The sequence below is a fragment of the Humulus lupulus genome, chromosome 1 (genome assembly GCF_963169125.1).
Source record: "Humulus lupulus chromosome 1, drHumLupu1.1, whole genome shotgun sequence".
Lineage (NCBI taxonomy): Eukaryota > Viridiplantae > Streptophyta > Magnoliopsida > Rosales > Cannabaceae > Humulus > Humulus lupulus.
The window spans coordinates 65,857,357-65,929,445 of NC_084793.1; the positions used below are offsets into that span (position 1 = coordinate 65,857,357).

General features: G+C 39.7%; 1 protein-coding gene across 2 annotated transcripts; it reads left to right on the top strand.

The window, feature by feature from the left end:
• The first annotated feature begins 16,969 nt into the window (after nucleotides 1-16,969).
• Nucleotides 16,970-22,637, top strand: LOC133793589 (mechanosensitive ion channel protein 6-like). 2 transcript variants are annotated; one of them, XM_062230906.1, is made up of 7 exons: nucleotides 16,970-17,238; nucleotides 17,745-17,799; nucleotides 18,073-20,058; nucleotides 21,099-21,222; nucleotides 21,405-21,698; nucleotides 21,788-21,990; nucleotides 22,076-22,637. In XM_062230906.1, the coding sequence occupies exons 3-7, from the start codon at nucleotides 18,095-18,097 to the stop codon at nucleotides 22,362-22,364; spliced, it is 2,874 nt and encodes a 957-aa protein (XP_062086890.1). In that variant the 5' UTR covers nucleotides 16,970-17,238; nucleotides 17,745-17,799; nucleotides 18,073-18,094; the 3' UTR covers nucleotides 22,365-22,637. The 2 variants fall into 2 exon arrangements, with proteins under 2 accessions (XP_062086890.1, XP_062086896.1); XM_062230912.1 differs by lacking the exon at nucleotides 17,745-17,799.
• The last annotated feature ends 49,452 nt before the right edge of the window (nucleotides 22,638-72,089 follow it).

The following is a 72,089-nucleotide window of genomic DNA, read 5'->3' on the forward strand; positions in this document are numbered from 1 at the left end:
AATAATATGACCCAAGAATGTCACCTGCGGTAACCAGAACTAACACTTCTTAAACTTCGCAAATAACTTGTGTTCTCTCAGTCTCTGCAAGACTAACCTAAGATGTTGCTCATGCTCCTCCTCTGACTGTGAATAAATCAAGATATCATCAATAAAGACGATCACAAACTGGTCCAGATAGTCCTTAAACACTCTGTTCATTAGGTCCATAAAAGTTGTCGGAGCGTTAGTCAAACCAAATGACATAACAAGAAACTCATAGTGCCCATATCTAGTATGGAAAGCTGTCTTGGGTATGTCTTCATCCTTAATTCTCAACTGGTGATAACCAGAGCGAAGATCTATCTTTGAGAATACATTTTTACCTTGCAGTTGATCAAATAAATCATCTATCCTTGGTAGAGGATACTTGTTCTTGATGGTCAACTTATTCAGTTCTCTATAGTCTATACACATCCTTAGTGAACCATCCTTCTTCTTCACAAATAACACCGGCGCACCCCATGGTGAGAAGCTGGGTCTAATAAAACCCAGATCCAACAACTCCTGCAACTGTACCTTGAGTTCCCTCAACTCAGATGGGGCCATTCTGTAAGGTGCCCTAGACACTGGCTCTGTCCCTGGTGCCAACTCAATAACAAAATCGATCTCTCGGTATGGCGGCAATCCCGGTAGATCCTCTGGAAACACGTCCAGAAATTCACAGACCAACGTAGTCTCTGATGGTCCCACCGGCATGACCTGCGTGGTATCTACCACACTAGCTAGGAAACCTATGCAGCCTTCCTATAGTAGGTCCCTAGCCCTCAATATCGAGATCATAGGCATTCAGGGTCCATGCACATTGCAAACGAATACAAAAGGTTCCTCACCCTCAGGTTCAAAAGTTACCATCTTCTTTTCACAATCAATGGTTGCTCCATATCTAGTCAACCAGTCCATCCCCAAAATCATGTCAAAATCAGTCATGGCTAACTCTATCAAGTCAACTGATAGCTCCCTACCATCTACCATCACTGGTAATGACCTAACCCACCTCCTGGAAACCACCAACTCCCCAGTGGGTAACAGTGTCCCAAATCCCACAGCATAAAACTCACAAGGCCTACACAAACTATCAATAATCCTACTAGATGCATATGATTGTGTAGCAGGAAAAGAATAGAAGAAGCATTTGACTCCTTCATGCATGCTCCACTTGGCTCGGGGAGATATAGCTCAGTTGGTAGAGCTCCGCTCTTGCAATTGGATCGTTGCGATTACGGGTTGGGTGTCTAATTGTCCAGGTGGTAATGATAGTATCTTGTACCTGAACCGGTGGCTCACTTTTTCTAAGTAATGGGGAAGAGGACTGAAACATGCCACTGAAAAACTCTACTGAGACAAAGATGGGCTGTCAAGAACGTAGAGGAGGTAGGATGGGCAGTTGGTCAGATCTAGTATGGATCGTACATGGACGGTAGTTGGAGTCGGAGGCTACCAGAATCAATCAACACAGAATAAGATATGCCAGCACTAGAAAGCTGACCTGTGACCACTGAAGGACTAGCCTCAGCCTCAGCTTGTGTCAAAGCAAATACTCGAGCCGAAGTCGCGCTATCTGGCTTCTTAAGTTCCTCTTTCTTCAGTCTTGGGCAATCCATCTTAAGATGCCCCACAAGTCCGCATACAAAACAGGCCTTCGCCCGACACTCAACGAGATTACGTCTCCTGCACCTGGCACACTCTGGATATGTCTTCCAGTTCTCATTGCCACCCTGGCAGCTAATCTGCACACCTTATGGCCTCCTATCAGGTCTAGGAGTCAAACTAGTATCCGAGGTCTTTCTTTTCTGGTCACTGGGGCCTCCGCCCCTACTTACTCCTGAGAAGGGAGGTCCCGTCCTCCTCATATCCCTCCTGGCTGCGTTATCATGCCAGATCTTATTCTCAGCACCTTCTGCAGTAAGGGCTCTCTCCACTACCTGAGCATAAGTTGTCACTCCAGGTACAGTGGTAATTCTGACATCCTGGGCTATCATAAGTTGTAGCCCCTGAAGAAATCTTTCCTTCCTTGTCCCATCAGTGGGCACCAAGTCTGGAGCAAACTTGGCTAATCTATCAAATTTCAGGGCATACTCAATCACTGACATATTCCCTTGCAAAAGTTTACTAAATTCCTCGGCCTTTGTAGCTTTAACAGCCTCGTTGTAATACTTTTCATTGAAGAGGGTTTTAAACTCTTCCCAACCCATTGCAGTTACATTTCTAGTCTGGGACACCACCTCCCACCAGATTCAGGCATCCTCCCGAAACATGTACGTGGCATAGGCCACACTTTCATTGCCCACAACCCTCATGAAGTCCAAGATGGACGTAATCATAGCCATCCACTGCTCTGCCTTAAGTGGATCTGCACCACCCTCAAATATCGGAGGGTGTTGCTTCCTGAACTGCTCATATACCAATTCCCAACAGTTCTCCAACTCTGCCTGCTGCTGTACGGCCGGTACTGAAACAGCAGATGGGGCCCCTGAAGCAGCGTTCCCAGCCGGAACCTGCTGTTGCCTCAATCGTAATATCTCTTCATTCTGCCTCTGTAGTTGAGCTTGCAAGTCTGCAAGCACCTGTTGCCAGTTCTCAGGGGCTGGCGGAGGGTTCTGACCCTGATCATTACTCTCGGCCTGATTTCCAGCACTGGCTGGCTCATTGGATTTCCCTGGAAGCATACTTCCAAGTCTATCTGCAATCAATGACTCATCTTATCAGGCAGTAGTAACAGTATCTCACATCAACCCACGGTTCAAAACCGATCGAATAAGCATCCACATGCATTGACAATGCTGATAAGCATCCCAATAACTCACACTCAATAATCATGCTAATAAGTAGAGCAATTCATGGCATCATCTAAACAAAATGCTAATAAGCATATTCTTTGACATGCATAACCACCTAACAATGTTAATAAACATTTTCCTTAAGCATACTACGACGCTAATAAGCATCCTCTATCCAGGGTACACATACAACAACGCTAATAAGCGTTTCTGACATTCATCAAGTTCAATGACGCTAATAAGCAATCCTACAACATTTACCAATATCTATCGTGCTAATAAACACGTTCTCAACCTACATATAGTAGTCAAGGGCCAGGCCCTATCAGGAAAACTCATGCTTCTTATTTAAACTAGCAGATAAAGCGCATATGACTCATTTAAGCAAATACACACATAACTATATTAATAGTTACCCAACCCTGAGTCGAGCTTGTTTTTAGTAGTGAATGTACATGCCCAGTCCAACATCAAGAACCCTTAAACCTTGGCTACTCTGATACCAAGTTGTAACGCCCTGCTAATTAGGGACCATTACCAAGTGTGTTTAAAACCAATGCTGGACTTCCTAAACAAGTCATTTGGAGCAAACATGTGTTTAAGCCACTAAGGGTTTAGGTATTAAAAATTTTGATCAACTCATAAACATTTCCATTAAGTTGTAAACATGTTCTTTACATGGGATCCCAAAAATGATAGTTTAAAAGCTTATTACAAAACTCAGATTACACAATAAGCTGTCCTAAGCGGCAAAAGCTGGGTTTAACCCTAGTTCCTCTGAGCATCTCGGCTATGGTGGTCGAGCGAACTGCATATGTACATACCACTGCTAATGCCCTCCGACTCATGGCTGGTTGAGCTTCTCTTTACCTTTACCTACACCACAAAGCACCTATGAGCCAGAAAACTCAGCAAGAAAACATAATCAACAATTCAGTGAATAAAACAACCATCAAACAGTAATAACTGAATCCAGTGCATTCATTAAACTCAATTGGAGACTATAGAGTCACATAAGTGCATGTCGCACTTTCTATCAAGTTGTTGGCATCCGAGCCAGTCAAGTGCATGTTGCACTCCCAGGGTGGCCCAGCCATGGTGGCCTGCACTCCACGTGCATTATGCCAATCTTAGCTTATAAACTAAGTTCCTTATGCCCTTGACTTATAAGTCAAGCCACCACGTGCCTCCAACTTGTAAGTTGAAGCCTTGGAATTCTCAACTAATAAGGATCTCCTAGAGCCCATCATATTCTCAACTAATAAGTTGATATCCACTTAACATCCTAATGATACCCTAGTTTATAAACTAAGCTTCACAGTCATAACAGACAGTCACATGTTTCATATAGCATACTTATCAAATAGTCACACAATGCATTATAATACATTCACTCAACAGTCATAAGCATAATCATAATTATGCACGTTACATCATACCTAATTAGACATTCGCAACATAATTGTAATCATATTCATCACCTTAACTAAGCTCTAATCATGCATTCACATAACAGGTGCAGTTTTCTTACCTTTGGTTCGTATGTGGGTTACTAGCGACAACCCTCCGAGTACGATCCCCGATTCAATCCCTTAGTGAAAACCTAGTCACAACCGCGATAAGGAAGTTCCCATCAATAACAAGTAAATAACAACTTCCAGACCAACTCTTAGCCTCCGGGACATCAAATTCCACTTAACAAGGAAGTGGAATCAATCCCAAGCCCAAATGGATAGGTTCCCAATATAAGAATCCCATTTAAGCCGAATTTCCCCTTAAGGGTCGCAGCCCCTCACACCCGAGCCGCGGCCCACCTCTAATTCCAGAGGCTCGGCCTCACTGGAAACCAAGGCACGCTGCGGCGCACCCCTGAGGCGTCGCGGCCCACCCCTGCCTCCGAGCCCTGCTGGCTCAAAAATCTCTTCGCAGGCCGCGGCTCACCACCACAAACCCAGAAATTTATGGGTTTTTCTTCAACCAAACCCAACTAAAACCCATCTAATTCCACCCTAACCTTCCAATTCAGTTCTCATAATTATCACAACCCTTTTCAAAGACAAAACCCATCCATATATCTCAATAAAACTTATCAAAATTCACAAACTCAACCATCTAACTTTCTAACATGCATAAACTTAAAACTTCAATCAACAATCACAGAATCACCAAGAGCAACTGAGTTTAAATCTTACCTTAGAGATGAAAAATTCCCTTGAACTAATCCCCTCACCTAACACCTTGATTTTCCAAGCTTTGATCCTCTTCAATTTTCCAAAATCTCCTCAAGCTTCCATGGCACCTAGAATAAACGAGGGAAAGAGAAAGGGAGCTGCTGAATTCCTTTTTCTTGTAAACTTTCTGTGTATATCCCAGCCAACTAAATCCTAAACCTGAGTGGAAAAGACTAAGTTACCCCTTGTCCTTAGCTTATACCTCAAATATCCACAAGGGCAATTTTGTCCTTTGCCTTAAATCCCGCTATCCACAATTTGCATCCTATAATTCCCGCAAACTTGCTCATCGGGATCGCCTCTCGTCAAGCAACCCAAATATATCCACATAATAATGTGGTCTCAATCACACAAGCACATATTCGCATTTATACCCCCAAACATGTCAAATTACTAAAATACCCTTTTTATAAGAAACGGGCCCACATACACATATTTAATATCTTTAAAATACAAGCATAATTATATTATAATATAATTCACATATTAACTCAATTATTGCCTCCCGACCCCCTAATCCAGACACTAAGCCATATTAGGAAATTTGGGATGTTACAAGGGTTGTGAAAGTCGGTATAAACTTAGAGACAATAACGAAAAAAAATTGGAGTTTTGAAGAAACACCAGGAGGTATTTTCCTGGTCGCATAAATATATCATTGGAATAGACCCAGCAGTGATTAGTCATGTCTTGAATGTAGACAAAACTTATCCACTTATACAACAAAAAAGAAGGCTGCTCGACAAAGATAGATCCTAAAGAAGAAGTCCAGAGGCTAAAGGAAAATGGATTCATCAGGGTAGCGTTTTATCCATCTCGGGTCTCTAATCCCCTACTAGTTCCCAAGCCAAATGGTAAGTGGAGGACGTGCGTGGATTTCACAGACCTTAATAAAGTCTGCCTGGAGGATTGTTTCCCACTTCCAAGAATCGACCAGTTGGTCGATGCTACATCAAGACATGAAATTTTATCATTCATGGATGCATACTCCGGTTATAATCAAATTAGTATGCATCCACCTGATGAAGATCACACTAGCTTTCGAACAGATACGGGACTTTACTGCTATAAAGTAATGCCTTTTAGTTTGAAAAACATTGGTGCGACTTACTAGCGACTAGTCAACCATATGTTCAAAGAACTAATCGGCAATAACATGGAAGTTTACATCGACGATATGCTGGTCAAGTCAAGAAAGGCTAAAGAACACATCATGGACCTACAAGAATGTTTCAACATCTTGAACAAAAAAGTGATTATTTAATCTAGTGGGGGAATGTTATATTATTTCATATAATATAATGTTAGATTAAATAATATGACAAAATGTGATTTGTCACACCTTGTAACATATTATTGAGAGTCACAAAATTAGACACATGTGTGTGCCCAAATGTGACATATTTTGGAGTTACAAAATCAGTTACAAATTTGTAACTCCCAAATATTACCCAATAATGTGTATATTATATGTTACACATTTTAGATTGGATTTCACAAAGCCATGATGAAATATGGCTGTTGGAGACATGTTTTTAACTCTCAATAGGTGTTTGGAGGTTACAAAATCATGTGGGAAATGATTTGGGACGTTTTAGAAAAATGACTTTTTTGTGCTGAAAATGGCCTGTGGCCGCGGCCACTGACTTTTAGTCGCCGCGGCCTGGGGGACAGAAGCCAGTGGCCGCAGCCACTGAAAAGTCCTGGCCACGGCCAGTGAGGCTGACAGCCTATATGATTTTTCAGTTTTTTCCAAATTGAATGGTTCTAACATCCCAAATAACTCCCAAATCTCCATTTTAATTCCATAAACATCCAATTAAACATTGGTAATAGCCAAGGGGTTGGTGGAATTTGAAATTCAAAGGGGTATCTCAAACTATATAAATAAGAGCCTAATGCTCACTTGTAAGACACACCATTTTCCATCCACAAAGCACTTGGCTGGAAAATACACCATTAAGCTTTGATAATTCCAGAGAGCTATTTCCTAGAGAGATCCCTTAGTGCTTAGAGAATAGGGGCAAATAAGCTTATGGACAAAGGTTTTGAACCTTGTTCAAGTTGCTGATCCCCACTACTCTACACTTTGGTTGTGTCAGAGTTTGTTTTTTCATTGATATTTTCATTCTGTTGTTCTTCTTGTATTATTAGTGTATTGAGTTTGTAATCCTCTACTTCTATTTCTATTTACATATTTATTGGTGTCTTTTTTTTTAGGGTTTTTGTTCTTATAATTCTCTTCCTTCTCTTATTTCTATTTACTTGTATTTTGAGCAATTGAGTTGTAATATCTATTTAATCAATTACCTTGTCTATTGTACTTTTGGCATAGAGTTGTATTTGGCTTTACCATTTCCATTGAGCAATAACATATATTCTCTAAGCCCATATGTCGCAACCACCAATTTTGTCCAAGCCAGTCGAAGGAGAAACTTTGTACATCTACTTAGCAATAACAGAGTATGTTGCTGGTGCTGTTTTAATCAAAGAGGAAGACGACATTCAAAAAGTAGTGTACTACGTAAGCAAAAGGCTAGTGGGAGCAGAACTACGATATCCGCCCATAGAGAAATTGGCTTATTGCTTGATACCGGCGTCTAGAAAGTTGCGACGGCCCTGCCTCTACAGCAAGTCTTACAAAAACCAAACGTCACTGGTCAGCTACTAAAATGGGCAGTCGACTTAGGACAGTTTGAAATTTCCTATGCACCACGAGCAGCTATAAAGGGACAAGCCCTAGCGGATTTCGTTGCAGAATTCACCGAACTCCCTACCAGTGAACCAATGATGGAGACCGATGATCAAAATCATTGCCCTACCTGGAAGCTGTTCGTAGATGGATCTTCCAACGAGCATAACGTAGGGGCGGGGTTGATTTTAATCACACCTGAGGGACATTGGTTTCATTGTGCGATCAAATTTGACTTTACAGCCTCCAATAATGAAGCCGAATACGAGGCACTGCTCACAGGATTAAGACTAGCCAAAGATATGGATATAAATTCAATAGAAATATATAGTGACTCCCAACTAGTAGTTAATCAGATTATGGGAGAATATCAGGCTAGGGGTTTCAAGATGGTTGCTTATTTGAACAAGGCAAATGATTTATTGGCACAGTTTGAGAAGTATACTCTTCAGCAAGTACCTCGCGACCAGAATGCAAACGTTGATGCCTTAGCCAAATGGGCAAGCGCTAAAGATGTTGACGCTTTGAGCGTAGTATCGGTCGAACGTTTGTTGGCACTAAGCATTCAAGTGAAAGAATCCTCGCTAATGGTACAAATTTTAGACACATGGATGACTCCCATCATTAAATATCTCGAACAAGGAATATTACCAGTAGATAGGAATAAGGCGAGGACACTTCAAAGATAATCGACTCGGTTTATTTTGGTCGATAGAGTCTTGTATAGATGAGGATACTCAATGCCTTTACTACGGTGTGTCTCTAAGGAAAAAGCTAAGAACTTGATGCAAGAAGTACATGAAGGTTTTTGCGGAGATCACGCTAAAGGGCAAAGTTTATCAAAGAAAATTCTACGGCAAGGATACTTCTTGCCTACCATGATCAAAGACTCTATAGAATTTGTTAAAAAGTGTGATAAGTGCCAAAGATTTTCAAAAATACCACGAGCAGCCCCAAATGAGCTTAAATAGATGCAAAGCCCATGGCCATTCGCAGTCTGGGGAATTGACCTGATTGGGTCTTTGCCTATGGGAAAAGAGAATGTCAAGTATGCAGTAGTTGTTGTTGACTACTTTACTAAGTGGGTCGAAGCTGAGCCACTCGCAACAATCACGACCAAGAAGGTATTGGATTTCATCGTCAAAAATATTATATGCCGATATGGGTTGCCAAAAAAAATTGTCTAAGATAATGGCACACAATTTGAAAGCGGCCTTTTCACTGATTTCTGCGAATGGCACGGTATTACAAAGAGTTTTTTGTCAGTGGCCCATCCACATGCCAACGGACAGATTGAAGCTATTAACAAAACTCTAAAGGACACACTGAAGAAAAGGCTTGAAGAAGCAAAGGGGGCATGGCCAGAAATATTGCCAGAAGTACTCTGGTCGTATAAAACATCTCACCGAACAGCAGCATGCCATACGCCATTTTCCTTGGCCTATGGGTATGAAGCCATGTCACCCGTTGAGCTAGATCCACCATCGCATAGAAGGCTAACATATGACCATAGCACGAATAACCAATTATTAATGGAGTCTTTGGACTTGGTCGATGAAAGATGCGTGCAGGCTCAACTTCGAGGTGCAGCTTACCAGCAAAAGGTCACTCGATATTTGAACTCTAAAGTACATGAAAGAAATTTTGACGTGGGAGATTTGGTACTTAGAAGATTTTTTCTCAACACTCGTGACCAGAATGCTGGAGTACTCGGCCCGAATTGGGAAGGTCCATATCAAATTGAAGAAATCCTTCAACCAGGCACATATAAACTTGCTTGCTTAAATGGAGATCTCGTTCCTCATTATTGGAATGGAGAACACATGCGCAAGTATTATCAATAAAAAATTCTTTTTAAAGAGCTGGATTGTATTAATTGTACTTTTTACAAGTTTGTGAACAAGGGCTGGTCAGTTTGTGAACAAGTTTGTGAATAAGTGTAAGATCAATTTTGATCACTCGTACAAACATGATTTTGTCCATTCTATTACGAGAAATAAGAGGAACTGTGCGCAGCCAGTTATTCTTGCCAATTATTGTATTTATTACAAGTATTTGCTCACTACATGTGTTGTTTTGCTATATTATAATTAACTGTTTATAAAGTACGCGAGTAGTAATGTTCGAACAGGACTTGGTCATGGCAAGTGACCGAGAACCTTAAGCTCCTCGATCACTTGGGGGGCATATAAGATACTAAGCGAGCAAATCATATCAACAGACATATGTAAACACATGAGCAAAATAAGGGAAAGCATATTACGACACTTAGAGTATTTTTCAAAAAATTTAGTTAATTTTGTGAAATCTTAATAAAGTGTTATGCTAAGTTCGGTCATACGAGCAGATGTTATAATAGCAATGAAAATATTTTATAATATCACAATGAAATGTCTTTACATCGCGAGCAATTGCTGCTCGGATGTAATTAGAATAATTAAAAGGAAAAAGCTTCCTTAGGCAGCAAAATTGTCTTAACATCATGAATTATTGTTCGAATGTTTTAATTACATGAATAAAAAAAAGTTACTGTGCAGCTGGAGGAGGGTCCTGCTGAGACTACTGGTCGACTGATGTTCCAGTGTCTTCTTCAACACCATCAATGCCTATCGCCAGAAAGATTTCAGGAAAATCTGAGGCATTTTGGCCATTCCTTTCCTCCTCTTGGTGAGCAGTGCACTTCGCGAGTTTAGCTTGTCTCATTTGCTCGGGAAGATAGTCGAAATTTTCCTCTGGATTGTTCTTCCAAAACAAGTAGAAGCAGTTAAAGGTAGCTCCTCGGAACCTCTCCAGGTTTTGGGAATTTGTCTCCTTGAGCAGCTTAACTCGTTCCTTCAGACCAGTAGCCTCCTTCATGCTGGCCTCCAGATCTTCTTGAAGCTTGGCTGCTTCCTTATAGTTAGTCTTTGAAGCTTCTTTAAACTTCTCCTTGGCAGAAACGACTTTGGCCAGCTCCTCTTCAGCTCCTCAGTTAAACTGGTGACTTTGTCTTCAGCCGCCTTAACCTTCTCCTCGCAGGCTTTGATCTCCTCGGCATGTTTTGCATCGACCTCCTTGGCACGACGCCAGCCATTGTTCATGGTTAGGATACCCTGCGAACAGTAGAAGAATGAATTTTTTAGAGCTAATCAAAGGAAATGTTGTTTGAATAAAGCACAATATAGAAGAAACTTACATTGAGCAATTTGTTGAACCCACGAGCAAGGACCTGGCTGGGTTTCAACGCAGGAAGGCAGGCAAAGGCCTCCTGGCTGTGACGGTGCTTAGAAAATCTTTGCAGCTTGTCGTTTGTTGAGCTATAAGCATTGCTTAATAAATCTGCGGTCGGAGATCTTTCTACCTGGTTGGTGGAAGGAGCAGTGCAAGGAGGAGGAGGAGGTGTAGTTGATTTAGATGGAGTAGGAGCTGGAGGGTCCTCTGGCCGAACTCTTTTTCTGGAGGGCTCTCCACTGCCTTCTCCAGGGTGTTGTCTGCTCGACTTCTTCCTGCTCGAAGGAGCGTCTTCCGAGGCATACATGTCGAAAGCATCATCAGATGGCATGACTGCAAAACAAAAACAAATGATCAAATATGTTAAGAAATAGTTTGGTGCAATAAAGGAATAACGTAAAGAGAAATTCTAAGTAGTATACTTGAACTATTATTATTGTTTGTTACATTATCTAAAGAACTACTGCTACACTCACTATCTGCCTCGAAGAAGTCCAAGCTAAAACTACTGGTCATAAATTTAAAGTTTCCATCCCTATCAAATAATGACAAGGGATGGGCAGATTATCTAAGAGTGTCAAATTTGTATTGTTCCCGTCTGAAGATTCGAGTATAGGTCTGGTGTATTCAGGTAGTTTTTCTTTTCCCCTCCCATGTTGGGTAGGGGTATTAGCAGCTTGAGTGCTAGGAGTTGGTTCTCGAATGGTCACTCCCGTTGGTTGCCGCCTCTGGGGTTGGGACACATCTTGCTGCTACTCGGGGATGTCTTGTCCGTTAGTGACCTCTCCAGTGCCACTCCTCGCAGTGGATTCCCTCCCATCCTGGTGAGGTGCTAAAAGGCCGACCAGCCTTAAATTGCTCTCCGTGACCAGCTCCTTGACGCTTTTTTCTATATTGTTCATGCTGGCCAAAGCTACGGCTCTTATCTCCATTTTTGGAGTGGGGTCTGGTCGGTACCATGGACCTAGATGCATCACAAGACAACTAAGGACAAGAAAAGACGAAAAAATGACTAGCTAAAGGTCGATCAGAGATTAACAGTTTACCTCCTCGTGTGTAGGCCAGGTTGTCAGCAACCAAGTTGGTTGTAAGGAAGTACTCTTGGGAGTACCATCCTACATTGGACTTGTAGGCAATATCACTTAAGAATGTGCGAGCAGATTCCTGGTGGAAAAAGTGGAAGAACCCCGTGCTGTTCTGGTTGGGTTGGATTTGAGAATGAACAGAAAGTTGATCTCATGTGGAGTAGGCACAAGGCATTTTTTGTGGTTGTATAGGATATAGAGTGCTGAAAGTACTCGATATTTTTTGGGTGTTATTTGGAAAGGGGCAACCTCGAAATAATTGGCCCCCCCTCAGAAAAAATCATGCAAGGGTAAGACTGCCCCTGCTTCAATGTGATACCTCGACCAGGCGCTATAGGCACCTTCGGGTACATTTTCCCTCCGGTCGGGTGTTGGTTTGTACAGGGTAATCCCATAAATCCCATACTTCTTGGGGTATTTTTCCACCATCCTGGTCGACATTACACTAGGAGGGGCAATGTACCATTCTACCTTTGCTCGAGGGCCATCGCGAGGACGAGCTTTGGGCTGAATGTTTGGTGGTGAAAAGTTGAGGGTTGTTTGAAGGACCCTCGGCGTTGGTTGCCGGCTGGTTAGAAGGTGAATTTGTTGTTTTCTTTTTCCTATGAGCAGTGTATTTGACACGACCCATGTTCAATTGGTTGTGTGGAGGACTAGTCATAGGGTTTGATTGTGAAGCCGAAGGCTCAGGAAAAGGCAAAGAAGGCTGTTCTTGATCCTCGAAGAACAAAGCAAGAAGATCGTCGTCTATTGATCTCTCACCTCCCCAAGGATCATGCATGAATATCTGAGAAGAGCAAAGGGGAAGTGAGAATCTACGACCAATAGATAATAGAAAGAGAAAAGCAAGGATAACGTTGCTCGTGTATAAAAGTTAAGCTTTTATACGACCTACAGCATCCTGATAAAAACACAATAAACATGCGAGCAAGTTGAAAAAACAGATCAAAAAGTGAATGTGAAAAGTTTTTTCAAAAAAAATTTTCAACTCTGAAAACAGGCGAGAAAAATCCAGTTTTTCCGAAATACTCAAAATCGACTTTTCACTTCAATTTTGGACTCGAAATCAATATTCCTATACCCCACATTACTTTTTAAACATTGTCTAGTATTTTATACTACCTAAACTCCTTATTCTAGCATACTTATTATATGTATGTTTGCTTAAACCCAGTTACCCAAAAATTTCTCAAGAACAGCAGAAACCTAGTTACGAAAATTCGTGAATCAAGACCATAATACATAAAAATTTCTACAAAAATGAGAGGGTGGATTCAAAAACCTACTTGGAGTATGGATTGTAGGAGAAATCATGAAGGTTTTGCTCGGAGTTGCTCGAAGACGTCTTGAATCAAACTGGAATCTCTGGGTTTTCTTAAAGGTTTGTCTGAGTTCTTGAAGAGATAGAAGGTTTGGGTAAAAAATGAAAAAGATGAAAAGGCTTATAATTATACTGCTCAAGGCGTTAATAAAAGTTAATGATGGGAATGGGATTTCAATGTACGGGGAATTGCAATAACCGTCAAAACATTTCTGAGGAACTGTAAAGGTCATAATTACTTGCTTTTTCGAAAAAGTACTGACAGATGTGATAGGTCAGATTGATTGTGGTCAAGTAAGTTTATCAAATGATTATCGCATTAAAATAAACTTGGGGGCAAATGTTTACCCTAAAAAATACTTACTTACTGACGTGGCAAAATTAATACGCACGTGAGTTGCACGTGACTACTTAGTGATTACATCCAGGTCGACCAGCGATTAGAAGAGAAGTTGCTCGATGGATTTAAGGAAGATGTTGAACAATGTGACAGAAAATGTGCTGACATATGCGACCAGGTCTGGTCATGGTAATGAAGCCAAAGTTCAAATAAAGTTATAAGATAGATATTTGTCCCTATTTTTTATGATTTCTGTTATTATTGAAACAAAATGTGGGCATGGCTCATTGGCCCATATGTATGTCATTGAGTCAATAAATAGGACTCATTGAAGGGGGGGGGGGGGGGGGGGGGGGCAATAATTTACATTAAGAGAGAATCAATGTTTTCTATACACAAACTTTGTATCCTTTTTTGGAACTTGTGAAACTCAGTAAACCCTAGTTTGCTAATTGCATGTATCATAATACATCAATAAAAACACTAATTGGAAGTAGGTTATTACCAATATTTGGGGTCGAACAACTATAATTCCTGGTGTCGTTTAGTTCTTACATTCAGCTTACAAATCTTTATCATTTTGGTGACTCCTTGTCGTTGGCTAAATCATCAGTCAACACAATCAAAAGAAGACCTAGCTCTAATCTCATTGGGCCTCTTTGTGGGCCATAATCCATTTGGACTGTGGTTTGGCGCCAACTACAGGGCTTTGGACCTTTATCATATCATTTTATATAGTATACAATTATACCACAAAATTAAATATGATTAAATTGAATTTTCAATAAAAAAATTAATTTCACAAGATTATCAATATAATTTTATTTGCCATTTAATATTATTTCACAAATAATATTATTTTGTGAGATTAAAAATAATACTTTATTATTTTTAATTATTTCCTTTTAATACCCAAATCATACATCTGTGTTATCGAGCTAGTACGGGGACAATATGGACTCGTAGTTCTAAGCTCCAATAATTTAATTAATTTCACTAACTCTTAGTTTCATTAATTAATTTATTAACTATGAATTAATCCACTAGAAATTCATGGTTGAACTCTCAAAACTACAATCTTATATTATTAGAAGCTATAACTATAAAGTCGTCCATTGATTTAATCATTGCATGAGTTATGACCATATGCTAGTTGTTCATAATTAAAAATAATGTCCGTTAACCTTTCTAATTGTGTCTTTATCAATTAGTTTCATTAATCCTCTAATGAACATTATTCTATAAATTTAATTACAAAAAAAAAATTCTGTTCTCTAACAGAAATTGAGCGCTCTATGTTCAAGTCCTGAATCAACACTAAAAGGAACAACTAATTTGCTTTCATTTAAGTAAGGAGCATATTCCATATTTGTGAAGTATGTTCCCATCCACTTGTAGTTCTATGACTCCAAGATATCAGGAATTCGGTCGTAGGAATATTGAACCTTACCTGATAAGTCAAAAGTCATAAAAGCACAAATAGGAGTTCATTACTCACTTCAGGAATGAGGTCAAGTCTCAAATGAACATCGATTAATGAATGTTGAACTTCTATATTGTAACAGAGATTATCAAAAGCTCTTTCTTTCATCGTGTCCCACTCCAATACAATCTATATTGTATATGGTACATCTATATCTTTGTGTCGTTACACTTAACAATTTGGATAAACTGCTCTGTCTTAAACAGAAGATAGATCATACTCGTAATCTTTATTAAATAAAGCTCCCACTTTATTTAGCGATTGCAGACAATTTTTATATTATTATGTTGAATTAAATCATCTTGTATATATATCATTATACATATACTTAATGAAAGACCCCATTAATAATACTGGATCTTCATGATAAATGACATGTATAATTAAATACAAATATGAGTGCAAAATATTAATTTTATTTAATTAACAACAATCGTTCATACAAAAATACGCTTTAAGGGAAAAATCCCAACAAATTATAACATAATTTTTTTTATGATGGTTTAAATTGTAGTTATTTAGAACTTCTGCAAACTTTTCAGAGAATTATGAATAAATTAGTATGCTAAAAAAATGTTCAAACAAGCTGATTTACACACGTATAATATAAAATAAAAACACGCGTACAACAGTCTGTTTGAAACTTGTTTTCAACATAATAAATTATTTTTAATTTCTCAAAAATGACATAATTATATATATATCTATAATGTACACCGTCACAAAAAAAAAAAATTATAAATATCTAAGTGTTGAACACTGGAAGGGGTGCACATAAAATTTTCCTAAAATTTATTGTTATATAAATTACTTCTCTAGACTTTTAGGAATGAAAAGAACTTCGAGTAGTTCTCTAGTGGTCCCCCTGGAAAGGAGATCACTAGTGTACCCCTTATGGTATCGTAAACATCCCACTAACACTAGTGTACCCCTTATGGTATCGTAAATAACGTTCAAATATATTCAGTTACACACGCATATAAAAAGCAGGTATGTTTGCAATGATATGTTTTGAATCTTATTTTTGTCACCTTAAATTATTTAAAATTTTCTTCAAAGTAGTGATACAGCTGTTACTATAATAGACATCATGATATAAAAAAAATTAAAATTGATAACTATCCACTTACAAAGATAAACATAAGTTACCCAATGTTTTATAATGGACCACCAATTGGCTACTTTCCTTTTCTTATCGATTAGACAAAAAGTAACCAAAATTATTTATATTGATACTTTTTGTCTTAAATATAATTTAAAAATATTCTATTGAACATTATTAGGTATACAACACCACATAGTGTAATATGCAATTTAAAATATTGGTTTAATATATAATACTCCATTTTAAATCAAGAATGGCTAACGGGTATCATTAGTGCTCAACATTATAAGGAAGTATCCAATATCGGATCCTACACATTTAAATTTAATAAATATTATAAGATATAACTAACCAGCCATAAAGTACCACATCATACGAGCGACACTCTTTTAAATTATACAAATACTATTTGTAAATGTCGTGTTGGCAGCAGCAGTCGTACCACATCATACGAGCGACACTCTTTTAAATTATACAAATACTATTTGTAAATGTCGTGTTGGCAGCAGCAGTCATAATTTTAGGTTTGTATTTTTATTATTATCTTTCTTCACTTTTCTTATTTGATAGACTTCACTTTCTGTTACCGTGTTCGATTCTAACTAAAGGTAGGGATGCACAGTTGTAATTATGCTGGAAACCAAATCCTAATTAGTTCGAAGTCTATAAATAAATAAATAAAATAGAAATAAAAAATTACCATGTTGAAAAGGACTACAAACAAAGTCGAAGCCTAAACCCATGCAAAGCGCTCTAACTTTAGCCTTCTCTTTCCCTCCGACCTCAGTCATCGGCACCGCATGTTCCCTCAGTTCGTTGAATCTTCACTCTCTCTCTCTCTCTCTTTGTGATTTTATTTTAATAAATCACAATTAGAAAGAGATTTGTAGAAACGTTGATCGAATTTGGGAAAAGGCTCCCTATCTCTCTCTCTCTCTTTTGGACTCAAATGGTGCGTACGTACAGTCTTTATTACTATTATTATTATTATTATTATTATTATTAATCTTGTAATTGTAATGGTTTGTGTGGTAGTAATAATGCCGATGATTATATTTTGATTGGGGTCACCGAACTTGTATGGAGTTGTGGTCATTTTTCTTTCCCCAATCAACCTTCTCACTCTCTCCTCTCCACCCGTTGACGCTCCCACGGTCATGGCCATGGCCGAACACATATCCAATCACACCCGTACGTCTTCTCACAACCACACTAATCGCCTTGCCCAATAACATAAACACAGACACAGTCCCTATGTTCTTCAACGTCCACATAACCCCGTGCGACTTTTGGTTTCAGAGAATTCGGAAATAAAAAAGAAATTAAGAAAATCTGATCGTTATTGATCAGATAATATTTTTGGGTTTTTTTTTTTAATTGTAGTCTATGATTGTCAGTTTCTGCTATCGACTAACCTTGAGTCAATTCTGTTCAATTTCGCAAACTCCCCATTTGCAGACTTGCAGTTGTATAAGCTTGGTTCATGAACAACTGGCAACTGATTTAAGTAAAGGTGGGTGCTGAAATGAGTTTTATAATTATTAATACACAGATTTTCTGTCAATATTAACGGGAAACTAGATGAATTAAGTGATAAAAAAATTAAGGTTTGGGACTAGGTGTTGCAAAACTAATGGAGACTCTTTAATTAATCCTTTGTTGACTACACGCGTCAAACTCGTTTCTCTTCTATTGCTATTAAAATCAAAACCTGAACACTTTTCATATTTTTTTATTTTATTTTGTTGATGATTCATATAATTATTTCAATATTTTATTGTAACAGTGCTTTATATACGTTAACCTCCATGGATTTCTCGCTCAAGAAATCGTTCAAGTCCCACGGTTCCTATAATAAACACACCAAGAAGATCTCCGCAGGTGGGGGTTCCCAAACCAGTCACGAACAGCTACCTATTCTCTCAGATCAAGACATTGTCGAAGATCGTCACCCCCATATTTCTAACCAGATCATGAACGACGATTCCACTGACCGGAGCGAGGTCATTGTAAAAGTCGACGAAGGTGGTGATTCCATGGCCGCCGGAGACCCTTCTAAAAATGCCGGAAAGTATTGGCGGGAAACTAGCTATGATGTATGGAAGGACCCTTCCGGAGACAATGTAAACGACAGCAGTGGAGAGGGTGGCGATGGGAAGAGAAAGAGTTTTAATTTTGTGCCAGGTAGTAAGCAACAGCAGCAGCAGGGGATGGAGGATCCTCCGTCGAAGTTGATTGGGCAGTTTTTGCATAAGCAGAGGGCTTCAGGGGACATAGCATTAGATATGGATTTGGAGATGGAGGAGCTCCGCAACAGCCATGATCGGGATTTGCCGCCTTTGGCTGAGTCTCCGATGAATGTTTGGCAGTCGAGGGAGCTGAGGGTGTCGTTTAACCCTCCGTTAACGTCGGCGGATGCCTCCGATGCATCTCAGATAACCGAGTCGATGCGGCGGCGGTACAAGGAGTCGCCGGGCGACGAGGAGAGTCAAGGACAACAGGGGCAACCTAATCATGATGAGGAAGAGGTTGTGAGGTGTACGTCAAACGCGTCGTTTCAGCGCGAGATTTCGTTTCAAAGTGGGTCTAGTTTGTTACGGGTAAGGACCAAGTCCAGGCTTATGGACCCGCCCGATGATCCGGATAGGCGAGCGGATCGGGTTCCCAGGTCTGGGCAGATTCCTAAGTCGGGTCAGGTGCAGAAGTCGGGCCAGATGAAATCTGGGTTTTTGGGGAAGACTATGGAGGAGGAAGAGGACGACCCGTTTTTGGATGAGGACTTACCCGATGACTTCACTAGGTCGAATCTTAGTGCCTTGACTCTGATTCAATGGGCTAGTTTGGTTTTGAACATTGGAGCATTAGCTTGTACGCTTTCGGTACCATATTTAAGGAACAAAAACTTGTGGAAGTTGAAGCTATGGAAATGGGAGGTCTTGATTGCGGTTCTGATTTGTGGGAGGTTGGTCTCGGGTTGGGGGATTCGGATTTTGGTTTTCTTCATAGAGAGGAATTTTGTTTTGCGTAAAAGGGTTCTGTATTTCGTTTATGGTATTAGAAAAGCTGTTCAGAATTGCTTATGGCTGGGCCTTGTTTTGATTGCTTGGCACTTTTTGTTTGATAAAAAAGTTGAGAGAGAGACTAGAAGTGAGGGTCTCAAATACGTGACTAAAGTATTGGTTTGTTTTTTGGTGGGTACTTTGCTTTGGTTGGTGAAGACCCTCATAGTAAAAGTGCTTGCTTCTTCATTCCATGTTAGTACCTACTTCGATAGAATTCAGGACTCGCTTTTCAACCAGTTTGTGATTGAAACGCTTTCGGGTCCACCATTGATTGAGATTCACAAAACAGAGGAAGAGGATGAGAGACTTGCCGATGAGGTTCAGAAGCTCCAGAATGCTGGGGTCACTATACCACCTGACCTTAAGGCTGCGGCTTTGTCATCCGGGCTTACTCCCCCGAGAGCGAGTCGAGTCATCGGGAGTGGACGGTTGTCGAAGACAAAGAATAGTGCCAAACTCTCTCGGGTACTTAGCAAGACGCCAGAGGGAATAACAATTGATCACTTGCATAAGTTGAATCCCAAGAATGTATCCGCCTGGAATATGAAAAGGCTTATGAAAATGGTGCGAAATGGTTCTCTTACTACGCTTGATGAGCAGATTTTGGATACGACCCATGATGATGATTCTGGTAAGCATATCCGGAGTGAAGTTGAGGCCAAGGCTGCGGCCAAGAAGATATTTCATAATGTGGCTAGGCGGGGCTCCAAGTAAGTTTCTGATTTCTTTAACCAAGTTACATTTTCAACTTATGTTGTAAGTTTTCAAGTCAATTTTTGCAATTCAATTCTCTTCCTTAAAATGTTGCCTGGTTTGGCAGTCATGTTGTTGAAGGTGTTATTTGGTGTTAGTATGTTGACCATGCTTGCATTAGATGTTGACCTCACCTCACTCTAGATTGTTAATTGTTAAGGAATTTATTGCAATCATAAATGAAAAGTTTTCTTTTTTCACATTTTCTCGTGTATAATGGATTCATGCATTTCAAGCTCAGTTGAATTACACATATTTACTATTAGATATTAAAAAAGGACATGATGCATGCCAATATACAGGGAATACTAGAAAGCATTCTGTTTCTTTGTGATTAGAGTTTCATCCATTTACAAATTATTATTTTATTTCATTCTTTTGGCGTGTACATTTCTCAAATTTAGAAATGTCATTTTCTCTTGTCAACTCTGTCTGGTCATGTCCTTAATTTCATATTGACTAACTAGGCAGCTTTATTTGGTTAATTTTTGTCGTGATTAAACAGCAAAACACCACAATTTAACGAGTTTCAGCCCAATAAATTGGCTTGCGTCCTCGTGAACTCCTCTGTAGAAATTCAGGGTTCTTTATTGATCTTTGATCCCAATACAAGTTACAACCCTCCAAAAGCATGAAATATTCAAACCCCTTACAAGACAGCTTGTCAATAATCTCCCTTCAACCCACTAAAACTCCCTGTTTTATTTTTCTTCTCACTTCGTTACAATGAGGAGAGAGTTCATCCCTTAAATAGATAAAGAACTGAGTAAATATAGAGTGAATCCATCTGTCTAAGCGGTTGAGCAGCTGTCCAATTAGTCCACTTGCCACGTCAGTTAGAGAGTGATACAGACACTCTTTTAGCTTTGTTGTACTGAGGAGAAGGATTTTATGAGAACTGATTATATCAACAATTTTTTTAGCCTTTATTTCTCTGTCCTTTTCATTAGACTATATCCTCATCTAATCAAATTTATGTTTACTATTTTATTGCCAGGTTTATCTACCTTGAGGATTTGATGCGTTTCATGCGAGAAGACGAGGCTCACAAGACCATGAGTCTCTTTGAAGGGGCAGCTGAGACGCAAAGAATCAGCAAATCTTCCCTGAAAAACTGGGTGGTAAGAATGAAACTCTTAACTTCTTATCTTTAGCCCAACCTTAAAAAGATTTTTTTTTCATTTTTGTATGTTTGACTAGAATTAAGCACACATGCACACAAGAACTTGCAGATAGCATGGTCATTATTCTTCCATCGTTTAGTAGCGATCGTTAATTTGATAACGCGGTACCTCTTTTCCAGGTTAATGCATTCAGAGAGCGGAGAGCCCTAGCCTTGACACTAAATGACACCAAAACTGCTGTCAACAAACTTCATCACATGGTGAACATAATAGTTGCTATTGTTATAGGAGTCATATGGCTTCTTGTACTGGGAATTGCCACTAGCAAATTTCTACTTTTCGTCAGTTCGCAGCTAGTCCTTGTTGCATTTGTTTTTGGAAACACTTGCAAGACAGTTTTTGAAGCCATTGTTTTCTTATTTGTGATGCACCCTTTTGATGTCGGAGACCGGTGTGAAATTGATGGAGTTCAGGTAAATTCCTATCTTGTTAACAATTTATATTTTGTGCTACACCCCTTTTAATTTCTGGGGCCCTAATTTTGTTTATCAACAATTTTCAGATGGTTGTAGAAGAAATGAACATCTTAACTACAGTTTTTCTAAGGTATGACAACACGAAGATAATATTCCCCAATAGTACTCTTGCCACAAAGGCCATCAACAACTTCTACCGTAGTCCAGACACAGGAGATGGTATTGAATTCTGCATCCACGTAGCTACTCCGGCAGATAAGATCGCCGCTGTGAAACAGAGAATAACGAAGTATGAGAAGCAAATATTCACTGCTTTGTTCTTTACTTTTGATTAGAAATGTTATAGTGATATGCATTTATCCCTTTTGCTGCAGTTATGTTGAGAGCAAGGTGGAGCATTGGTATCCTGCGCCAATGATTATAATGAAGGATCTTGAAGAACTAAACAGGGTAAAAATGGCTGTCTGGTTGTGCCACAAAATGAACCACCAAGACATGGGTGAAAGGTATTCAAGAAGATCTCTTCTGATAGAAGAGATGGTTAAGACATTCCGGGAACTTGACATTCAATATCGCCTTCTTCCGATGGACATTAATATCTGCACCATGCCAACTGTGACCTCTACTCGGCTTCCCAATAATTGGACTGCAACTACAAGCTGAGAAAATGAAGAAGACTACCTAACAGTAACTTGATAACCACTGAGCCAAGGAAAGGAAGTGAGAGAGTCCCGGAGGCGGTTGGATTGTGTTCATAAGAAAGAGTAGTAGGATTTTATGTAGAGAATTATGTTGTTTTAGTTGGTTGAGCTCCAGAGGAATTACGAATTAGTGGCTTCTAATGCAAACAGAGAACTTTAGCTGATTTGTTTTTGTTTACGTTTTGTATGTCTTGTTAGTTTATGAAATAATATCAATTTTACGATTTTGTGTAAATAGACGCATGGGTATATACATAATTCTAGAAGAACTTCAATAACTTGCTCCTTAGCTGTCAAATTGAACAGTACTCTCAAGACTTGAATCAACTGTCTCATTGATTTCTGCTCCTTTGCTGCATAACCACCTAACCCGGCTCAAATGAAGGATCCACTGCCTGCTTTCTGATTATCAACCCAAGCAAAATTACTTCATAAGACTCCATGCTCCTAGTTGCAAATCCGTTTTCTGTCATGGATGAAAACAAGATAAATTAGCGAATTGAAATATCTGTTTACATGAACTTTGCTGATTATTGTTTGAAAGTTTTTAAAGATTACCTGGTGCATTGAATCCAGTGGCGCCAAGGACTGCGCTAGATGATATTGAAAGAGAAAATTTATTAGCCAAACTCCATCACTGAGTCCAGGAGTATTGTCTTAAGTCAAAATGGAGATAAGCCAATCCATGTGCAGTTCCAAGTGCTATATTATAGCGGATATTCCACTCTACAGTACGTGGCGGATTCATTTCATGTAGAACATCATAAAGGCTACCATTTTCCATGTAGCTAAACAAAATTAAACTCATAGCCTTTTCTTAACCAGAACTCTTTCGGATTAACCAGATTCTGGTGCTTGATCTTCCCAAGAGTTTCAAACTCTCTAATCATACTGATACACCCTTCTTTGTTCCCCACATTCACAAGTTTCTTTCCAGTAAAATTTCCATTAGGACCTAGTGTGGCTTTATAAACAGTTCTATGAGCTCCTTGCCCTATGATATACTGATCATTGAAGTTCTCTGTTGGTTCCACCACTTGTATGAGCAAGGAAGATGGTCCTTCTGAAGAGATGCTTATTTTCTGCTTTGATCTTCTGCATAAAAATAAAACAAACACAAACCAACCCGGAAAGAACAATAACAAGTGATCCGCGGAAGAGTATTGCAAATCTCACTCTTCTTAAGCCATTTCTTTTGATTGGTGCATAGTCACAAGGCTATATAATGTTCTCTCTACTGCATAGTAAGCCATTCGGGGACGGGTGACAACTGAGACAGAGGACGGAATTACCCTGAAGTGATGAGGATGAGTGTTGCAACTTCATTAGTGTTTCTGGTATTGCACCAGTAAAATCATTGTATGAGATATTGATCTCCAACAATGTTTCTATGCTAGCAAGAGCTGTTAAGCTTCCTGTCAAGTTGCTGTGAGATATATCCAACAATTCCTGCTTGATATTTCCCATTTCAAAAGGAAGCTTCCTAGTCAATCCATTATTGTTGAGATGCAATAAAGAAAATGGATTTACAAATGCTCCAATTTATGTGGGAATCTCTCCTAGAAGATTGCCACCAAGTTCCAGCACTTAGAGCTTTTCAAACTCAAACAAGAAGCACAAAATACCTCTAGTGAATTGGTTTTCACTCAAGATTAAAGTGGATAAACATGTCCAGCTTGTTAAACTTTAGGGAAGGGAACCATTCAACTAATTGACCCAACATCTAAGCACACATACTGGGTGCAATTTGACAGCTGAGATGGCAAAGAACAAATCAAGTTGTGAGAAAGAATTAAAGTTTGAAGATGAGCTAGGTTACCAAGCTCTGGTGGAATGAATCTTGTTAACTTGTTCCAATACAAATTAATCAATGTGATATTGGTACAACTTCCCAAGCTTGGTGGATTTTCTCTGTTGATGTTGTTTGTGTTGATGTCCATGAATGAAAGGTTAACTTTGGAAGAATCTGGTGAGTTTGATGTGTTTGAGAATCAGCCTCTCCAAAGTTGAACAAGTTTCTAGTAGTGAGAGCACGCTACCTTCAAGTTATTAAAACCCAAAATGAGCTTCCTCAATCGCTTCCAAAGCAAAGATTTGGAGCGATTTCACCACCGAAGTTATTATTAGTAAAGTCTAATTGCACCAAGTTTTGAGGGAAGCTTCCAAAGAATCAATGGTTAAACAGTGAAACAATTTTTAGTTGCCTTAGTTTAGTCATCTCCAAAGGTAGCTTCCTGGTAAGACTGTTAGTATACACAAGAAATTGCTCAATACTATAAATCTTCCACATACCAAGTGGTATTTCGCCGCTCAAATGGATAAAAATGAATCTAAAACCACAAAATATGCATCAAAATATTACACACAGTGACATGATAGTTTAACTTAACCGATCATATTTATCAAAACTGGGTACAAAACTGAATCCTACTGTTTTAAAAGACAGTGCCACGTCATTAGTCTCATGCTGAAGAACAAATTTTGGATCTCCTCCCCATTTCTCCCTTGGTCCCCTTTATTTATAGGGTAGTTGTTTTACATTCCTCAAATCAAGGATTCAGTTACAAGTTTTGTTACAACAAATATTTGAATCGGTTAACTACATAATTTACAAATCAAATACCATGTTGTAGATTTTTCTATTTTATCATTTTACTTAATTATAACTCTAGGAAAATAGAGTTATCTAATTCTTTTTATGCATTAATCTAGCTTTGTTCACAAGTATTTTTAGCTTAGTGAACTTTGATACTTTTATTTAGTTTTGAATAAATATTGTTAACACAGAAAATTTGCTAAGTAGATTATAAATGAACTAAAATTGCATACTAAACTATAAACATATTTGGTGAGAGATGAACTAGGTTGGGTGGTGTTCGACTGAATGAAAACAAAAAACAAAGTAGCAGAGAACTTGTATATGGGAAAAGCATATGCAAGCCTTTTTTAGTTCTCTTAACTCTTTGTTTTCTTACAATGTTTTGAATCTAACCAACAGTTTTGTAAAAGTAACCACAATTACATAAATGTCCGTGTTCATTAGAGTGGAAATAAACAAAAGACAAAATGTTTCTTCATTTCTCTCTCTCACACCTTGATTTTGTTGTTGGCCTGTACAAGTGGTGATGGCTGTCGTATACCACACAAATTTAACAATGATTTTTCTTTCAATACTTCCAATTATTTCAGTATAATAGCAAGCACAGGTCGAACCCACGAGGACTATCATTCACTTTATTATTCAAGAATTAACACTAAAACTTAAAAGGGAATTTTGATTTTTTTAACTCAAAATTAAATAGCATAAACTAGAAAGAAATTAAAGATGGATATTACGATATTAAGAAGTAGTTAAAGGTTAATCTCCACCCTCGACAATCATTCCTAATCACTAATAATAAATATTATTCAAATTTCTCAATTAAACTATTAACCCCGCAGATAACGCTGAAGTAGTCAATTATCCCAGTCTCCCTATTATAAGTAATCAAGACGAAGCGCTCAATAATTAACTCTTTTATCTAAGCAATAAATCTATGAAGCATACAATCTATTTAACTTAGATAAAGCATTAAGTCCTACGGAAACAAGTTAATCTAGACAATAAATTAATGAAGCATATAATTCATTTAACCAAGGTTCTATTTTTCATCACAATCAACAATTCTTTTGACATAACTATCAATTGTAATTTATCACATACACTTAGAATCCTAAACTATTAGGTGAGTAGTATTCTAAGATGACAATTGAACAATGTAAAACCTTAATTAGTTGGCCACCTAACAAGAAATCACAAAATTCATAGCATTCAATTGGAAAAATAGAAACAATCTAATATTGAGAGAAATTAAAGAACAATATTCATTATCAATAATCAAGAATTCATGTCTTGGGTTTTGAATTAACCCTTAACCTAAAAAGAATCTACTCCATAATAGTAATCATAATCACAAACATAATTACAATTAAGATTATAGAGGTTAAGGGAAGAAAAGAAACTAGATGGATGAACAAGATTGATGTCGCGTTGTAGTCTTCTCTCCAGCCCCTTCAGAGTCTCTTTTTCTCTCTAAACCGTAATCAAAACTTCATCTAAAATTAACCCTCATAATTATTTATAGTCTCAATTAAATTCTAATTAAAAAGAAATAAAAAATCTGAAAACGACGTCGCAAGCCGCGGCCTGAAAAATGCGAGCCGTGGCCTAGAACGAAATCTGTGCCTAAATCTGTCCCTCAGGCAGCGGCCTGAGTTTTATGCGCAGCGGCCTGTCTGGAAGAAAAATTCTGAAAGTGCAATTTCCATTTAAAGTGCCGCGGCCTGAGTTTTATGAGCCGCGACCTACCTCCAATTTCTTCAATTCTTGACCTTAGATAGCTTCCACGCTACCACCACTTCCACATTTCAATCCCGAAAGCTTTGAATACTCCTAAAACTTTATTTTAACTCCACTTGCCATCAAAATGTCAGATTTATCATCATAAAACGCAACGTAGAAAATATGTTGTCGAATCACGAAACTTAGTTAAAACTATTAAAAATGCTATCATAACACCATCCAAGCATAGAAAAACTTAACAAATATTAATACAAAAAATGACCTTATCAGGTAGTAATCGAATTGCTCTCTAACAATGTAGCGTCCATAAATTCCTAATAAGGTTTGGTGCCTTGATTAGGGGATTGAAGGACATTATTGAAATATTATGTGTTTATATGTGAATTAATTGAATATTTATGCAATTATGTGAATTGCATGTGTTATATTATTATATGACTGATTATGCATGTTTACGTGTATTAAATGTGTGAGACAGACCTGCTTTTATTTAAAGGGGCATATTTGTAATTTTGACTTGTTGATGGTATAATTGTGATTATATGATATTATATGATTGAGACGACATTATTATGTGAATATATTTGAGATATTCGGTAGGAGTCGGTCCTTTTGAGCAAGATAGTGGTTTAGTCACAACGGAAGATTTATACCCAACTCGGGGTGAGTCAAGGGGTATTTCGGTAATTTGGTGAGTTATTGGGACTCATTGGAGTATGAGTAGTATGTTGGGAAAAATAGTGATATTTTGGGTTTAGCAGAATTATCTAGAAATTTTGAGTAATGCAGGATTAGAGAGTCAAATGACGTTTTTTCCCTTGAGGGGCTTTGAGAATATTTTAAGAGAATGAGGGCATTATGGTCATTTGTACCATGGGCTGTCTTAATTAGCTGAAGCTTATCAGCTTTGAGTTTTTTTAGAAAAAAAATTGAACACTCTCTCTCTCTCTCTAAGTGATTGAATTTTTGGAGAGCTCTTGATCCTTGAGTTTTGAGGCAAGTGTTGGTGGGATTGGAAGCTTATGAGCTTAAGGAACCTAGCTGGATTTGAATTCTATCAGAGGTAACTCAATTATCTGAATTTTAGTTTTTGGTTTTTTTTCATAGTTTTTAAAGTTTTAATTGAGATTCTAAATTTAAGGGAGTTTTGTTGAGTTTAAGGTTTATTTTGATGTTTTCTGAACTGCCGGGACCATTATTATGATTGAAACTTGTTAAAATCGAGTTTTAGGATGATTTTTGGGAAGATGGCTATTCTTAAAATTGCTGGAAATTCGAGTTCGCAAGGTCGCACTGCGTCGCTATTCTTGGAGCACCGCGACCCTCATGAACTCATAGAGGCAGAGGTGTGCCTCGAACCGCCTTGGCGCCGCGGTGCTAGGTGAGTTGCGCCGCAGCACATGTCCAGTGGTTTTGGGCTCTCTGACTTATTAAGCACCACAGCTCAAAATGGGGAAAATTGGGAACTTTGTTTTTGGATTATGGGAACCCAAATCTAAGAGTTCGAGAATGGTTCTACTACCCGGGTCCGGTCCTGTGTACTCGTGTCTGTGGCGTACTAGGAATGACTGAAGCTACTGCCAATAGTCTTTATTTGGGGCTGTCGAATCTTATAGGGAGAAATAAAAATGCCATCTTGAGTTTCCTTAGAGACAGAGTGAAAAGATGGGTGAGTGGCTGGAAAGGTAAGCTTCTTTCTAAAGCTGGGAAGGAAATTTTGCTTAAAACAGTAGCTCAAGCGCTCCCCATTTATGCTATGAGTATCTTTCTTCTTCCACTTGGTCTTTGTTCAGAGATTAAGCAGATTATGTGCAAGTTTTTATGGCAGTCTAGTGGGGGTAATAATAGGAGTATTCATTAACTGTGTTAGAATAGGTTGAGCCAGCATAAGCATGGGGTGGTATGGGTTTTCGACATTTGTGAGATTTCAATCTGGCTATGCTTGGGAAGCAGGGGTGGAGATTGATATTATATTTTAATATAATATTTGATTGATTAAATAAGTGTTACAAAAAGTGATTATTTAATCTAGTGGGTGTTATATTATTTCATATAATATAATGTTAGATTAAATAATGTGACAAAATGTGATTTGTCATACCTTGTAACATATTATTAAAAGTCACAAAAATTAGACACATGTGTGTGCCCAAATGTGACATATTTTGGAGTTACAAAATCAGTTACAAATTTGTAACTCTCAAATATTATCCAATAATGTGTATATTATATGTTACACATTTGAGATTGAATTTCACAAAGCCATGATGAAATATGGTTGTTGGAGACATGTTTTTAACTCCCAATAGGTGTTTGGAGGTTACAAAATCATGTGGGAAAGGATTTGGGACGTTTTGGAACGTTTTGGGAAAATGATTTTTTTGTGCTGAAAATGGCCTGTGGTCGCGGCCTAGGGGACAGAAGCCAGTGGCCGCGGCCACTGAAAAGTCCTGGCTGCGGCGAGTGAGGCTGACAGCCTGTATGATTTTTTTAGTTTTTTTCCAAATTGAACAGTTCTAACATCTCAAATCTCCATTTTAATTTCATAAACATCCAATTAAACATTGGTAACAACCACGGGGTTGGTGGAATTTGAAATTCAAAGGGGTATCTCAAACTCTATAAATAGGAGCCTAATGCTCACTTGTAAGATACACCATTTCCATCCACAAAGCACTTGGCTGGAAAATACACCATAGAGGCTTGATAATTCCAGAGAGTTATTTTCTAGAGAGATCCCTTAGTGCTTAGAGAATAGGGGGAAATAAGCTTTTTGACAAAGGTTTTGAACCTTGTTCAAGTTGGTGATCCCTACTACTCTACACTTTGGTTGTGTGAGAGTTTTTTTTTCATTGATCTTTTCAATCTATTATTCTTCTTGTATTATTAGTGTATTGAGTTTGTAATCCTCTACTTCTATTTCTATTTACATATTTATTGGTGTCTTTTGTTTTAGGGTTTTAGTTCTTATAATTCTCTTCCTTCTTTTATTTCTACATTTACTTGTATTATTGGTCATTGAGTTGTAAACCTATTTATCTATCATCTTGTCCATTGTATTTTTTTGCATAAAGTTGTATTTTGATTTTTCCATATTTTCATTGAGTATAAAAATATATTCTCTAACAATCAAAAGTTTATCTTCCTTTTCAATGGAAGGAGAAACCATGGAGATCATATGAGGATCCAACTTTGAAAAGATGGTAAGATAAGGTAATGTTCTTCTTTGGTTTTCTTAGAAGATCTAATGGCTTTCATATAGTGATAGAAATGAGAAGAAGAAAAGTTTATATTTGAGGTTCATTGTTTTCTAATCTCCTTTGTTTTTCAAATATAGTGGTTAGATTAGAAGATAATTTAATATCTTGAGTTTTTATTATATGGGATCAATGTGTAAATAATCTAGTAGATTATTGGGTAATATGCTAGCATGTCATGGAATAGTCTTATTTTGTGTTAGTGGGAAATTATTAGAATGCACATCTATATGAGATTTATATGACATATATAAATATATTGATTTTGTGAATCAATAGAAATGTGAAATCATATGTGTATGATATTTGTAATTCATGTTTTCATATTAATAAAGATCCATATTAGTATGATATTAGTCATGTATGTTGACAACTATATGAAATTATATTTCAAATATTTGTGAGATGATAATATATTTTACCCTATATTATTGCAATGTAATGAGTTACCATTTATTTGGTAAATAAAAAGAATTATTTGAGAAATGAAATTTCCCATTTAAGTGTTCATCATCTCATTTTATGATATAAGAAAAGATGAGCCTAAAGGGATTACATCTTTTAATGGTTGTGTCTTGCCATTGCAAGAAAAATGGATCAAGGTGGATTCAAAAATTGTGGGATGACATATTGACTCAATAGACTTATAGTCTAGAGTGTGGTCAAATGAAATATATTTGAGAATTATTTAGTGATAATAATTCTTAAATATTCAAAGAGGATACATTTCAAAATTAGAGAAGCAATTTTGAATCTTTACACCAATGGTGAATAAAAGAGAACTTTATTCATTTTGGTTAAAGATGGTGATATGTTTAAATTAATCTCAATGAGGAGATAATTTTAAACAAAAACATATGAAATCATAGTGTTTAAATAAATCTATGAGGGTTTATTTTATTTGATTTAAAGTGTTTAAAAATTGACATCTTCATTTTGATTTTGATGAGAAAATCAATGGATGTCAAATTGATGTTTTCAAAAGAATCTCAAAGAGACTCTTAGAAAATACACAAAAGTTGTTCAAGTAATTTTGAGATTATTTAGACAACTAAAAGTGAAAATGAGTGATTATTTGTTTGAGAAATTCTCACATTACATTTGTGTTCGCATTTTATTTTGTGAAATATATAAAAGAAAGCAACCAAGTGAAAGTTACTTTCAAATAAGTGTTTCTTGCTTTAGCAAGCAAATAAATCAAGATAAACATTGAGGTTTTATCTTGAGAGTTTATCATGTGGCATGGAGGACTCATGATGAACTTTGAGAATCATAGGTCTAGATTTATCTTGGAAGATAAAGGACTTAATAGAAATGAAGAGATTTCTATTTTAAAATGATATTTTATTATCACTATGTGAGAAATGTGGGGGTGGTGCTCCAAAGTTAATCAATCTATTTTGTTGTTAATTAATTGATTAATTTGGTCATCCTATCAAATAGGTGATTTGGAATTCAACATTGTAAATCACATTGGCTATATGTGTATAGAATGAACAAATCTAGACATGTTTGGTGTCTAAAGTTATTGTTTTGTAATATTTTGATTCAAGAAGGTATCAATTTAAAACATAAAGGAGAATTTTAGAAACAAATAGGTTTCTAGAATTAATATTCAAATGTTTATCTTGGATACTGAATTATAAAATAGTGGGGGTGTTGACTATGATCAAAATCACTATTTTAAAGAGGTAACTATTTTAATCAAACTAAAGCTAGCAACAAAGTTTGAATATAATAAAGAGCGTGTTTAAAGTATGCATACATGAGAAAAGAAATGATTCAAATGGAATCACTTCTACATCCCAAGGGGTGGGACTTAGACTCCCTAAAGAGATTCACGGTTGATGGTAACCTATCTTAATACTAGTCACCAAACTAGTATTAGGTTTAATACGTAATAACAAGTCAATCAAGTGAATAGTAGTAGTACTCAAATTTTGTCTCATCTGAGATATGAGTACTGATGTGTTACCAAAATGAGGGTTAAAACCGAAAGGTTTTTTAATAGAACTCAGTCTTGAAAAGACAAGTATTTTAAGGTAACAAAATACTGTAAGAGTTCTACCTATATAGACCTAGGGGTGGTGCCACCCCTCATGAGAATTGGGAGTCATTCTCAAGAAAATTCTATCAATGGAATGTGCACATGACCATTAACGATGCAAAGGCGAGACAATGAGGTCTCAAGTGAACATAGCAAATGTGTGTGTGTTATCACCGGTTTGTTATCAAGGGATAGTGGTTCAATGCTTCAGCAACTAAAATTTCAACAAACTTTGTGATAATTACACTATGGTAAAATTCAAGTCGAAAGACATTTTACTTTATGCATCAATGCAAAGGTTTCTATAGAGAGTGATTATTTAATCAAATGGGGGAATATTATATTTTAATATAATGTTTGATTGATTAAATAAGTGTTACAAAAAGTGATTATTTAATCTAGTGGGGGAATGTTATATTATTTCATATAATATAATGTTAGATTAAATAATGCGACAAAATGTGATTTGTCACACCTTATAACATATTATTGAGAGTCACAAAAATTAGACACATGTGTGTGCCCAAATGTGACATATTTTGGAGTTACAAAATCAGTTACAAATTTGTAACTCCCAAATATTACCCAATAATGTGTATATTATATGTTACACATTTGAGATTGGATTTCATGAAGCCATGGTGAAATATGGATGTTGGGGACATGTTTTTAACTCCCAATAGGTGTTTGGAGGTTACAAAATCATGTGAGAAATGATTTGGATTGTTTTGGAAAAATGACTTTTTTGTGCTGAAAATGGCCAGTGGCTGCGGCTACTGAAAAGTCCTGGGCGCGGCCAGTGAGGCTGACAGCGTATATGATTTTTTAGTTTTTTTCAAATTGAACAGTTCTAACATCCCAAATCTCCATTTTAATTTCATAAACATCCAATTAAACATTGGTAACAACCATGGGGTTGGTGGAATTTGAAATTCAAAGGGGTATCTCAAACTCTATAAATAGGAGTCTAATGCTCACTTGTAAGACACACCATTTTCCATTCACAAAGCACTTGGTTGGAAAATACACCATAGAGGCTTGATAATTCCAGAGAACTATTTCCTAGAGAGATTCTTTAGTGCTTAGAGAATAGGGGGAAATAAGCTTTTGGACAAAGGTTTTGAACCTTGTTCAAATTGGTGATCCCCACTATTCTACACTTTGGTTGTGTGAGAGTTTGTTTTTTCATTGATCTTTTCATTCTCTTGTTCTTCTTGTATTATTAGTGTATTGAGTTTGTAATCCTCTACTTCTATTTCTATTTACATATTTATTGGTGTCTTTTGTTTTATGGTTTTAGATCTTATAATTCTCTTCTTTCTCTTATTTCTAAATTTACTTGTATTGTTGGTCATTGAGTTGTAAACCTATTTATTTATCATCTTGTCCATTGTATTTTTTGCATAGAGTTATATTTTGGTTTTTCCATATTTCCATTGAGTATAAAAATATATTCTCTAACAATTGATAACTAATGAAACCTCCTTGGCTGCAAGAGTTTTTAAATCCCGTTATTATTAGTGATGCACATGGGGCGGGGAGTGCTCCCCCGTCCCCATTGCCATTTATATTTTAATCCCCATCCCCGCCCTATCCCTGCTTATTCCCCGTTGGGGGCGGGGTGGGGAATCCCCTATTGGGGCTGGGAAACCCCACAGAAAACTCATTTATTTTAAAAAATAAAAATCGTAAATTAGATGTAAATTAAAATATTGCACAATATTTATTATTTAAAATATTAAATATTATCCTAAATATAATTTAAAATATTAAAAAAGTTACTACTATACTACAATAACATATAAAGAAAGATATAAAATACATATAAATATTACAAAAATATATAAAAATTTAAACGGAACCCCATCGAGATGGGGAGTGCTATCCCTGCTCTTACCCTATTTAACATTCGGAGATTGAAAATCATCTCCGACCCTGCCTCATACCCCGTTTAGATGGGGATTCCCCGCCCCATTAGGGGCGGGTCCCCGCAGGACCCCGTCCTCATGGGGAAAATGTGCATCACTAGTTATTATCCTGCTTGCTCTTTCCTTGATGCTAAATTGGGGAATAACCCGGGTTTTGTTTGGCGTAGTATTTTGGAGGCTAAGAGCATTCTTCAGCTAGGTTGTCGTTGATGCGTGGACTCAGGAAGAGACATAAGCATATTAAACCAACCTTGGCTTCCTGATGTTAGTCACCCGTTTATAGTTTTGGACCATCCTGTTTTGGCCAACAATATAGTGGACAACTTATTCTCAGTTGATGGTAAAACTTGGGACATGGAAGTGCTTCAAGACCTGTTTGATCCCCGTGACCAAAACCTCATCACTAGTATCCCTCTTAGTGATTCTTGCAACAAGGATCACTGGTACTGGACAGCTGAGAATTCTGGATTTCATTCAGTTCGTAGCGCTTATAGACTTCTTCAAAAACATTGTGGTCGTTGGACTGTAGATAACAACTGTGGCTTTTGGAGACAATTATGGAATCTAAAATTGCTTCCCAAGACTAAAAGCTTTCTTTGGAGAGCTGCCATAGGCTGCTTACCTACTAGAGATTTATTGCGCTAGAGGCATGTTGAGGTAAGTGAGATGTGTCGCGTTTGCTTGACAGAACAAGAATCAACTTTGCACTGTTTAGTTTACTGCTCTTTTGCCCGTGAGTGCTGGAAGCTTGTTGACAGGTCCTTAAATGGACTAAAGTGACATGATTTTTGTTCCTGGTTTGCTGCTGTGATGAGCAGTAAAGGCAAGGATAACTCGTGCTTGATTGGTACGGTTTGCTGGCTGCTTTGGAAAACTAGAAATGATGTGGTTTAGAAGGATAGCAGAATGTAAGTGGAGGAAGTAGTGGCATCGACTAATGCTTATTTTGATCAATGGAAGACTGCCTAAGATAAGATAGAAAAAGATCCTTTTGTTGTCAGAAGTAGATCTCAGAACTTGGTGCGTTGGACTAAACTTGAACATGGAAGGCTCAAAATCAATGTTGATGCAGCGTTGTTTGCTTCTATTGACTGTTTTGGTATTGGCTGAATAGCGAGGAATGAGGATGGTGCGCTGACAGAGGTTGCTCAAAAAGTTTTCAAAGGGGTTGTTTCTCTTCTTATTGCTGAGGTTATTAGACTGAAAGAGGTTCTAAGCTTGATCCTCAAGTCTAACCATAAAAATGTAGATATTGAGACTGATTTTGCCACTGTTGTGAAGGCAGTAAAGAGCAGTTTTCCTCTTTGTTCTCCCTTTAGTTTATTTGTGCAGGACTGTAAAAATCTTTTGGATTGGTGTAACTCTGTTTCTGTTTGCCTTGTCAAACGACCTGTGAATAAGCTAGCTCATGTTTTGGGTAGAAGTTCTTATTCTTACCCAGGGTCGTGTTCTCAGTGGAGATTATATCCATGAAAATATTCTTTGTATTCTTTTGGCTAATTTAGCCTGTTAAATAGATTCTTTCAAAACAAAACAAAAAATCGTATACATAAGTAAGTCAATATATGTAAGGATCTTTTGACAAAATGATTTATTTTTTTGAATCATTTTACATTATGACCACATGCTAATTACTTATAAGCACATACAAAATAGATAAGTATTATATTTAGAAATTCCAAACATTCTACAACTATTAAACTTTAAATAAAAATAACAAAACATATTTATAGCTAAAACAAAACATGTCACTCTTGTACCAAAGAAAAAGTATCGAGCAGGTAGACATTAACCGTGATTAGTGATAATACTTAGAATGTAGAGAGTAGTGATAATAATAAAATTATAAGAAAAGTATTGAAATATTTAGCAACTGTAATATTGGGGATGTGCAAAAATTATCCAATCCAATTAGAACCGATCGATCCAATTGCAATTGATCGCCAAAATTTAAATATCCAATTATGATTTGATCGGATCAGATTTTGAAGATCCAAATTGGATCGAAACAGTTGTTGGATGATATATGCAAAAATCAAATAAAACCGAACCGATCCAATTGTGTATGTATTTTAAAAATATATTTATTTATTTATTTAGAATTATACTTATAACTTATGTTGTATTCGTATGGTGTTATATCATTTTGAACAAATTAGTATTTCTATTTATAATATTATGAATTATTTGAACAAATTAAGCTAAATAAATTTTCAAAAATACTAGTTGGATCCAATCCCATCAATTACATAACTAAAGGGACACATCCAATGAATAAAACCGATCCAATCCAATAGACAATTGAATCGGATCAGATCGATTGAGACAAGTTAATTGAAATTGTTCGGTTGTAAAAATTCAACATCCAATGGATAATTAGATCGGATCGGATAGGACTAAAAACATTGGATATGATCCAATGATTACCCCTATGTAATATAAAATGCATTCCAAATAATAATGCACAATTAACTGTTATTAGTGAAGATAAAAAAGCCATTGTTTTTTACAAACTTTTGTAACATACCTAATTGTTTAATGCAATATGGAATTTCTATAAATATTAGTTAGAGATCTAGTTGTTTTATGCAATATAGTGTTTGTGCAAACTTTAGTTACAAAAATGTTTAACAAAATTCACAAACTAATTCATTAAACTATAGTTGCAAATAAGTATTTTTTTAGTACAAAATTAGTTTTGTCAATTTTTATTACAAACAATGTGTTATTTAATTTACAAATTAATCTATAAATATTGTTCACAGAAATACCTTTATGTAAATGTATATTACAAAATTATGCGTTTCTGTTTATAATTTTGGTAAATAATACAAGTATATTTGTAATTATATTTTTCAATCATATATATATATATACTAGATACAAGCATCAATGCACGTTTGCTTAGTTTTATTTATAAAATTTATTAATTATTTTTATTGAATTTGTATAATTGTCATATAAATTTCAAATAAATAAATAATATTATATATAAAATAATTATATAAACATATTAAAAGAAAAATTAAACCAAAACATTGTTTATGACTTTTTTTAAATATATATATACATAATATGATAACTTTTTAGATAAAAAAAACTACCCTATTTAAGGTACAAAAATTCATGATATTATTCAAACTACACCTTAATGATTGGAGAATAATCTTGTTTATTCTTGATAGAAGATAAATATTATTATGTAGTTACACAATCATATTATTTATATACACACAATACATATATATAATATACTTATAATATTTATTGTTATTTAATATGAATATATATTTATATAAATTAGATCAAATAAAAAATAACATGTTTTCTTTTTTAAATATAAATGATACATTTTTTTAATAAAAATTAAGATTATGTATTATATATTATTGTTATAATGATATGTTATAATATTTAAATTTATATTAATATAATTAATAAATATCTATTTTTAATTGGTTTTCTTGGTGTATTCCGTTAAATATTGAGAATATTCCGTTAAAGTTAACAAAAAAATCGTTAAAATAAAAAATTTCCGTTATCTACACATTTTTTTTATAGAAGATATTTATTTTTAAATTGCATATATTTTTGTAAAGGGCACTTCCCTTTACAAAAATATGGGAAAAATAAGTTAATTTATATATTTATGGGCATAAAAACTTATGCCACAAAATATGTTAACTCTAGCAAAAAAAAAAAAAGTTAAAAATATAGGAATCCCATAAAATACTATAAACAAAATACTATAATGGAAAAATATGTCTATGTGTAACGACCCAAAAATGTTAATAGGGTTTAGAGCCTTGATAAGTACTTGAATATGTGATTAAGTGTGACTATGTGGCATGCATGATTTATATGATTTTGTGAATATATTATATGCATGTTTATGAGTATTAAATATGCATGTGGGCAATTTATTGTTTATAAGGCCATACTTGTAATTTTGGCCCGTTAGGGCATAATTGTGACTATATGTGATAAATGATTGAGACCACATTATTATGTGGATATATTTGTAGTATATGGCTCGAGACGATCCTAGTGAGCGGATTAGCGAAATAGTCACATCGGAGTTTAATACCCAGCTCGGGGGAGCCTAGGGGTATTTTGGGAATTTAGAGAATATTTTGGGATTTATTGAATAATGAATAAGTATTTGGTAATTATTTGGACACGACAGGATTAATTGGTAAATGGTAGGAACACTTGAGGAATTAGCAAGAAACGGGAAAATGACTGTTTTACCCTTAGAAATCATTAGAGTGCTTAGTAAATTCAAGGGGCAAATTAGTCTTTTTGGGTTAAGGATATACATAGAAAGCCTTATGAATTTATCAGAAACAATACAAAATCCTCTCCCTTTTTCTCCCACGCGTTTCCACACTCTCTCTCTAGAACCTAAGTAAGTTTGGTGAATTGAAGGAGAAAACTCAAGTTTTAAGCTGGGTTTGGGCTGGTTTAAGCTGGGGAAAATCAGAGCTAGGGTCAAATAAGAGGTTCTAAGGAAATTAAGCTATCAATTCAGGTAAAATCTAACTCTTGATTGTTGAATTCTGTTGGAATAATGTTGAAACTTAGAGCTTGCATGAACATGGTTATCAAGTTTGACTTTGGGTGTTTGAGGGGAGTAGGGAATTGTTATAGATTAGTTATGATGGTTGGGATATAAGGATAAGTTTTCTGTGTTCAATTCTGAGTTTGCCTAAAGGTTTGGGCTGAATTTTAAGGCTTAGACTCGAGGGAAACGCTAGAAAAATGGTGACTTTTTTAGGTTTGGGGACTCGTGTAACGTCCCAAGTTTCCTAATAAGGCTTAGGGCTTTGATTAGGGGGTCAGGATGGAAAATTATGAAATTATGTGATTATATGATATTTATGTGTATTATCATGTGATTATGTGAATAATATTATAATATGACCTGATATGCATGCTTAGGTATATTAAATATGCACGTGGGCCCATTTCTATTTAATTGGACAATTTTCATAATTTGGCTCGTTATGGGTATATTTAGCATATAAGTGGTATGTGTTTGGTACTACATTACTATGTGAATATGTTTGGGTTACTCGACACAAGGCGATCCTAGGGAGCAAGCTAGTGGGAAAGTCACAACAGGACCCATACTTTACTCGAAGTGAGTCAATCAGTATTTTGGATATTTAGCACATTACTCAGATATTGGGTAATGGGAATAAATATTTGATGATAAATTGGGAGTTAGTGAGATCAGGGAGAAATTCTGGGAATTTTGACTATTTTACCTCGGGGGCGTTTTTGGACCCCGAGCATTAGGATTTGCTTGAGGTTACTTAAGCTCGAAGTAATCTGTTAGAATTATAAAAGAACGTTCAAAACGCTCTCTCTCTCTCTCACGTTCCCTTTTCGACACCCATTCGCATTTTCGAAGGAAACTCGAATTTTAGGACTCGGATTCAAGCAAGGATCAAGGCATAGCGATTCTAGGAAAGATTAGAAGCTTATTAGCCGAAGGATTTAGTTGGGAAACGACTCAATCAGAGGTAATCCAAGTTTTAAGTTTTCAAGTTTTTAAGCTTTGATTGGATTTTATGTTTTGATGAGTTTTTGAATGGTTTGAGACTTGGGTTTTAATGGCTTTGGATAATTGGGATGTTTGGGAACTTTGATTTTGGGATTTGGATGTGTTTGGATAGGTTTTTGGAGGATTTTAAATGAGAAAAACCATAGGAAATGGCTAGTTTCGTGGTTAAGTCGCGACCTTGTTCTAGCAAGTCACTACCTGGATGAACCAGGAGCCAGGAGGGCTATGCCTGGGGTCGTGCCGCGACCCAAGAGGGGCCAAGTCGTGGCCCACACCCTGAAGCCCAGGCAAAGACTCTCTGTCTTCGGGGCAAGTCATGACCCTCAAGGCCAAGTCGCAACCGGCCTGTGGATTTTTGCCCATATTTGATTTTTAGCCGTGGGAACTTAACTCTAAGGGCCTGGGATCGATCCTACTACCCAGTTGAGTAGAATTCGACTTCCCGGAGGCTAGGATTTGGTCTGGAAGTATTTATTTACTCATTTTTATGGGGTTTTATATTATGGTTGTGACTAGATTATCGTTAGGGGCTTGGAAACAGGATCATGCTTGAGGGTCGTTTATTGGTAACCTGTGCTTGGACCGAAGGTAGGAAAACTGCACCCAGTATGTGATGCATGTGATGCATGCGATACATGTGATTAAGGCATGACATGAATATTGAATATGGAATTGATTAGAGCTTGAGTCTCTATAAATGTGCATGATCATAATTATGCTAGTGATTGTTGAGTAAGCATGTTGAATGCCCTATATTTGGATATTTGACATATGATATATGCCTGGTTGCATTGCTTACTTGTGAGTGGCACTGACTCATTATTCGAAAACGACATTAGTGTTAGTACTGGTCGTGAAGTCTTGACTTATTAGTAATGGTTGGCAATAGTACTGAGCGCTGGTCGTATGGAATTGACCTACAAGTCAAGAGCGGCATTAGCGTATTGAATGCAGAGCCGAAATGATTAGAGCTAATCAACATGAGCATTAAATGCTTGACCGACCCTATGGTCGAAGAAAACTAAAGCGCTTGTTTAGTATAAAGGCTAGTTACTTAGAGTTAGGGCCAAAAGGCTCAGGTGACTGAAATATCACATGGCTTAGGGCACAGAGCCCTAGAGAGTGACTCATTAGTCACCTATTTAGAGAGTGACTCGTTAGTCACCTACCCAAAGATAGACTCATTAGTCATCTATTTCGGGAGTAGATCCCTAGAGAAAGACTCATTAGTCATCTGTTCAGGGAGTAAGTTCCCAAAGATAGACTCGTTAGTCATCTAATCAGGGTGCGGGTCCCCATAATAGACTCATTAGTCATCTATTCAGGGTTCAGGATCCCATAATCATTTATTTGGACTTGCTTCCATGCATGAATAGGGCTATTACTGCTAGGCATGCTTATTATGATTTAGTGACATGTTATTATTTGTTTATGACCATGTCGAGTTTTCTTGGTGAGCCTCGGCTCATGGGTGCTATGTGGTGCAGGTAAAGGTAAAAGAAAGTTGGACCATCCTTGAGTTTGAGAGCTTTGGTGACGATGTGTACATATGCGGCTGCTCGACCAGCACGGTCGAGGTTTTAAAGAGGAACTAGGGTTAAACCATATTTTTTCTGCTTAGGTCGGTTGGTTGTAAATTTTTATTGTAATTAACCTTTAAAATATATTTTGGGATCCCAATGTATACAATAAAAATTTTAGTGAAACGTTGTATCTTTGACCAAAAATTTTAACCCTAAACTGTTAATCACATTTAGTTACACGATTATGGCCAAATAACTCGTTTAGCGAGTTTAGCACTGTTTAAAATGCACAACGTAACGGTCCCTAGGCAGTAAGGCGTTACAACTTGGTATCAGAGCAAGCCAAGGTTAAGGGTTCATGTAGACAAGCTAGGCATGTACACTCTTCACTAAAGACAAGCTTCACTCAGGGTATGGTAACTATTTATGTGGTTATGTGCTTGACTGCTTAAATAGAATGTAAATGCTTTACCTGCATACTGTATTAGGGAGCATGAGGTTTTGCTAGGGCTTAGCCCTTGACTATTGATATGATTATATGATTACCTATTCATTGAATATATAAATGTGTTATTTGTATGCTGGAGTTGAGAGCATGGTATCTATGTTGGAAGAGCAGGGGTTATGATTGATGTATGAATGTTGTGGGTGTATTTTTAGCACCGAAGTGGTATATGAATGTGGTGATATGTGATTGGTCCTGTGGGGGAAGGCTTTTTAATATGCTCATCATGTTTAATGGATCAAGTTATTAACTGCAGACTGATCAAAGGTTATGTACCCAAGGCAGTTAATGAGACCTGGTGGTGGTTATATCGAGATTGGGAATTACAACCAGGGTTTGAGTTCTTCACCTGCCCCTCAGAATTTCCAGCAGGTGTTTACAGATATGCAATTAAGATTGCAGAGGCAAGAGGAAGAGATCATGTGTTTAAAACAACAGCAGGTTCTGTCAGGGAACACACCTTCCTTAGCTATGCCGAGGTGGCACCAGTATTGGCTCAGCCTAGGGTTGAGAACAGGTGGGAATTTCTTTGTGGAAAATTCCCGGAATATTACCCTCCAGTTTTGAGGGAGGCATAGATCCATTCAGAGCTGAGCAATGGATGGGCATGATCAGTTCCATCCTCAACAGTATGGGGGGTGGTTGGTCATGATAAGGTGATCTGTGCTACATATGTATTGCGGGATGATGCACAGACGTGGTGGGAAGTAGTATCCCAGACACGAGATACAGTTGCGATGAACTGGAAAGAATTTAGATAGTCGTTTAATGAAAGATATTACTGTGATGCAGTCAAGACTGCTAAGATGAATGAGTTTCTGAACCTAGTTCAGGGAAATGCAACGGCAACTAGTATGTTAATAGATTGATGGGTTGGCCAAGTTTTCTTTTGATATGATACCCATGGATGTAGCTCGAAGGGAAAGGTTTATCTAGGGATTGAATCCCAGAATAGCTCAGGCAATTAGAGTTGCCCCAGTGCATGAAATATCTACCTATGCTCAGGTGGTAGGAAAGGCTCTTGCTGTTGAGAGCACAGGAAATCATATTGAGAAGGAAAGTGGCGGAGAGCACGGAGCTCCGACTGTGATACCTCCATTTATTAGATCGGGCAAGGACAAGGATTGGAAAGTCTACCCATAATGCACTTGGTGTAAGAGGCATCATTTGGGAGAATGCCGAGCAAGGGCATGTTTCTTATGTGGGATAGTTGGGCACCTCAGAGAAATTGCCCATGGCGAATGAAGGATGAGAAAAAGGTGGTGGACAGCTCAACTCCAGCTCGAGTGTTCACTCCGATGCAATCAGAGTCAGAGACTGAGATTGAGACTGAGGCTAGTTCCTCAGTAGTGGCAGTTCAGCTTCCTAGTTCTAATTTTTGTATTATGCTAACTAGTTTTGGTGCCATGTTGTTCTTTTCTTGTTGCATCTAGAGAGGCATAGACTTGATATGCAGATTACATGGTTATGTTGTGATGAGAATGTGATACTCTATTGGTAATTTTAAGATATGGGTTAGGTTATGGTGAGAAAGAACTCATCAGTTGATTTGATGAGGTTGGTTATGACTAACTTCGATATAATCCTGGATATGGATTGGTTAGCTAAGTTTGGGGCACGGATAGATTGCAAGGAAATGATATTAACCCTTGGGCTTAAGGGTGAGAAACCCTTGTATTTGTTGGCACTATGCATGGACCCTATATGCTTATGACATTTGTACTTAGAGCTAGGGACCTATTTCATGAGGATGCATAAGACTCTTAGCTAGTGTGGTGGATACCACTTAGGTCGTGCCAGTGGGACCAAGACAAACTAGAATAGTCTGTGAATTTCTAGATGTATTTCCAGGGGATTTTCCAGGGTTACTTTTACACAAAGAGATAAAATGGTGATTAGGTTGGTGTCGGGGATGGAACCAGGTCTATGGCACTATATTGTACGGCTTCAGCAGAGCTGTAAGAACTAAAGGCTCAGTTATTGAGTAAGACAATATTCTTTAAGGTGGATCTTCAATCTGGTTATTATCAGTTGAAGATCAGGGAGAAGGATATGCAAAATACTGCTTTTTATATTAGATATGGGCACTAGGAGTGTTGAGTTATGTTTTGTGGATTTGATTAATGCTGAGTTGTTTTGATGGATTAGATGAAAAGAGTATTCAAGATTATCTTAATTGGATTTGTGATCATCTTGATCGATAGTATTGTGGTATATTCTCGGCTGGAGATTTGACGAGGTCAAGTAACGCCTTAGAGGTCAGGAGTTTCTTTTGGCAGGTAAGATATTACATGTTCTTTGTGGAAGAGTTCTGAGTCTTCTTACAGATCAGGACTAGTATACAGGTTATTATGATATTTCATTGACATGAAAAAGTGATTGTCTATGCATCATGTTATTTGAAGGGTATGACCATAACTAAAACAGAGTTATTGGTGGGCTAGTTGGTCAACATTACATTTGAGTTTACTATTTCAGAGAGGATTAAAGGAAAACAGTTGAACCACAGTTGGGAAGAATTGAGGGGAATGTCTTAGCTGGATTTGCTAAGGATTATGCAGTGCCAGGTATGAGTTTATTGAGGTATATGGATTGGATTTGGGATCAGATGGACACTGCCATTAACGGGGAATTCTGGAGGAATCTCATATCATCCCCTATTCTCTTCATCCAGGAATCATGAAGATGTATTAGGATATGAAAGCTTTATAGTGGTGGCCTGGGATGGAGAGGGATGTAACAGATTACATGGCAAAGTTTTTAACCTGTTAGCAGGTCAAGGCAGAGTTTCAAAAACCAGTAAGGTCATTATAGCCTTTGTGTATCCCATAGTGGAAGTGGGAGGACATCACGATGGATTTCGCGGTGAGGCTGCCTAGGATAATGGGTCAGCATGATTCGGTTTGGGTCATTATGGACCAGTATATAAAATAAGCTCACTTTTTATCAGTAAGGACAAGTAATATAGTTGATTAGTATACAGACCTCTATGTGAGAGAGGTAGTACGTTGTAACGCCCTCCTAATCCAGGACCGTTACACTGTGTACTTAAAATTGTGTCAGACCTGCTAGTTGTCACGGGCCGGCTATTTGGGGATTCCAACTAGACGGAACGTGTGGCACTTGCAGACTCTTCAAGCTAGCAAGTCAGCCTACAACACACACCTACAGGCAAACAGACTCAGCGGTTAGCCACATACACATCTCGGACATGCAACGGGCAATAACGAAGTATGAGCAAGCACAAAGCAAGTCATTCCTAGGAACGTCCACACAACACAAAGCACACAACAAGGCAAGTGGCACACAAAGGCCCAACGAAGGTAACAAACAAGTAACACATAAGCAACAAGGAAGTACACAGGGGCAAGTATGGATAAATGTTATTTCATTAATATATAGCCTTGATAGGGCAAGGGAGTACACAGCTTTGGCCCCTATCTGCTGATGGCCATGGTGCTTCCCTAAGTCACCAGGTCACCTCCCCCTAAGGAGCCTTCTAGGGAAATAAAGTCTTCCCAGGAACATATATGATTTTTGTCTGGGAGACATATGCAATATTACAAAACTGCCACTACCCTATCCCATGAGGTTGCTTGGTGCAAGACTTGACTAATGATCAAGCACCAAGGCATGCTCATTACAAAATGGCCCCATGTGGGTGTGCCAAAGAGGCAGCACGCCACACTCTCCCCCACTTAATCTTTCGACGCCCTCGACGAAGTAGCTTATAGATCTTCAATCTTCTGCGTGAGCTTCTTCAAGTCTTCCGCCCTTTCCCAGCTGATTTCGTCATCAGCGAGCCCCTTCCATTTTACCAGATATTCCTTATGCTTTTTACGGTCAGTGGTGACCGTTCTTTCCACCAGGATTTCTTCAGGTTGACGCTTGCTCCTTGGCTGAACACTGACTCCTCCTCTGGTTGACTGGTTGCGCTCTGGATTGGCTGGATCTTCATGATACAGCTTCAAGTTGCTGACGTGAAGGACCGGGTGTATCTTCATCCAAGCGGGTAGGTCGACTTTGTATGAAGTTAGGCCAAATTTTGAGATGACTAAGACTGGACCCTCGTACTTGCGGACGAGTCTGATGTCTTTGTCCCCTCGGAATCTCAACTGTTCGGGCCGCAGCTTGATTAACACTAAGTCACCTGCTTTGAACTCCAGTGGTCTGCGCTTCTGATCTGCCCACTTCTTCATTCTTCTTGAGGCTTTCTCTAGATAAGCTCGGGCAATCTCTGTTGTCTTCTTCCAGTCTTTGGTGAAGTGAAAGGCTCGCGGGTTCCGACCGCGATATTCGTCCACTGTGTGGGGTAATAGTGGTTGCTGTCCATTAACAACTTCAAAAGGGCTCTTATTCGACGAAGAACTCTTTTGAGAGTTGAAACAAAATTGAGCTACATCGAGTAGTTGCGGCCAATTCTTCTGATTGGCATTGACAAAGTGGCGCAAGTACTCTTCCAACATCCCATTGAATCTTTCTGTCTGCCCATCTGTCTGCGGATGGTAGCTCGAGGAAATATTCAGTTGTGACCCCAAGAGATTGAATAATTCGGACCAAAACGTCCCCGTGAATCTTCCATCTCGGTCACTGACTATGTTCTGGGGCACTCCCCAATATTTGACAATATGTTTGAAAAATTGTCTGGCTGTCTCTTCTGCCGAACAGTACTTCGACACTGGGATGAATGTTGCATACTTCGAGAATCTATCCACGACCACCAAGATCGCACTTAAATCTCTTGTCTTCGGAAGACTGGTGATAAAGTCAAGTGACACGCTCTCCCACGGTCGGCTTGGGACTCGCAAGGGCTCCAACAACCTAGGTGTCTTGTTCCTATCGACCTTGTCTTGTTGGCAGACCAGACAGGTCTTGGTGTACTCCACTACATCGTCCCGCATTTGTGGCCAGTAGTACCCCTGCTTCAAAAGGGCATGGGTTCTCTGCCACCCTGGATGACCTGCCCACAGAGTGTCATGACACTCGCTTAGTAATGTCCTTCGCAAATCTCCAGCTTTTGGAACATACAATCGCCCCCCTTTAGCCCACAGAAGGTCATCCTCCACCCAGAACTGGCGAGTCTTGCCTTCTTTGACGAGCTTCAGGATGGTCCTGACAACTGGGTCTTTCTCCAGGTTTTCTTTAATGTGTTCCTTAAGTGGAGTGTTCACCACGCTAGCCGACAAGCTAGCCATGATCTTTAAAGTCGCCAACTCCGCTTTGCGACTCAAGGCGTCAGCTGCCTGGTTTAAGCGTCCTGCCCTGTGCTCAAAACGGAAGTCGAATTCCGCCACAAACTCCTGCCATCGAGCCTGCTTAGGGATCAGCTTCGGCTGAGTAAGGAAATGACTCACAGCTGCATTATCCGTCTTCACTACGAACTTTGACCCCAGCAAGTAATGCCTCCACACTCGCAAGCAATGTATAACTGCGAGGAGCTCCTTCTCCTGGGCAGTATACCTCCTCTCAGCTTTAGACAGCTTGCGACTTTCGTATGCGACCGGGTGGTCCTCTTGTACTAGTACCCCTCCCAGGGCATAATCTGATGCATCTGTCTGTACTTCGAAGGGCTTGCTAATAGTTGGCAAGGCAAGAACAGGATCCTTCATCATGGCTTCTTTCAAACTTCTGAACGCTTCAGCACATTTCTCAGTCCACGCCCAAATCACACCCTTTTTCAGAAGCTCGGTCAAGGGTGTCGCCCTTCTTGAGTAGCCATCCACAAATCGTCTATAGTAGTTGGCTAGGCCCAAGAAGGAGCGGAGTTCTTTCACGTTTGTGGGGGCTTTCCATTCCTGGATTGCCCTCACCTTCTCCAGATCCATACGAATACGGCCACGTTCCACCACGTGGCCTAAGAACTTGATGCTCTCCTATGCGAACGAGCATTTCTCTCGCTTCACATTTAGCTGGTTCTCTCTCAACTTCTGAAACACTTGAGCCAAGTGTTCTTGATGTTCTTCAATCGAGGCGCTATAAACCACGATGTCATCCAAGTACACCACCACGAACTTATCTAGATACTCGTGGAATACTTGGTTCATTAGTGTGCAGAAGGTAGCCGGTGCGTTTGTCAACCCATACGGCATTACTCGAAACTCAAATGCTCCGTATCGAGTAACACACGTAGTTTTTGGTTCATCCCCATCTGCAATCCGCACCTGATAATAGCCCAATCTCAAGTCCAACTTTGTGAAGTACTTGGCTCCACTTAGCTGGTCGAACAATCAGCGATTAGAGGAATGGGGTATGTGTTGCGAACTGTCACCTTATTGAGAGCCCTATAGTCGATGCACAGTCTCAAGCTCCCATCGTGCTTCTTCTGGAATAGCACCAGTGCGCCATATGGCGCCTTCGACGGTCTGATGAAGCCTGCCTCCAATAGCTCTTTTAATTGCTTCCTCAATTCTTCTAGCTCAGGGGGTGCCATTCTGTATGGCGCTTTTGTTGGAGGTTTCGCTCCAGGCACCAGCTCTATCTGGTGATCAATCCCCCTCTTTGGTGGCAAGGCTTTGGGGAGTTTATCTGGCATCACATCCCCATACACCTTCAAGACCCTCGTAATTTCTAGTGGAACAATTTCTTCCACTACTTCTTCGAACACGGTGGGTACAGCTACATAAATCGGCTCCTGCTTCCTCACACCCTTCTTGAACTGTAAAGCTGATAGAAGCTTCACAGCAGGGGGTGGCTTCACCTTTGCAGGTACCATTGAAGGAGTCTCTCCCATTATGAGTAAGCTTCCAGTGGCAGGAATTGGAATGGCACCTTTCTCGGTTAGAAAGTCCATTCCCAAAACTACATCGAAGTCGTCCATATGGACGACCACCAAATCAGTCTGCCCTTCCCACGTGTCGATCTTCACTTTTACCCCTCTAGCCAAGGCTTTGGAGTTGACCGCCTTCATGCGGCCTGCATCTTTCTCCAGCTTTAGTCCCAGTCGCTTTGCTTCGAGTTCAGAGATGAAGTTGTGGGTGGCGCCAGTATCAATCATCACGCTTTTGGCAGGCTTGCCATTGATAGCGGCATCCACGAACATTAGCCCTTTCCCCAGGGTCTTCTTCCCTTTCTCGCCATGCTTCTTGAGAGCGTTCAACAGGCGGACAGCGCCCATGTGCGCGTACTCTTCTTCTTCCTCTTCTCCTTCACCCTGTTGTTCTTGGCCAATGAGGGCATTTATCTTGCCCCGGAATTGGCAAACTGCCGACTTGTGTGGGCCTTTGCAAATCCAACAAGCTAGCGGCTTCTTCCCTACAGCAGCATCTGTCCCACTGGAAGAATTGGACTCAGCTGTCCTCTTCTCTCCCCCACTCTTACCCTGCCAGGACTTCCCAGACTTCTTACTCCCGGCGCTACTTGAGCTGGCTGGAGGGGTAGCCCTTTTCGGCAGGCTACTCTCCGGAGTGTAGTCTGTTAAGCGTTCGGCAGCAGCTTGAGCGGTGGCTAGATCAGTCACACGCTGTCTTTGAAGTTCTTGCTTGGCCCATGGTTTCAATCCCTCGAGGAAGCAGAAGAGCCTGTCCACTTCGGACATGTCTTTAATATCGAGCATCAGTCCCGAAAATCTCTTTACATACTCTCGGACTGTCCCGACTTGTTTAAGCTCTCGTAACTGGCGACGAGCTATGTAAGCTACATTTTCTGGCAGAAACTGCGTCTTTAATTCCCTCTTCAGGTCCACCCAAGATGTGATGGTACACCTTCCATTCTCTATATCATCATATTTGGTCCTCCACCACTGTTTGGCATCCCCCGACAAATACATGGTAGCCATGGTGACCTTTCCATCTTCCGAATCGGCCCGCACGACTCTAAAGTAATGTTCCATGTCAAAGAGGAAATTCTCCAAATCCTTTGCGTCTCTGGCCCCATTATAGGGCCTCGGCTCGGGTACTTTGGCTCGGCCATATTCCATACCTATCGGCCCTGTTGCAGGGGCATTCCCAACCGCTCGCATGGTCAGGTTTACCTTGGCAGACAGCTCAGCCATTTCTTCTCTGAGTACACGGACTGCCTCCCTGCAATCTTCCGTCGTGTCATTTATTGAAACTTCTTGTTCCTTTAGCATGCGCTCCACTGCCGCGATGCGCTCTTCCCACCGCGGGGAAACAGAAGTACTTGTTGGAGTGTTTCTTTTCTCCAACGCGATAATTCTGGATAGAAGAACATCATTCTCCTTCTCCAACGCAGCTATGCGATTGTATGCATCAGACGAACCCGAGTCCTGACTTGCAGAGGAAAGATCCCTGACCCTCTCGTCCAGGCCATCCAGTTCCCCTACTCGCTTCTCAAGAGCTTCGATCCTCTGAGTGTTGCTCACCATAGTGTGTTTTTGCCAAGCGCTTTCTAACTTAGCTCTGATACCAACTGTCACGGGCCGGCTATTTGGGGATTCCAACTAGACGGAACGTGCGACACTTGCAGACTCTTCAAGCTAGCAAGTCAGCCTACAACACACACCTACAGGCAAACAGACTCAGCGGTTAGCCACATACACATCTCGGACATGCAACGGGCAATAACGAAGTATGAGCAAGCACAAAGCAAGTCATTCCTAGGAACGTCCACACAACACAAAGCACACAACAAGGCAAGTGGCACACAAAGGCCCAACGAAGGTAACAAACAAGTAACACATAAGCAACAAGGAAGTACACAGGGGCAAGTATGGATAAATGTTATTTCATTAATATATAGCCTTGATAGGGCAAGGGAGTACACAGCTTTGCCCCCTATCTGCTGATGGCCATGGTGCTTCCCTAAGTCACCAGGTCACCTCCCCCTAAGGAGCCTTCTAGGGAAATAAAGTCTTCCCAGGAACATATATGATTTTTGTCTGGGAGACATATGCAATATTACAAAACTGCCACTACCATATCCCATGAGGTTGCTTGGTGCAAGACTTGACTAATGATCAAGCACCAAGGCATGCTCATTACAAAATGGCCCCATGTGGGTGTGCCAAAGGGGCAGCACGCCACACTAGTCAGGTCATTTTGTTAAAACGTGTAACTAAGGTTAATGACAAGTGTTAGGGTTGAAAATTTTGGTCAAAGAATCATTGACTTTTATTCCAAAACTATTATATAACCCAAAATATTACAACTCAACTGTTAAAAAGGGTAGATAATATCAAAAGTTACATCAGCCGGCCTAAGCGGCAAAACAAGGCTATAACCCTAGCTCCTTTGAGATAACCCCGGCCGTGATGGTCGAGTAGCCACATATGTACACGCCACCACCGAAGCTCTCCAACTCATGGTTGGTCAAGCTTTCCCTTTCCCTTACTTGCACCATAAAGCACCCGTGAGCCGAGGCTTAGCAAGAAAACATAACGTGTAACAACAGAGAATATAACTTTAAAATAACCATTCAACAACAATCAATAACATTAATTCACAGCCAATGTCATTTAAGTTTAATCACATGATTAATGGATCAATCTAGGGCCGCTGCCCTATTTAGCTGGCTTTTAAGCCAATTCTCGGGCCTATGCCCTAGCTACGTGATCATAGAGTCACCTGGGGCCTCGCCCTTAGCTCTGTCTCACTAGCCATAGAGCTAGCCCAACCCATGTGGTTCACCATCGACCTTAGAGTCGATCAATGTAATAGTACGTTGCTGGTTTAGGCCAATGCCTCTCGACCAGCACACAACGCGCTATTGCCATCCTTGACTCATAAGTCAAGCCCTGATCGAGGATTACATAACTTACTTATAAGAAACAGATGTGGGTAGGCACATCCCAACAAATTAAGCACATATTCATGCTAATCATATAATCCCATTGAGTAACCATTTTCATAATACTAACATATTCATATAACAAGGCCACATGCCCTAACCATAGAATTCATGCAACGAATATAAGCACTTAAGCATTTATCAACAAGCATTGAGAACAATAGCCTAACATAACCAATCATGGGGCCTAAACCCTAATCATATTAATATATAACAGACGGGCAAGCCCTAATCACATACAACACGTTCTGGGTGCAGTTTTCTTACCTTAGGTCCAAGCGAGCGTAGATAAGAGCGACCCTCGAGTACGATCCCAGTTTCGAGCCCCTAGCGATACCCTAAGTCACAACCATAAAATTAGGATTATATTAATATCGAATGATCAAAGGCTTTCAGACCAAGTCCTAGCCTTCGAGGCCTCGGGTTCCACCAAACCGGGTAGTAGAAACAATCCCGAGCCCCTAAGGTTGAGTTCCCGTGCTCAAAACCCTCTCGAGGTCCAAAAACCCCCTAAGAGCTGCGGCCCCATGCCCTTGTGCCGTGACTCGCCTCAACCAGAGGCTCAGCCTCCCCAAGACACCAGACACGCGCTGCGACCCAGCCTAAGAGGAGACGTGGTGCGCCCTCGCGGCAGAGCCCTCCCCGGCTCCCATCTATTTTAGAGGGCCGTGGCACACCAAGAACAGAGTCGCAGCCCGACCCCTTCGAACCCAGAAAACCTCCATTTTTAGCAACCAAATCCCATCCAATTTAACCCAAAATCATCCCAATAACATAATTAAATCAATACTACGGCGCTAATATGTTCCCAGCAGCAAAACCCAACAAAACTTAGTCCTAAAACCTCATCAAAACTCCAATTCAATCTTTAAACTTCAAAGGCTCAAGAACACTAAAACCCAGCCAAGAAACACATAATTTAAATGCTAGAAATCATAATTTAATTTTAAAGGTTACCTCTGATATTAAATCCCCCAAGTTGCTACTGAGTTAATTCCTAAATCCTTAGCTTCAATTCAAGTGATCCCAGCCCAAAATTCTCCTTAGTTTCAATGAACAACTCAAAGAAAGCTTGGAGAAGGAGAGAGAGAAAAGGAGGAGGTCGGTTTAGGAAGCTTCCAAGTGTTTCTATTGTTTTGTCTTTTATTTTCTAACTTAAGTCACTTAAGTTAATCCCAAGGCTTGGGGCACCAAAAACGTCCCTGAGGGAAAAATGGTAAATTTCCCCAATTTTCCCTCCTAGACTCTCTAACTTCAAATATATCTCCAATTATTTATTTTCATAACCCGATAACCCAATTAAATGTCTATTACCCAAAATACCCCTTGACTCTCCTTGAGTCGAGTATCAGGTCCCCTTGTGACTTTCTCGCTAACTTGTTCCCTAGGATCGCCTCGTGCCGAAAAGTTCAAATAAATCCACATAATAATGTGGTCTCTCACATATAACACATATATGCACATAAATACACATTTATGCCCACAACAGGCCAAATTACCAAATCACCCTTCTAATAAGAAGCAGGCTCACATGCATATTTAATACTCCTAAATATGTGCATTTAATCATATTATTACATAATCCACATATTTATAATTAATATAGCAATTAAACACGTAATTCCATATATTGCCATCCCGGCCCCCTAATCAAGGCCCTAAGCCTTATTAGGTAATATTGGGACGTTACAACTATCCCATCCTCACAAAAATTTCATCCTCAAAATTTGACCTGAATAGCTCAGGAAATTGAGCTTGCATATCTGCCTCCAGCTCCCAGGCCACTTTCTCGACCCTGTTGTTCCTCCATAATACCTTAACCCAAGGTATAGTCTTGTTCATCAGGACCTTGTCCTTCCTGTCAAGAATCTAATCTGGTTGTTCTTCATACGACAAGTCTGCCTCCAATTCCAAATCCTCATAACTCAGTACATGAGTTCCATCTGATACATACTTCCTCAACATGGAAATATGGAATACATTATGCACACTGGACAGTGCAAGGGGCAAGGCCAACATGTAGGCCACCTGCCCGATCCTTTCCAGGATCTCAAAAGGTCCTACGAACCTAGAGCTCAACTTGCCCTTCTTGTTGAACCTCTTCACCCCTCTTAGAGTTGAAACTCTAAGGAAGACATAGTCTCCCACCTGGAACTCTACGTTCCTCCGCCTCAGATCAGAATAGCTCTTTTGCCTACTCTGAGAAGCGAGCATCCGAGCTCTAATATTTTTGATAGCCTCAGTGGTCTTCTTGACTGCATCCGGACCTAGATATTTCCTCTCACCCATCTCATCCCAGTGAATAGGTGATCTGCACTTCCTACCATACAGCATCTCATAAGGTGCCACTCCAATGGTAGACTGATAACTGTTTTTATAAGAAAATTTTATCAAGTATTTACTTCAGGACCCTTCAAAGTCCAACACACACGCTCTCAGCATGTCCTCCAATATCTAAATAGTCCTCTCAGACTGACCATCGGTTTGAGGATGATAAGCTGTACTGAACTTCAGCTGTGTACCCATTTCCCTCTGCAAACTTCCCCAAAACTTGGAAGTAAAGATGGGGTCCCTATCCGACACGATAGACCTTGGTGCCCCGTGACGGCGAACTATCTCTCTCACATACAGATCTGCATACTGGTCAACTGTGTAATCCGTCCTCACTGGTAGAAAATGAGCTGACTTCGTGTACCGATCAAATAGAATCGTGCTGGCCCACTGTCCTGGGCAAGCCTACCACGAAATCCATTGTGATATCTTCCCACTTCCACTCTGGGATATCCAGAGGCTGTAACAGTCCCGCCTGTAATGCTCAGCCTCTAAGTACTTATATCATAGGTATACGGGGTCCATGCACAGTGCCAACAAAAACAAATGGGTCATCACCCTCTGGCTCAAAGGTTACCATCTTCTTCTTACAGTCTATTGATGTTCCACACTTCTCTAGCCAATCCATACCAAGAATTATGTCGAAATCAGTCATCTCAAACTCCACCAAGTTAACTGACAACTCCCTGCCATCCATTGTAACCGGCAGAGACCTAATCCATCTTCTGGACACCACTAACTCTCCAGTAGGCAATACCGTACCAAACCCCACAGAAAGGAACTCACAAGGCTTACACAACCCATCTATAATCCCACTAGCAACAAAGGAATGTGTAGCACCTAAATCAATAAGAACAGTGTAAAAGTTTCCAGCACTAGAAAGCTAACCTGTAACCACCGAGGGACTAGCCTCAGCCTCTGTCTGGGTCAAAGTGAACACCCGAGCTGGCGTCAAGCTGTCCACTTTCTTCGGCTCCTCCTTTCTGGCTCTCGGGCAATCTTTCTTCAAGTTCCCCGTCCTACCACAAACAAAACAAGCCTTCACCCGACATTCCCCAACATGGCGCCTCCTGCACCTAGGACACTTTGGGAATTCCCTCCATGTCTCACTGCCACCCTAGCGGCCCATCTCTATACCCTGTGGCCACCTATATGGCTCTGGAACTGAAACTGTGTCCGGGGTCTTCCTTTTTTGATCACTGGGGCCTTTGCCCCTACCAAAACCTAGAAATGGAGGACCCTGCCTCCTAGAATCCCTTCTGGCTACATTATCATGCCAGATCTTGTTCTCACCACTCTCAGCTGTAAGCGCCTTCTCCACAGCCTGTGCATAGGTAGTCACTCCTGGCACAGTAGTAATATGAACATCCCGGGCTATCATAGGTTGTAGCCCCTGTAGAAATCTCTCTCTTCTAGTCGCATCAATGGGCACCAGATCCCCGGAAAACTTTGCCAATCTATGGAACTTCAGGGCATAATCGGTCACTGACATGTTACCCTGAAGTAACCTGCTGAACTCCTCAGCCTTCCCAGCTTTAACTGCGTCACTATAGTATTTCTCGTTGAACAAAGTTCTAAATTCTTCCCACTCCATGGTGGCAACTACCCTGGTCTGAGATACCACCTCTCACCATATTCGAACATCCTCCCGAAACATATAAGTGGTGCTGGCCATTCTCTCACTACCACCTACCCTCATAAATTCCAAGATAGTGGTTATCATAGTCATCCACTGCTCAGCCTTCAGTGGATCAGAACTACCCTAAAAAACTGGAGGGTGTTGCTTCCTAAATCTCTCATATAGGGGTTCCCTCCTATCTCCCCCTCTTTGGGGTTATACAGCTGCTGATACCTCAGGTTGTACCACTGCTGGTACCATGGACTGTAGGTTCCCTGCTGGAACCTGTTGTTGTCTCAAGAGGTGTAACTCTTCTTCCTGCCTCTCTAACCTGGCTTGCATGTCAGCAAGCACTTGTTGCCAGTTCTCTGGAGCTGGCGGTGGAGCCTGGCCCTGAACATTCCCTTCACTGGCCTGTAACTCTTGGCCAGCCAGCCTCTCTGACCTTTGTGGATTCATTCTGATACTCTATCCACCCTATAGAGATCAAATCGTCCATTAGGTAAGTCATAACTATACCACTTGCCACCTGGCGGTCCAAGATCATCAAATAATAAGCATATGCAATACTAATAAGCATGCCATCACACAATATATATTCATTCATAGTGCTAATAAGCACCTCCTGATATCCATCAGTAAATAACAATACATACAAACATATGCAAGTATTTTCACAAATCTAACATAGCTAATAAGCATGTTCTTTTAATTCCTGCCAGTAATAACAATGCTAATAAACATTTTCCCCTGACCTATATACAAATAATAGCGCTAATAAGCAGTTCCCTTGCATGCACAAGTAGTAACGATGCTAATAAGCATGTACTTTAACAGTCATGCAATAGTCAAGGGCCAAGCCCTATCAGATAATCTCATGCTTCCTAAACAAGCATGCAGATAAGGCTTTCATATCATGTTTAAGCATTGAAACATATAACAGTTACCGAACCCTGAGTCGAGCTTGTCTTTAGTGGCAAGTGTACATTCCCGGCTAGTCTTTAGGAACCCTTAAACCTTGGCAGCTCTGATACCAAGTTGTAACGTCGTCCTAATTAAGGACTGTCATACTATGTACTTAAAATTGTGTCAGACCTGCTAGTCAGGTCATTTGGTTAAAACGTGTAATTAAGGTTGATGAAAAAGGTTAGGGTTAAAAATTTTGGTCAAAGAATCATTGACTTTTATTCCAAAATTATTATATAACATGGGATCCCAAAATATTACAACCCATCTGTTAAAAAGGGTAAATACATATCAAAAGTTACATCAGCTGGCCTAAGCGGAAAAACAGGGCTATAACCCTAGTTCCTCTCAGATAACCCCGATCGTGATGGTCGAGCAGCCACATATGTACACGCTGCCACCGAAGCTCTCCAACTCATGGTTGGTCAAGCTTTCCCTTTCCCTTACCTGCACCACAAAGCACCCATGAGCCGAGGCTCAGCAAGAAAACAAAATGTGTAACAACAGAGAATATAACTTTAAAATAACCATTCAACAATAATCAATAACATTAATTCACAGCCAATGTCATTTAAGTTTAATCACATGATCATTGGATCAATCTAGGGTCGCTGCCCTATTTACCTGGCTTTTAAGCCAATTCTTGGGCCTATGCCTTAGCTATGTGATCATAGAGTCACCTGGGGCCTCGCCCTTAGCTCTGTCTCATTAGCCATAGAGCTAGCCCAACCCCCGTGGTTCACCATCGACCTTAGAGTCGATCAATGTAATAGTACGTTGCTGGTTTAGGCCAATGCCTCTCGACCAGTGCACAGCGCGCTATTGTCGTCCTTGACTCATAAGTCAAGGCCTTATCCAGGATTACATAACTTACTTATAAGAAACAAATGTGGGTAGGCACATCCCGAAAAATTAAGCACATATTCATGCTAATCATATAATCCCATTGAGTAAACATTTTCATAATACTAACATATTCATATAACGGGGCCACATGCCCTAACCATAGAATTCATGCATTTCTCAAGAAGCATTTAGAACAATAGCCTAACATAACCAATCATGGGGTCCAAGCCCTAATCATATTAATATATAACAGACGGGCCAAGCCCTAATCACATACAACATGTTTGGGATGCAGTTTTCTTACCTTAGGTCCAGCGAGCGTAGATAAGAGCGACCCTCGAGTACGATCCCAGTTTCGAGCCCCTAGAGATACCCTAAGTCATAACCATAAAACTAGGATTCTATTAATATCAAACGATCAAAGGCTTTTGGACCAAGTCCTAGCCTCCGGGGCCTCGGGTTCCACCAAACTGGGTAGTGGAAATAATCCCGAGCCCCTAAGGTTGAGTTCCCGCGCTCAAAACCTTCTCGGGGTCCAAGAACCCCCTAGGAGTCGCGACCCCATGCCCTTGTGTCGTGGCCCGCCTCAACCAAAGGCTTAGCCTCCTCAAGACACCAGACACGCACCGTAGCCCAGCCTAAGAGACGCCGCAGCACCCTCCTCGGCTCCTATCTGTTCTAGAGGGCCGCAGCACACCAAGAACAGAGCCGCGACCCGACCCCTTCGAACCCAGAAAACCTCCATTTTCAGCAACCAAATCCCATCCAATTTAACCCAAAATCATCCCAATAACATAATCAAATCAATACAACAGCTCTAATATGTTCCCAACAGCAAAACCCAACAAAACTTAGTCCTAAAACCTCATCAAAACTCCAATTCAATCTTTAAACTTCAAAGGCTTAAGAACACTAAAACCCAGCCAAGAAACACAGAATTTAAATGCTAGAAATCATAATTTAAAGCTTACCTCTGATAAGATTAAATCCCCCAAGTTGTTACTGAGTTAATTCCCAAATCCTTAGCTTCAATTCAAGTGATCCTAGCCCAAAATTCTCCTTAGTTTCAATGAACAACTCAAAGAAAGCTTGGAGAAGGAGAGAGAGAAAGGGAGGAGGTTGGTTTAGGCAGCTTCCAAGTGTTTCTATTGTTTTGTCTTTTATTTTCTAACTTAAGTCACTTAAGTTAATCCCAAGGCTCGGGGTACCAAAAACATCCTCGAGGGAAAAATGGTAAATTTCCCCAATATTCCCTCCTAGACTCTCTAACTTCAAATATATCTCCAATTATTTATTTTCATAACCCGATAACCCAATTAAATGTCTATTACCCAAAATATCCCTTGACTCGCCCCGAGTCGGGTATCGGGTCTCATTGTGACTTTCCCGCTAACTTGCTCCCTAGGATTGCCTCATGCCGAAAAGTTCAAATAAACCCACATAATAATGTAGTCTCTCACATATAACACATATATGCACATAAATACACATTTATGCCTGCAATGGGCCAAATTACCAAATCACCCTTCTCATAAGAAGCAGGCCCACGTGCATATTTAATACCCCTAAATATGTGCATTTAATCATATTATCACATAATCCACATATTTATAATTAATATAGCAATTAAACACGTAATTCCATATATTTCATGTGTTGAGTTATGAGGATTTAGAATTGGAGGTTTAAGTTATCTTGTGAGGAATATCCAGTCCAGATATAGGATAGAAATAACAAAGTTCGAAAGAACAAAGTTATACCTTTGGTTGAGGTATGAAGCGGAAACAGTGAGGTCGAGGGAGTGATATGGAAACTGGAATCAGTTATTTGGGATTGATATTTCGGGCTAGTCAGATAAAATTTCGAGGATTAAATTTCTGTAAGGAGGGGATAGTTGTAACGTCCCAAATTTCGTAATAAGGCTTAGGGCCTTTATTAGGGGGTCAGGATGGCAAATTATGGAATTATGTGATTATATGATATTTATGTGTATTATCATGTGATTATGTGAAATATTATAATATGACTTGATATGCATGTTTAGGTGTATTAAATATGCATGTGGGCCTATTTCTATTTAATTGGGAAATTTTCATAACTTAGCCCGTTATGAGTATATTTGGCATATATATGGTATGTGTCTGGTACTACATTACTATGTGAATATGTTTGGGTTACTCAGCACAAGACGATCCTAGGGAGAAGGCTAGTGGGAAAGTCAAAATAAGACCCATACTTGACTCGAAGTGAGTCAAGAGGTATTGTGGGTATTCGACACATTACCGGGATATTGGGTAATGGGAATAAATATTTGATGATAAATTGGGAATTAGTGAGATCAGGGAGAAATTCTGGGAATTTTGACTATTTTACCCTGGGGGCGTTTTTGGGACCCCGAGCATTAGGATTTGCTTGAGGTTACTTAAGCTCGAAGTAATCTGATAGAATTATAAAAGAATGTTCTCTCTCTCTCTCTCTCATGTTCCTTTTCGACACCCATTCGCATTTTTGAAGGAAACTCGAGTTTTAGGACTCGAATTCAAGCAAGGATCGAGGCATAGCGATTCTAGAAAATATTAGAAGCTTATTAGCTGAAGGATTTAGTTGGGAAACAACTCAATCGGAGGTAATCCAAGTTTTAAGTTTTCAAGTTTTCAAGTTTTTAAGCCTTCATTGGATTTTATGTTTTGATGAGTTTTTGAATGGTTTGAGACTTGTGTTTTAATAGTTTTGATAATTGGGATGTTTGGGGACTTTGATTTTGGGATTTGGATGTGTTTGTGTAGGTTTTTGGAGGATTTTAAATGAGAAAAACCATAGGAAATGGCTGGTTTCATGGTCAAGTCATGACCTTGTTCTAGCAAGTCACGACATGGATGAACCAGGAGCCAGGAGGGATATGCCTGGGGGGCATGTCACGACCCAAGAGGGGCCAAGTCTCAGCCCACACCCTAAAGCCCAGGCAGAGGCTCTCTGTCTTGGGGGCAAGTTGTGACCTTCAGAGCCAAGTCGCGACCGACCTGTGCATTTTTTCCTAGATTTGGTTTTTAGCCGTGGGAACTTAACTCTAAGGGCCTGGGATCGATCCTACTACTGATTTGAGTAGAATTCGACGTCCCAGAGACTAAGATTTGGTCTGAAAGTATTTATTTACTCATGTTTATGGTGTTTTATATTATGGTTGTGACTAGGTTATCGCTAGGGGCTTGGAAATAGGATCGTACTTGAGGGTCGTTTATTGGTAAGTTGTGCTTGGACCAAAGGTAAGAAAACTGCACCCAGTATGTGATGCGTGCAATACATGTGATTAGGGCATGGCATGAATATTGAATATGGAATTGATCAGAACTTAAGTCTCTATAAATGTGCATGATCATAATTATGCTAGTGATTGTTGAGTAAGCATGTTGAATGCCCTATATTTGGATATTTGACATATGATATATGCCTGGTTGCATTGCTTACTTGTGAGTGGCACTGACTCATTAGTCAAAAACGACATTAGTGTTAGTACTGGTCGTGAAGTCTTGACTTATTAGTCATGATCGGCAATAGTACTAAGCACTGGTCGTATGGAATGACCTACGAGTCAAGAGCGGCATTAGTGTATTGAACGCAAAGCCAAAATGATTAGAGCTAATCAACATGAGCATTAAATGCTTGACCGATCCTAAGGTCGAAGAAAACTAAAGCGCTTGTCTAGTCTAAAGGCTAGTTACTTAGAGCCAGGGCCAAAAGGCTCAGGTGACTAAAACATCACATGACTTAGGGCACAGAGCCCTAGAGAGTGACTCATTAGTCACCTACCCAAAGAGTGACTCATTAGTAATCTATTCAAGGAGTAGATCCCTAGAGATAGACTCATTAGTCATCTGTTCAGGGAGCAGGTTCCCAAAGATAGACTCGTTAGTCATCTAATTAGGGCGCGGGTCCCCAGAGATAGACTCATTAGTCATCTATTCAAGGCGCAGGACCCCATAATCATTTATTTGGACTTGCCTGCTTGCATGAATAGGGCTATGACTACTAGGCATGCTTATTATGATTTAGTGACATGTTATTATTTGTTTATGAGCATGTTGAGTTTTCTTGCTGAGCCTTGGCTCACGGGTGCTATGTGGTGCAGGTGAAGGTAAAAGAAAGCTGGACCATCCTTGAGTTGGAGAGCTTAGGTGACAATGTGTACATATGCGGCTGCTCGACCACCACGGTCGAGGGTTTAAAGAGGAACTAGGGTTAAACCCTATTTTGTCGCTTAGGTCGACTGGTTGTAAATCTTTTATTGTAATTAACCTTTAAAATATATTTTGGGATCCCAATGTAAATAGTAAACGTTTTAGTGAAACGTTATATCTTTGACCAAAAAATTTAACCCTAATTCGTTAATCACATTTAGTTACACAATTATGGCCAATTGACTCGTTTAGCAAGTTTAGCACTATTTAAAATGCACAGCGTAATGGTCCCTGGGTAGTAGGGCATTACAGCTCAGATCGCGGCCCTGTTCTTCAGGCGTCGTGACTCACGTGCTTGAAGAGGTTGGATGCCTCTGTTCGCCAGGCGCGCTGCGACCCAGGGGGTGCAGTCGCGGCCCGTGCCCTCTAGCAGGGAAGGTCTGGCCTCTGTCTAAGGGGCGGGTTGCAACCCTAAATAGGAAATGAAGGGCAGCTAAGGTTTTAGGCTTGGGGATTCAAACCTAAGCGCTCAGGATGAATTCTACTACCCGGTTTAGTAGAATTCGAGGTCCCGGAGGCTGGTATTTGTTTCCTAAACATTTATTCTGATTATAAATTGATAGTTACCCATTGTTATTGTGACTAGGATTATCGTTAAGGCTCAAGACCACTCTTTATTTATTGCTCGAGATTCGAGTTAAGAAAATTGCACCTATGTGGTTGTGAACGGGACGGTTCCCAATAATTGAATATATGTTCTGTGTGATTGTATGGTTGTTATGTGTTATATGAAAGTATGGCCTAAGGGTACCGGGGCTGATGATAAGCGTACTGAACGCTGCTCGGTCTAAGCAAGCTGGGATTAGCTAGATAAACAGAGGGCTTTTCTTAAGGGCGCCAACCCTGAACATTTGTATTACTGATTAAGATGTATGCTTGAAAATATATGTTTACCATTGTTTAGCTTAATGCTTGTACTCTATTGAATAATTGAACTAGTTGGATTAAAGTTGATTGAATGCTACTGTTGCTATATGTGTTTGTTGTTTCTAGTTTTCTTGTTGGGCCTTGGCTCACGAGTGCTACGTGGTGCAGGTAAAGGCAAAGGGAAATTGAACCAACCATGAGTTGGAGAGCTCTGGGGGTGGTGTGTACATCGTCAGCTGCTCGACCGCCATGGCCAAGGGAAAGTTACAGGAATAGAGGTCTAAATTGTATTTTGCCGTTAGACTAGCTTTTGTTGTAACAACTTTTGGGAGTTGTATTTACCACTTATACCCTGTTTTTTCTTGGGATCCCATGTTTCAAACATTTGTTTTAATGAAAAATAACTTTTTATGATCAAAATCTTTTAACCCTACCCTGTTAATTGACTTTAGGATCACATTTACGTTCAAACAACTTGATTAGCAAGTCTTGCACTATTTTAAAATACACAGCGTAACAATCTTGGTTATCCAAGGCATTACAACTTGGTATAGAGCGGTCTAGGTTTAAGGGTTCTTGAAGATTGGCTAGGCATGTACACTTGCCACCAAAGACAAGCTCGGCTCAGGGTTTGGTAACTATATATATGTGATTATATTCTTAAATGTTTAAGTGAAATATGAATTTTTTATCTGCATGATCAATAGAGAGCATGAGATATATTCATAGGGCCTGGCCCTTGACTACTATGTGGATATGATGGGGCATGCTTATTAGCATTGCTATTGTATGTGAATAAATGTTTAAATGCTTGTTTTCATCATGATTGCATATGGTTGGTTGAGTTTCGATGTTGGACCATGGAAAGAATGTTAACCTATCATCATTGCCTGATTGTCAAGTCGTTGATTGCAGACAAACTTGGATAGTTATGCGTCCAAGGCGATCAATACGACTAGCAGGCACTGGGGTTGAGGCTAGAGATGATGAGCAGGGTCAGAACCCTTCGCCAATCCCTAAGAACTGGCAGTAGATACTTGCTGATATGCAAACCAGGCTACAGAGTCAGGAAGAGCATATTTCACCTTCTAAGATAGCAGGCTCCATCAGGGAGTGCTGCACCTATTGTGCCACATGTTGTGGCACCAACTGTACAGCCACCTGAGGTTGGAAACAAGTGGGAGCCACTTTATGAATGATTTGGGAGACAACATCCTCCAACCTTTGAGGGAGGACCAGATGCACTGAAGGCTAAATAGTGGATGATCACCTCCATTGTGGACTTTATGAGGGTGGAAGGTAATGACATGGTGGCCTGTGCCACCTATAGCTTAGAAAGGATGCCCGTATTTGGTGGGAGGTGGCATCACAGACTCGTGATGTTTCTATTTTGAGTTGGGATTGGTTCAGAGATCTATTCAATCAGAAGTATTACAACGTTGCCATCAAGGCAACAAAGGTGAATGAGTTTATGGGATTGGTACAAGGTAGCATGACAGTTTCTGAGTATCCCCTGAAGTTTGATAGGCTAGCAAAGTTTGCACCGGAATTAGTGCCTACAAATACGGCCAGACAGGACAGGTTCGTTCAAGGGCTTAATTCTATGATAGCCCGGGATGTAAGAACCACATCAGTAACTGGGGAGATGACTTATGCTTAGGCTGTTGAGAAGGCTCTTACTGCTGAGGAGGCAGAGAAGAAGATCTGGAGGGAGAATGCTGTGAGATGGGATGTTCGCAGGGCAGTGCCTCCATATACAGGGTTTGGTAGGGGCGGAGGCCCCAGTGATCTGAAGAGGAAGACCCCTGACACCTCGACCAATGTTGGTCCTGATATGAGGGGTCGAGGTGTCCAGGGTGGCCGCCAGGGAGGCGGTGAGACATGAAGAAGTTATCCAGAGTGTACAAGATGCAAGAAGCGCCATCCGGGCGAATATCAGGCAAAGGCTTGTTAGGTGTGCGGGGTGGTTGGACACCTTAAGAAGGATTTCCCAACATTGAAGAAAGAGGAACCATGGAAGGTGGACAGCTTGACTCCAGCTCGAGTGTTCACCTTGGCGTAGACAGAGGCTGAGGCTAGTCCCTTGGTAGTGATAGGTCAGCTTTCCAGCGCTGGCTCTTCATATACTGTATTGATTGACTCTGGTGCTACACATTCATTTGTTTCTAGTAAGGTAATTGATAGATTGTGTAGACCTAGTGAGTATTATACTGCGGGGTTTGGGACTATACTGCCTACGGGGGAGCTGGTAGTTTCTAGGAGATGGATTAGATCACTGCTAGTGATAATAGGGAACTATCAGTAGATTTGATTGAGTTGGGTATGGGTGATTTTGATATGATTTTAGGAATGGATTGGCTAGTCAGATATGGGGCCACTATAGATTGCAGGAAGAAGATGGTGACCTTTGAGCCTAAGGGTGAGGACCCCATTGTTTTTGTGGGTACCGTGCATGGACCCCGCATTCCCATGATATCAGCATTGAGTGCTAGGGACCTGTTACAAGGAGGTTGTATAGTTTTTCTAGCTAGTGTGGTGCATACCACTAGAGTTACGCCAGTGGGGCCAGGAGAGACCAGATTGGTACGCGAGTTCTTGGATGTGTTTCTTGAGGATTTACCAGGACTACCGCCGCACGGGGAGATTTAGTTCGTCATCGAGTTAGCACCGAGTACAGAGCTAATGTCAAGGGCACCATATAGAATGGCTCCGGCTAAGTTGAAGGAGTTGAAGATACAGTTGTAAGAGCTTCTAAATTTGGGGTTTATCAGACCTAGCTTCTTTCCATGGGGTGCTTCGGTTCTATTTGTGAAGAAGAAGGATGGGACTCTGAGAATGTGTATAGACTACAGGGAGTTGAACAAGTACCCATTACCAAGGATCGATGACCTTTTCGATCAGCTGCATGGTAAGACGGTATTCTCGAAGATTGATCTTCGATCTGACTATCACCAGCTGAGGATCAAAGACAAGGATATTTCGAAGACAGCCTTCTGAATGAGGTATAGGCATTATGAGTTCTTGGTCATGTCGTTTGGTTTTACCAATGCCCTAACAACATTTATGGATCTGATGAACATGGTGTTCAAGGACTTCTTGGATCAGTTTGTGATTGTCTTAATCGGCGACATCTTAGTTTACTCTAGTCAGAGGCAGAGCATGAGCAGCATCTCCGACAGGTATTACAGAGATTGAGAGAGCATTGGTTGTATGCTAAGTTTAAGAAGTGCGAGTTTTGGCTACCAGAAGTGACATTCCTTGGACATTTTGTTGGTGGAGAGGGGATTAAGGTAAATCCAGCCAAGGTAGAGGCAGTTGGCTATTGGCTGAGGCCAAGGAATGCTTCGAAGTTAGGATTTTCCTTGGGTTAGTAGGTTATTACAGGCGATTCGTGGAAGGGTTTTTGAAGATTGTTGCACCAATGACAAAATTGACACAGAGGAATCTGAAGTTCACTTGGTCAGACAAGTGTGAGCGTAGCTTCCAAGAATTGAAGCAGCGACTGATAACCGCTCCTATGTTGAGTCCTCCTTTGGAGGGAGGAAAGTTTGTAGTGTCTTGTGACGCATCGAGATTGGGGTTGGGATGCGTATTGATGCAGAATGAGATGGTTATTGCTTATGCATCACGACAGCTGAAGGAGTATGAGCAGCGGTATCCTGCCCATGATTTGGAATTGGCAACGGTGGTATTCTCACTAAAAGTTTGGCGACATTACTTGTATGGAGAGAAGTGTGAGATATACACCGATCACAAGAGCTTAAAGTATTTATTCACCCAGAAGGACTTGAATATGAGACATAGACATTGGCTAGAGTTAGTGAAGGACTATGATTGTGATATCCTTTACCACCCAGGGAAAGCCAATGTAGTGGCAGATGCATTGAGCCAAAAGGGCCCGGGACAGTTATTTAGCTTTAAATAGATATCAAAGGAGTTGGCAGAGGAGAGGGTTAGAGCGAGGATAGAGCTGGTTGTGGGTCGGATAGCCAATATTACCTTAATGTTGACCCTTCTAGAGAGGATAAAGGAGGGTCAAATGGATGATACACAGTTGCAGGAGGTTAGAGTGAATGTCCTAGCTGGAGTGGCTAAGGATTATTCCATTTTAAAGACTGGTTTACTACGGTACAAGGATCGGATCTGTGTTGTCCGATGGATATGGGTATTAGACGAGACATACTTGATGAATCCTATACTACACCCTACTCACTTCATCTAGGCACCACAAAGATGTATCAGGATTTACGGACTTTATATTGGTGGCCTGGGATGAAGAAGGACGTAGTTGAGTATGTGGCCAAGTGTTTAACCTATCACCAGGTGAAGGCTGAGCATCAGCTACCATCGAGGTTGTTACAACCTTTAGGTATTCCCGAGTGGAAATGGGAAGACATTACCATGGATTTTGTGGGAGGTTTACCCAGGATAGTGAGGCTACATGACTTGGTGTGGGTTATAGTAGACAGATACACCAAGTCAGCTCACTTTCTGCCAGTGAGGATGACCTATACTGTGGATCAGTACGCGAAGTTATATGTCAGGGAGATTGTGCGTCTCCATGGGATTCCTAAATCTATAGTATCAAACCGGGATACCATATTTACCTCCAAGTTTTGGGGTGGTTTGCCAGAAGGCTATGGGGACTCAGTTGAAATTCAGTACAGCTTTTCATCCTCAGATAGACGGACAGTCTAAGAGGACAATTCAGGTATTGGAAGACATGCTTAAAGTGTGTGTGTTAGACTTCGAGGGGTCTTGGAGCAAGTACCTCCCGTTGATTGAATTTTCGTACAACAACAGTTATCAATCAATGATTGGAGTAGCTCCATATGAGATGTTGTATGGAAGGAGACGTAGATCGCCCATACATTGGGATGAGATGGGTGAGAGAAAATATTTGGGACCAAAGATGGTTTAGAAGACTCATGAAGCTATTGAGAAAATCCGAGCTTGAATGCTCGCTTCGCAGAGCAAACAAAAAAGCTACGCTGATCTTAAGCGTAGGGACGTGGAGTTCCAGGTAGGGGACCACATCTTTCTGTGAGTTTCACCATTACAAGGGGTGAGAAGGTTAGGGAAAAAGGGCATGCTAAGCCCTAGATTCATGGGACCTTTTGAGATCCTGGAGAGGATCAGGCAGGTAGCCTATAAATTGGCTCTGCCACCATCGTTGTCAAGAGTTCACGACATATTCCATATCTCTATGCTTCGGAAATATGTCTCAGATACGTCTCATGTGTTGAGATATGATGATTTGGAGTTATAGATAGATTTATTGTATGAGGAGCGACTAGTACAGGTCCTAGATAGAAAAACAAGGTTCTATGGAACAAGACAATTCCTTTAGCCAAGGTATTATGGAGGAATAACAAGGTCGAGGAAGCGACCTGTGAGCTTGAGTCAGCTATGCGGGATCAATATCTCGATTTATTCAGGTAAATTTCGAGGATGAAATTCTCAGTAGGAGGGGATAGTTGTAATGACCCAAAAATGCTAATAGGGTTTAGAGCCTTGATTAGCGTGCCGGGAGGGCATAATTGGATATGTACTTGATTATGTGATTTAAAAGCATGACTATGTGGCATGCATGATTTATATGATTATGTGAATATATTATATGCATGTTTATGAGTATTAAAAATGCATGTGGGCCATTTACTGTTTATAAGGGCATACTTGTAATTTTGGCCCATTAGGGCATAAATGTGACTAAATGTGATAAATGGTTGATACCACATTATCATGTGGATATATTTGTAGTATATGGCTTGAGACGATCCTAGTGAGCGGATTAGCGAAATAGTCACATCGAGGTTTAATACCCGGCTCGAGGGAGCCTAAGGGTATTTTGAGAATTTAGAAAATATTTTGAGATTTATTGAATAATGAATAAGTATTTGGTAATTATTTGGACACGACGGGATTAATTGGTAAATGGTAGGAACACTTGAGGAATTAGCTAGAATCGGGAAAATGACTTACCCTTAGAAATCATTAGAGGGCTGAGTAAGTTCAAAGGGCAAATTAGTCCTTTTTTATTAAGGATATACACAAAAAGCCTTAGGAATTTATCATAAACATACTGAATCCTCTCCCTTTTTCTTCCACATGTTCCCACTCTCTCTCTCTCTCTAGAACCTAAGTGATTTTGGTGAATTGAAGGGGAAAACACAAGTTTTAAGCTGGGTTTGGGCTGGTTTAAGCTGGGGAAAATCAAAGCTAGGGTCAGACAAGAGGTTCTGAGGAAATTAAGCTATCAATTAAGGTAAAATCTAACTCTTGATTGTTGAATTCTGTTGGAATAATGTTGAAACTCAGAGCTTGCATGAACATGGTTATCAAGTTTGACTTTGGGTGTTTGAGGGGAGTAGGAAATTGTTATAGATTAGTTATGATGGTTGGGATATAAGGATAAGTTTTCTAGGTTCAATTTTGAGTTTGGATGAAGGTTTGGGCTGAATGTTAAGGCTTAGACTCGAGGGAAACACTGGGAAAAGGGTGGTTTTCTGGGTTTGGGGGCTCGAGTCGCTACCCTGTTCTTCAGGCACCGCGACCCATGTGCTTGAAGAGGTTGGATGCCTCTGTTCACCAGACGCGCTGCGACCCAGAAGGGTGCAAGTCGCGGCCCGTGGCCTCCAGCAGGGAGGACCTGGCCTCTGTCTAAGGGGCGAGTCACGACCCTTAAGGGCAAGTCACGACCCTAAATAGAAAATAAAGGGCAGCTAAGGTTTTGGGCTCGCGGATTCAAACCTAAGCGCTCGAGACAAATTCTGCTACCTGTTTTAGTAGAATTCGAGGTCCCGGATGCTGGTATTTGTTTCCTAAACATTTATTTGGATTAGAAATTGATAGTTACCCATTGTTATTGTGACTAGGATTATCATTAAGGCTCAGGATTGAGGATCATGATCGAGACCGCTCTTTATTTATCGCTCGGGATTCGAGGTAAGAAAACTGCACCCTTGTGGTTATGAACTAGACTGAGGTTTCCAGTAATTGAATCTATGTACTGTGTGATTGTATGCGTTATATGAAAGTACGGCCTAAGGGTGTCTAGGCTGATTATAAGCGTATTGAACGCTGCTTGGTCTAAGCGAGCCAGGATCAGCTAGATAAACAGAGGGCTCAGCCTAAGGGCGCCGACCCTGAACATTTGTATTACTGATTTAGATGTATGCTTGAAAATATATGATTACCATTGTTTAGCATAATGCTTGTACTCTGCTGAATAATTTAACTAGTTGTATTAAAGTTGATTGAATGTGTTGACCTGTGAAATTGGCCAACGGTCGTATGTACAGTATACGACACCTTTTGAACGAAACAAATATAATAAAAGACAGAGTACAGATATCTTAAACAAACACCAGGAATTTTATAGTGGTTCAGCCCTGTTCTGATGAACAGTAATAACCTAATCCACTTAGCTTTTAATATTGAATCACTCGACAATTACACTGAGGAACAAAAGCATTCACTCGTTTCTAATTTTCCCAGAATTTCTCCCTAAATATTCTTCAGATCTCAAAAATTCCAGAAAAAGTGATCCTTTGAAATGAATCCCTAGGTCCTATATTTATAGTACCCAGGGCTGTTACATGACCAGTAATACTGGGATCGTGGTTTGGTACACGATTATCAGGTAGTGGAGATACGTGCCCACCTCCCCATGATTATGAGATCATGAGTCTTCTCATTGTTTCTCTAGATCGTGGTGGATAATGCACGATAGAAACCTCTAGGAAGATTTTAAGTCTTGGTATATGGGACTTAGGTGCTAGGCCCAACGACCTGAGCATGGGTGGTAGGCCTATGACCTTCTGGGTGCTGGACCTGTTGACCTCTGGGTGCTAGGCCTGTTGATTTCAATTTGAACAAGAGTGAGTATTTCTCAATGAAGTGTACTTGGGGGTTTAGGCCGACCACTCAATGAAGAATAGGGTGGGCCGACCACCCAGGTGGTTCTTGAGCATGTCAGGCTGACCACCCTAGGGGTTGGGGTCAGGCCGACCACCCCTAGGGGTCCTTGGGCATATTGGGGCTGACCACCCCTGGGGTAGGGGTCAGGCCAACCACTCCTAGGGGCTCTTGGAGACACTGGGGCCGACCACCCCTGGGGTAGGGGTCAAGCCGACCACTCCTAGGGCTCTTGGGCCCGCTTAGGCTGACCACCCCTAGGCGTTTTAGGCTTAGGTCCTGGACCTATCTTTTTTGCTTGTTGGTGTTTTCTCAATACTTCATCATTTTTCCCTGATTTATGATGTCACGTGTCGCATTCTCATTCGCCACATCATCCTCGTATTTTTTAGGGATAACATTTTCCCCCCAAATTTATTGTAATGTTTTCAACATTACGGTAAACTTGATCCTGACCCGAGAAACATATCGTAGCAGTACTTAAATAGTCAAGTCTCTCGGGACATTACATAGTACTTTTTAACTACTGATAATTTGCTCAGCACTAATTTTTCAGGGATAATTAGTAATTCCTAAAAATAATTAGTTTTTTCAAGAAAAATTAATTTTCTAAAAATCTAATATATTTTTCAAGGAAATTTGGAATCCTAAAAATATACATATTTTTCAAGGAGTTTTGATGTCCTAAAAATATAATATATTTTTCAAGGATATTAATTCCTAAAAATACAAAATATTTTTCAAGGAATTTTAATTCCTAAAAATATAAGATATTTTTTCAAGGAATTTGATTTCCTAAAAATATAGATATTTTTCAAGGAATTTTAAATTCCTAAGAATATAGATATTTTTCAATAGATTTGAAATTTTAACCATACCAGATATTTTTCAAGGAAATTTGAATTCCTAAAAATATCTTGTCTGCCAGAGAGGTTATAAGTAGGGCTTCTCTTCTCATTCTTGCTCTATGCGCCTCTCCCAAACGAGTTCCAAGCCTGATTTCTCCAGTTCCTCATCAAACTCAAATCTTTGGTAAGTACTTTCTTCTAATCCTTACACTATTTAATTTAAATGTGCTTAGATTTAGAAGAAACACTTTGAATCTTTGAAGAATTTTGTCTGAATCTTCTTGTTTTGTTTTATTTTGATCCAAAATAATTGACTTACTTGAATCAAGTTAAGATTTCTCTGCAAAATTCCTTAGCCTGGGCGATTTCCAAGGTTACAAACCCTAGCACATGCGATTTCAGGGATGTAAAACCCTAGGACGACCACCTCTTTGAGATCCATTAGCCTACGATTTCTAGGGTTTCAAACCCTAGCATAGGCGATTTCCAGGGATGTCTATTCCCTCATGGGCCGACCACCCCTAGGGCTACATTATGGGCCGAGTACCTCCAAGGCTTATTTTCCCTTGCCTTATGCGATTTCCAAGTCTAGGATTAGGGTTAGGGACGACCACCCCTAGAGTTTCCAATCATGGGCTGAGTAGTGCTTACCTCATAGGCCGACCACCACACCCTTGGGTGACTTCTAGGGAACCAGGGTGGTCAGCCCAAGCATAAGCCGACCACTTGGGACCCTAAAAATAACTTTTTCTCTTCTCAAATGATCTCCTTGGGGTCATCCTTGTACTGTACAAATTATTTTTTCTGGAGACTTGAATAGTCCTCTTGCATTTTTCTGATGCTTGCATCCTTGGGGTGGTCGGCCTAAGGTGGTAGGCCGACCACTTATGCCCCATCTTTCATGCTTTGTAATCTTATGGATTCAGGGTGGTCGGCTCAGGCTTAGTCTCACTGGGCCAACCCTCTATATAGACTTTTTCTCCTGATTTGTTCATTTTTTCTCCTTAGTTCATGGATATGCCCCCAGCTATTGGCTTCATTATGCTCACTTACTAACTTTACTCTTTATTTTTCTTCTGTTGCAGATGTCCAGCTCCTCTTCATCAGACAAGTTTGTAAGTGAACGTACTCCCAGGAGTTC

Excerpts from the sequence above, each read along its gene's own strand:
- LOC133793589 (XM_062230906.1), top strand. The coding sequence starts at position 18,095 with ATGGATTTCTCGCTCAAGAAATCGTTCAAGTCCCACGGTTCCTATAAT. Across the intron at positions 20,059-21,098 it reads GTGGCTAGGCGGGGCTCCAA|GTTTATCTACCTTGAGGATT; the intron begins GTAAGTTTCTGA and ends TTTTATTGCCAG. Across the intron at positions 21,991-22,075 it reads GTGAAACAGAGAATAACGAA|TTATGTTGAGAGCAAGGTGG; the intron begins GTATGAGAAGCA and ends CTTTTGCTGCAG.